Here is a 70,717-nt window from a genome sequence, read left to right on the forward strand (position 1 = left end):
ATTCGAATCTTTCTGGGGGGTTTTGTGGAAAGTTTGACTTTTGGTGTCCGGCCAAGGAATCTCCTTTAGAGCCAAAAGGTCGGTTTTCCGCCAGCAACAGGTCATGTGACCACATGCGTCCGAATACATCTGTTAAAATGAGAAGAAAAAGCAGGTTTTCCTTATGGATGTACTGAAGACCACCGAAACTTCCAGATTTTCTCCAGAGGATCCGAGGTTTTCTGCAGCGTTGGCGCTGCGCTGGAGGGAGGAGCCACAGAGGCGGGATTTGTGTGAGCGTTGACTGGATTTTTACAGCTCAAGTAATGAACTTAGACTATTGATCTCTGGTTTTATAAAACAGAAATGTGAAACCCTGAAGAATTCAGCTCAAAACCGGATTTATTTTTTTAATGAAATCTGAATTATAACGTTGAAAGTGTTTGACAATTTCCTGGGAAATTTCTAAAAGATATTAAAAAAAAGAACTTCTCCGCATTAGATTTATTTTTTAAAATGAGGATTAAAAATGTTTGTTTTCCAAAAAAAAAGCGGGATTTCCTGGACAACGTTGCATAAATAATCGTTTTCCATGTTTGGTTTGTGTTTCAGGAGAATTCCACAGAAATAAATGAAACGGTTTAAAGGTGTAAACGCTCTACACGTGTTTTAGAAAAACTCCTTTTGATCAGGAGCTACAAATGATGCGACGATGCAGCGGGACGTCCTGTTCCTCTGTGGTCCACAGGAGCTGCTGAGGAAGAGGAGGAGCTTCACCGTCCGTTCACCTCCGCCTGCATCCAGAGGTAACCCAGGATGTGATGGAGGGAAGACGGACGCTTTGAAAAGTTTTGACACTGAATTGATTTGATTCTGATCGGAAAACCTTTTTCAGCCGGAGGGAAAATGAAAACGTCGAACAAAAGGTAAGAAAAGAAAATATCGGAGGATGTTTTTGTCGTCTTACGTGGAGAAAAAAAATCACAGAAATGCTGCTCACACTCAAAAAAACAAACAAAAAAAAACATGACTGACATATGGAAAAGAAAAAACCAGCCTTGAACCGTCCAACCAATCCAAACAAAGATGCTAAAGCTCCAGTCTGAGGGACGAGGGTCACAGGAGAGGAAACCACAGTGACACGGACGTCCCAATCTGCTGATTACCTGGATCAGGTGTGTTCAAAAAACCAAAACAGAACACGAGGCCCCCCAGGCCTGGAGCCTGACTAAGAAAAGTCCTGAAAGGTTAAAGGTGAATCAGCACAAAAAAAACAAACAACAGAAAACCGTAGAGTTAGTTAACTGAAAAAGTTAAGAAAATGTTCTTTATCATGAAACTAACTTTATGGATTGTTGTGGTGACCTTTGACCTGTCAGGACTATTCACTGCTTGATAAAGAACACATTTGGTCTCCAAACACCGGGATCGAGGAGCAGCAAAGCTATTTCTGTTCTCTGTACGTCACATGAAAGGAGGACAAATATGAGACCTTCTAGAAAAATCCAAATTCCATCGAATGTCTGAAGAAAAAGAAAAGACAATTTAATGTCCAACAGAACAAAAGCTGAAACGTGTCTTTAATCCATTAAATGTGTGTGTGTGTGTGTGTGTGGGGGGGGGGGGGGGGGTCAAGAGCCCCCATCCATGTAGACTGATGAGGAGGAGGAGGAGGAGTTGCTCTAGTTGCTCTACTTGTTTTTTCCTCTTTCCTCCTTTACTTTATAAACCTGTTATCTTTTTGACTTTAAGCCTTTACATTTCTGGGGGGAATCGAACCTTTGCCGGTGAGACGCGCCGTCTCCGTGTCGGCATTTAAAGGACCGAAAGGAGGTTTCCTTCGCAACAAAAGAAGCTCAGATCTAAGAAACTCCAGCCGGATTTTGCACGTGCTCGTCAACCCACCGAGGCTCCTCCCCCTTCCTCAGCTGCAGCTGTCAATCAAAGGGACAGCTGACGCGCTGCCGGCAGGTCTGCGCATGTGCAGTTGTGTGGGGAGCAGACCCCCCCCCTCCTTCAGAGTTTTTCCAAACTTTGATCCATAAAACTTTCAGACATTAAAACTGAGTTTATGATCCTTTTCTCTGAAACGGATTCATCCAGATTAATCCAGATTACAGACGTGATCCCGGTTGTTCAGACGTCTGCAGGTTCTCTCCCACAGTTCTCCAAACAGGGTCGTGCGCCCCCCCCCCAGATATTTTTAGAGGGTCTGTGCTGCTTATCTGCATGAGGGTCTATTTCTGCCTGCAGGCCCATGAGAGTCGACCGTCGTCCTGCCGGACTCTGTCGGGTAAAAAAACTCTCCTTCATTGATCTGATCCTTTAGTTTCAGTGTCTTCTGTGGTCAGTCAGGTTCTGGGGGGGTCAGAGCGGTCCGAGGTCAGGTTCTGGTTGGGTCTGTTTCACCCAGGATCCCATTTGGAACTGAAAGAGCCGAGCCGAAGCTCCAGTGTGTGGCTTCGGTCCTGAAGTGGGCCCTGAGAGTCCAGGAGATCCAGAGGAACCAGAACCCCGCGGATCCAGAACCGACCTGGAAGCGCCTGAAGGTGAAGTTCTGCTTTGATCCGAGCGGTTCTGAACTTCAGAGGCAGAAAAACAACCCAAATGTTCCGAACGTTTTATCTGCGGCGTTTCGATGAAGACGGAGGAAAGAAAAGTTCTTTAGAAAGGAAACGTTTCCAGTCTGGAGGTCATTTCTGACCGTCTGATCTTTAATGTGGGAGAAAGTCAAACAAGGAAGGAAGAAACTGAGTTTAAACACAGAAGCTGCCAGGAAAAGCCAAAGCTGGGGAGGAAACTAACTGAGGGTAGAAAAGAGAAAAATACATTTTAACATTATACTGGAAATGGAATTAAAAAACACAAAAACAAGATTTGCAAAACTCTAAATATATTTCAATAATATGGATAGAAATGAGGCCTAAAGTGGTTACAGTTACATACATTTGCTTCCAAGGTTGTTGGTGGGTTTTTCCAGGCTGGAATCGTCTCTGGAGCTAAAGGTTTGCTAACGTTTTTAAAGGATTTGGAGTTTTTCCATTTTCCTTCAAACAGCAGAAAACTGATGGATGGAAATAATGGAACAGGTGAGATTTGGATGAGACTCAGGTGAGTCATCTGTCTGTGCTGTTGTGGTGGAGCGTCCGACCCCGGACATGAACCACGGCCTGACAGAGTTTCTCCAGAACTGTTGAAGCTGTGAGATCATCTCCAAGCAGCTTGACGACCGCAGACGGTGACGGTCCACAGGACGGAAGACGAACCACAGAACCCAGAAGAACCTCTGAAGGCCAAAGAGGCTGAGAAAAGAAGACTGTGAAACACGGAGGAGGCTCGCTTATGGTCTGGGCTGCTTCAATCATTCTGGGGCCAGATGTTCCGCCTGGTGTCAGCTTTAACGCTGAAATGGATCATCAGAGTGAATGGAGAGGACGACTGCAGTGACCTTTGACCTGCACCTCCTGAGGAAGCTGTCAAAAGTCAGAACGAGCTGCTCTCAAACCGCCTCCTCACCTTTACCTGCCCCTTTCTTTGTTAGGTTTCCTCCCTGCAACCCCCGCCCCCACCAGCTGACAGACCCCCCCTCCCCTCACGACCACCACAACCTCAACCCCCACCTTGACTGCAACCATGGCGCTGTCTTCACGCTTGAAGCTGTGGGAGCAGAAGGGAGGTGGCGAGCGGCCGTGTGTGATGTCATCGAGCGTCCATCTGGACGGATGAGTCATCTCCCCGTTAGGACGTATGGGGTCAAACCGGGATCGGCTTCACGCTAACTGTAAATTCAAAAAAACATGACTAAAACAGTTTTTATCTCAAAGGTAAACTTGAATTGAAACATAGAAAATTAAGAAAACAATTACAATTAGAACTTTTTTAAAGTGTAAAATCTGATCAGCTGATCCTGATTTGACCCCATAAGGATCAAACCTCAAAACAAATCACATTTCGTTTGAACTTTTTCAATGGTAAAACATTTTCACAAGTGCCTAATTTATAAAAAAAATATACTTTAGTGCCAACGTTTTCTATTACACAAACACTTAGTTTCTCGTAGATCAAAAAAAAAAGTTTCATTTGCCCAAACACCGTTTTTTTCTGAGTATAAGAAATGTCCGGTGCGACTCGTATGTGATTTTCGAAAAAGAAAGGAAAAAGCCACAGCCACTAGAGGGCACTGTAGGCGTGTCGATGAGTGTATCAGTATATGTTACTGACAGCAACGCAGAAGAAGCGCCGCTCAGTCTGACACCGACTCAGTCTGACGCCGACTCAGCAGAATTGTTAAAGAAAAAAACAAGCAAGAATTGAACGGATTTAGTGATTTAAAGGGAAATGAACGTTTGACTTGTTAGCATTTTCTTTATGTTCTTTATTGTTAATATTTAGCACTAATATAGTAGATCCTTCTATGTTTTATAAGGCTAAACACAGTTACGTTAGTGAAATATTGATTAGTATTGAATGGAATAGATAACAATAGACTGTTCTTGTTACCGTATATAATTTTTTCTTCTTTGTTGCATATTTTGTGGTTGCTGCGACTTATACACTGAATTCATTTAGAATCCGAAAAATACAGTGCTTAATAAACAAAACTAGACGACTTATAACCTCCATAACGGACAGTTTATCCAAAATTCTGATGGTTAACATTTTTGTATGCTAATACGGTCATCCCTATTTTCTCGCAGAAGTTACAGGCTGTGTCCAATTTCCCACCCCAACCCCTTTAGTGCACTATATAGTGCACTATATTGCGCGTTCACCATTAAGTAGTGCTGTCTGAATCCACAATTCCAAAATCCAGGGCCCTAGAAATTTCCCAGAAGTCTCTGTGAAAAACCAGTCTGCATCAACGCTCACTAGGTTGGCGACTATAGACCATTGTGCAGGAACAATTTTTACCAAAAAATGTATTTAAGTGCTATTTTTTTAATAAACCAACGTTTTTATCTTCAGAAGACGGTGGACTCATAAATAATTGTTGCAAAACGCTCATATTAATTGCATTCTAACTTTTTGGAATAGATGACTTAATATGTGCTTTTTTTAAAAAAAAGAAAGAAGTAGTGAGCGTGGCGGCCGCATTGCTTCTAAAACTCAGTGCACTACATAGTGCATATACTATATCGTTTTTTTTAGTACTTAGAGGTTAGGGCGGGGATTCAGACACAACCGCAGTCTAAACTTAAAAATAGCCTTTGGACTAATTCTGGCGCATCAATGCTGTTAATCTGCGCTGTTCCCATTAGATAATAAATAAATAATACAAAGAAATAAAGAAACATTTCTAATCTGATCCAAAATTTTATTGAATTTACAAACAGCAGGTCGAATTGTTTTTTAAACAGAATTTGGCATAAACTCTAAAAAGTGCTTTCATAACAATATTGCTCAATGAAAATAGTTCAAAGTCATTTTCTGTATTTGTTGTTGTTTTTTTGATAAACAAATCAAACAAAAACAAAATCCTGACCCAAAAATCGAGGTTTGAGCTGAATCCGGGGGAAACTGAATGAATGGTTGCATCCTTGAAGCTAGCATGTGGAGCTAAGCCGTAGCATGTGGAGCTAAGCCTTAGCATGTGGAGCTAAGCGTTGGTATGTGAGCCTAAGCGTTAGCATGTGGAGTTAAGCATTAGCATGTGGGGCTAAGCGTTAGCGTGTGGAGCAAAGTGTTAGCGTGTTTAGCTAAGCATTAGCGTTTGGGGCTAAGCGTTAGCATGTGGAGCTAATCGTTGGCATTTGGAGCGAAGTGTTAGCTTGTGGAGTAAAGGTAAAGGTAAGGTAAATCCTTCAAATATCACCTGTAGCTGTTTTTTAACTTGACTTCTGCTCGTTTTTTCCTTCATGAAGTTTGACTTTTGGGATTCTCTAACCAACAGAAGGAGTTCTATGCTTGCGCCTGTGAAATTCTGCCTGCTTTTTTTCATGTTTTATTTATTAAAAAACAGATTCAGCAGGAGAAGAAGCCGGTGACCACGTCCGTCCCGCCCCCGCCCCTGTCGGTCCTGCCGGGCGGCCTCCTCAAACAGCTCGTCCGGGATTCAGAGAAGGAGACCAAACACAAAGAGCCCGAGGTCAAAGAGGAGAAACCTGTGAGTGCTGCCCCCCCCCCAAGATGAACACATTTGACTTCTGCTTTATTTGAATGTAAATAAAGAGACATGAGCTGAAGTTTACCCAACAGCTCTTCTAACGTGGAAGTTACATTTCATTCCACCATATCACTATACTTCCACCTAAAAATGAACTTTTCTTAGGTGGAAAGTTCCAATCAATTTCTGAAGTATTATCGTAACTAGGTCTGATGTATAAATAAGGGGGTTGATGCTGATGCCTGGCTAACCTTTGTGTCAAAGCTGATGGTGTCTTAGATAAGAAAAATGGCTCAATTCTGGAAACGTTTGGTAATACCCCCCCCCCCCCCCCATCTAAAGACTCTCTGCCAAACCTCCACGTGAGTAAGAGCTGATTTGCTGTGGCGACCCCCTTCCTTTCTGTTTCAGCCGCAGAAACTGAGCGACAACCTGGTGCAACAGTTCCTCGCCCCAGATCAGACCCCCCCCATCCTGGAGGCAGAGATGGCCCTGCGCGCCGAGAAACTCGTCAACGACGGCAAGCAGAGGAGGTGCGGCTCGGCCCAGCCGGATGGCCGGTCGTCCTCCGAGCGCCGCATCCTGACCCCCGACTCCGACTGGAAACCGGGAAGCAGGCAGGCGGGAACCCCAGAGCAGGAGGTGAAGAAAGACAGGAAGACGCCGCAGGCGGAGCAGAAGAAAGAGAGGATGGAGGAGGTGAAGAAGAAGAAGGAGGTGGTGGAGCAGAGGCAGGAGCCAGAGGGAAGGCAGGCAGATGAGACCGTCACAGAAACCAGCAGGAAGGAGGTGAGTGTGACCCGCTGACTGGATCTGACACCTGGACTGAGTCGGTGTTACGCCTCACTTCCGGCTCCAACTGAACGAAGTCAGCTCAGTGGCCATTATTTTCACGCTAAGGACACCGCCATGTTGGAGCCAGACGTCGTCAGTAGGCGTTTCTATGGCGACCACTCAGGAGTGAGCTTGTCGGAAGGCCACACCCCTACCCTACACGAAATCTGTCCAACGTTCTGGACGTGGGGGCCAACTGGCTCCACCTACTTTTATTGAGGTTTCTCATTGGTCAGTTTATAACTTGAACTAGAGAAAAAATATCTTGAAAACAAAAATAGGATCATCAAGAAGGCGGTCACAGAGCCAGAACGGTTCTTCTGACGAAGTATCAGCAGGACTGTTTGGCTTCTTGGAGCCATTTCCTGTTTGGAACACACCTCAGTCCAGTTCCCACATACAGTCATGGTCTAACCTGTTTTTTTCAGCGAGGGTCTCCTCACAAACCCGCCTCAGCAGAACCTGCAGGATGTTTCTGGCGTTCTTTATCTCCAACAGGTGAAGGACGTTTGGTACGAAGCTGGAACCGTTTGGTTCGTCCACAAGGACGGTTTCACCCGAGGTGAGCTCCAAACGGACACCAGAGTCTTCCTCAGAGGAAACCAGTGTCAAACCAAATCCTGAAGAACTGAAAACAGGATTGTCCTCGTGTGTGTTATGCTTTAGGATGGAAATGTGTGGTTCATTGGTTTAATATAACATTTATTCTCACTTTTCTACTTTATTTAAACAAGTTTTTGAGCTTTTTTCACTTGAAAGAAAAAAAAAATGATGAAAAAAGGCAGATTTCTTTCTAGTGAGGCCTAAAAATTTAACAGAAAACATCTGAATGAATCAAAATAGTCAAAATTATTTGTTAGTTATCTTACAGACACATTCAAATTATAAATGAGGTTCATAATATTAAGAAGCAAAACCTCAGAAGTGTTTTCTAATGAATAACTACAATAATTCAAATACGTCTCTGTGTCTCCGTCTTTTCAGCCACTCAGCTGAAGCCGGATGAAGGCACCCCCGACCTGCCGGAGGGCCGGGTGAGGGTCCGCCTGGAGACGGACGGCTCGCTGCACGACGTGGCCGAGCTGGAGGTGGAGAAGGTAAACCCGAAAACCAGCACCGCTGGAAAAATCAACTCATTAGACGGGAAAAATGTCAAAACGAGTTGAAAAAAGGATTTTTCTAGTGAGACGTTAAAAAACTGTTTTAGTGAGATTTCTGCAAATAAGTTCTTCTGTAAACAATCATATTCTATTGCTCTGATAATTGGAAACATTCTGTCTTAAAGTAGGCGAGTTTGGTAAAAAATGTGTTAAATCTGAGAGTTTTAAGGACGACGACCGTTTCTCTAACTCGTTTTGTTAGAGATTTTGCATAAAATAAGAGCAGTTTGTGATGAAGTGACTCAACAAGATGTTCCTGATTTAATGTCTTAAAAGACGTCTTTACATCTTAAAGATGAGTCACTAATAACCCTCCAAGCAGAGAGTTATGGAAAAATCATCACATTTAAATTTAATATGACATTTAAATGTAAACTTCTGTGCTTCAGAGCACGATTTCCTTGCTGACTCAGCAGTTTATCAGCAGTTCATCTTTAGCTTTCATGAATTTTTCTGTGTTTATCTAGTTTTTTTTTGTCCTTCCTCAAACAAAAAGCCAAATTTTGGAGGAAAATGAAGAAGTTCTCTGCTCTACCAACCAAACAGGCCAATCTTTGGTAACCTGGCAGTGGTGAACACTCTGGGTTGAGGTCCAGACCCCCCCCCCCACACACACACACATCTGGAGCCTCAGAGATCTGAGCTTCCCGTCGTGCGACGAAGGTCGTCTGCATCTTCTGCTCCTCTTCCTCCGCAGTGTAACCCCGCGGAGCTCGACCTGTGCGAGGATCTGAGTGACCTCCAGTGCGTGAACGAGAGCGGCGTCCTGCACACCCTGACCAGCCGGGCCAAGGCCAACATGCCGCTCACGCGCGCCGGACCCAACCTGGTCAACCTCTGGCCCCCGATCCAGAGCCACAGCAAGGTGACGTCAGACCCCCGCCGGGCCTGAAGACCCAAACGTCTGCTTGATGACGGTTTCCTGTTTCAGACTCCAAAGCTACGGCGCGGGGAGTCGGCGTGGGACGCGCCCCCCGCCCTGGCGGCTTTGGTCCGGCGGCTGTACATCTCCATGGTTGGCACCAGGAGGGATCACTGCGTGTGCGCGCTGGGACGCAGCGGGACAGGAAAGACCGCGGCGTGCCAAGCCTTCACGCTCGCGCTCCTCAAACAGGCCGGGACGGCGGCCGGGAGCTTCAGCGGTGAGTCCCTCCCCCAAACCCAGCGGTCGCACGGCGGCCTCTGCTGACGGCCCGGTGTTCTCCGCCCCCAGCCGAGCGCGTCCAGGCCATGTTCACCGTCCTGCGCTCCTTCGGCTGCGTCAGCTCGCAGCAGAGCGACGCCTCCTCCCGCTTCGCCACGGTCTTCTCTCTGGACTTCAACCACGCGGGACAGGCCGCGGCGGGACACCTGCAGGCACGCGCCGCGCACCTTCCCGTCGGTCCGATGCCGAGGCGCGCACAGTCACTGTTTCTGCTTCTTCTACCACAGACCATGATGTTGGACAAATGGAAGGTGTGTCGGAAAACTCCAGGCGAGAGCAACTTCCTGGTTTTCAGCCAGATGCTGGCGGGTCTGAGCACAGAGATGAGGTAGAGTCCAGACCTTCCACCCTCCTCTTCCTCTACCTGCACAGTTTCATGTCTTTCTGTCTGTGGTTGTGATCTGTCCGTGAAGGAATCCCATGTTTCTTCAGTAAATCAAACCAAAATAGAAGTTCTTCAGATCTGTGAGGACGTCACCTGGATTCCTTCATTATGATGCTGTTTCTCGTCATAAAGTCATAAAACCTGTGTCGTTTTCTAGGACGCAGTTTCTGCAGAGCGGGAATGAATTGCACAGAGCATCCCCGCCCCCACTTGCCCTCACCGTAGCTGAGAGCTCTCTGTTTACATGCTCTAGTATTCATGCTCACAGCTCCTGCCTAACATGTCAGAGCTGTCCAGCCGTCCAGTTCTGATCCTGATTCCGGCTGATTCAGACGCTCATGGATTTAAAATGAAGAAGTCTGAAAATAATCATTCATGCTTTTATTTGTTCTCGTTTAGATTTCTGGAACTCTCTCTTTTGACTTTTTTTGACCAAACGTTCCCTAAATCGTCTTCGGCTCGTCCAAAACGCGTCAAAAGGCTTTGAAGCGGATCCGGTAACCGGACACGCATCGCTCCTCTGCTGCCTGCTTTACATTGGTTGCCTGTTAAATTTCCAATTGATTTTAAAAGTTTACCTTTGACTTTGCATGGGCAACCCCCGGCGTGCATCTCTGACCTTTGACCTTTGAACCCCGTCGGCCCGGTCCTTGAGGTCTTCCAACCAAAAACCCAGCTTTAGGACCAGAAGAGGGCTCCCCTTTCAAGCCGCCCCTCCTCGTCTTTGGATCTTCCTGCCGTTGTCGCTGCGTTTTGGTTTATTTGATGTCGTCTTTTGGTGAATTCTTTCTGTGGAAGCTGCTCTAGAAGTAGTTCCTCTATTCTATCTATTTGTCTGCAAGTGGATGTGTCAGAATGGAGCTTCCGCCGTATTTTCTGCGTCGCAAATAACATCTTTTTCAAACAGCATTTTTTCATCTGCTCCTGTTTCACAGTGATTTGAGTACAGAAATACTCATAAATGCACATTTTCAGCTACATTTTCTTTACATATGTCCTCCCTCATCATGAAAAAGGCTAGAAGAGCTGATTAAAAACACCAAAAACACTTTTTTTCATCTTTAAGTTAAAATATTATTGTCCAAAATTCCAACTATCGTCCATTTGACTAATTTATTGACCCAATCGCTGAGCTGAAGCCAAGCTTTCTTCATCTTTTAGATCCTCATCTTTTAGGTTGATGCTCTGGTCCACCTGAGGACCTTCTGCATCTTTCTATCCAGAGAAACTCCTCCATTTGTTCCAGTTATGCCAATTCAGACTTTCATCCCAACCCAAACACTGTCCTTTTTTGGTTCTTAACTCCTGCATGAAGTGACTGAGACCGTATGGATGTTGGGGTTAGCTGCTTTCGGTTCCTGATCATCTATCTACAGAGGTACATGACCATCGTGCTCTGGCCTTTTGGAGCTCCAGTCTGAAGTGAAAATGTTCCTCTGCAGGACAGAGCTGCAGCTGCACCAACTGCCCGGATCCAACTCCTTTGGGATTGTTCATCCCACCAAGGTACGGTGACGGCGTGTGCTTTTTGTGTGCTCACAGGTGAGTCGTGCACCTGCACCTCCACATGGAACCGAAGGCTTATGTGTGTTTTGTTAAAAACTCATTTTTCAAACACAAGCCATAAACGTTCACCACTTTCCCTTAAGCTCCAATAATGTTGGTGTTTTTTTAGTGTCACAGGATTTTTTTGCGACAAAGTCTCGACTTTTCTTTGTGTGAAGCAGCAGGACGGTCGGGTAGAGTTGGGTTGACCCCTGAATGATGGTGCAGCTTCACTTGGTTTCTTCTACATAGGACCAAACCAAACAGCTGTGAAACCTAATATTTCCTTATAAAAGAAAAAAGAACAACAGTGTGTCCCTCTAGGCATGTCCAAAGTCCGGCCTGTGTGTCAGATGTGACCCTCGTTCAAATTTCTACCCTTCCTGCGGGCTCCTGTCATATAATCAATATTATGTGGTCCTCAGCTCTGTCTAAGAACTATCATTTCTTGATTGTGATCGGCTAAATTACGGGAAAAGCTGTTGTAAACATGCGGCAACAACCTGTGACTACCGGTACTTGACCTTTGAAGCCTGAAGGGTTAAACGGGAAGAAAAAAAATAAAGAATTTGTGGAAAGAAGGAGCATTAAAAAAAAAGGTGACAACATAGACGACTAAGCAACCAGAAACCAAAAAGCTCAGAGGACGGCCGAGGAAACAGGCTTGGCAGAATCAGCGGGGAACCAAAACCCTTTCAAACCTGGTGGGACTGTGACAGAGGAACATCACAAGAACCAAGGAAACGTCTCAGCATGAAAAATCAGTGTCATCAGCATAGAAGTGGACTTTCATGTTGTTTCCTGATAACGTCACAAGCAAACGTGGAGTCGTTTGGAGCCGGGAGTGGAGCCCTGGTGTTCACCGCAGCCCTGTCTGTCTGCTCCCAGGTTGAGGAGAAACAACGAGCGTCCGTCGGTTTCACAAAGCTGCTGGTTGCCATGGAAACGCTGGGCTTCTCCCCCAGTGAACAGAAAGCCATCTGGCATGTTCTGGCTGGGATCTACCATCTGGGAGCTGCCGGGGCTTGTAAAGGTGAGCCACCGATCAACAGATCTGCTGAAAATGGAAATGGGAAATGGAATTCTGGGGAAAGCAGGCTGGTCCATTTTAACTTAGTTACATGCTAAGGGGGGGTGTGGCCTCCAGGGGGCGCCACAAAACCAATAAAAATAATCAGCACTGTCAGATCAGAGCTAAAAGTTATCATTGATTTAACTTAAAAGAAGGAATAATACTAGAAATGATCAATAAGTATATTAGGATGTCTAGAGGGTCAAAAAGTCCAGATCACTGGGAAGAAAAAGAATAAAAGACAGGAAGACATGAAAAAGACAAACATAAAGACGCAGTTTTAATTTACGGCCTCCATTGTACTTTTAGTACTTTTAAGTCCATAACTTCCATCAGAGCAATGATCCTCATCCTGGTAAGCTAAACAGGAACAACTGTAGATTCCCACTGCAGTGAACCGCACCAGGGTTCATTTGCAAGCAAACTGCGGCCCTCGCTTTCCCACAGTTCGGAGTTCAGGTGAGCTTTTACAGAGCAGACCGCCGGAGGAAACCATCCCTGAGGGGAATCTGATAGTTCAGTGTGAAAAACCCTCTGAAGCAGAGACGGGTATTGGATCCCGAAGACCAGAACCACATCAAGGAGGCTCCAGGAGGTTCTTCCGGCAGGAAGCACGTTTTTTCATCTTGGCGATCGTTGCTATTCACCCCTATTTGGATCAAACCCCAACTTTAAAAAAAGACTTTTTTAGAACTGTGGATGCGACCTGTATTGAAGTATGACGTCTTCAAATGCCTGTTTGGCCCGATCAGCACTAAATCTTTAGATTCTAGCAGAGAAACGGTTCTTCCCGCTCTCTCCGCTCCATCAGCTCCAGGTTCGTCTCTGCAGCTGCTTCACGGGTCTTTGGAGACCCGGAGCGGTTCCGCTGCGGACCGTCTCATGGTTTGTTTTGTCTCAGTGGGCAGAAGGCAGTTTTTAGACTTCGACAGCGCCCACACGGCCGGCAGCGTGCTCGGCTGCGGGGGGGAGGAGCTTCACACCGCCGTCTTCAAACATCACCTGCGGCAGCTGCTGCAGAGGGCCACCGGGGGCAGCAGAGAGAGGCCGGAGTCAGAGGAGGGTGAGTCTGTCCGTCCTAGAGGTTAACCTCGGAGGTCAAAGCGTGTCCAGCAGAACCGCTCCTCACCTGTCCACCAAGACTCAGGTGTGCTGGTGGTGCGTTCAGGTCCCCGTCTGACTGCCGCTCAGTGTGTGGAGGGAATGGCTGCAGGACTCTATGAGGAGCTGTTCACCGCCGTGGTGTCGCTCATCAACAGGTGGGAGGTTATCTCAGGTTTTTATTCCTGAAATAATACAAAACAGACAAAAAAAGCAGAAAAACGATGTTTTGTCCCTTAACTGTTATAACAAGGAGATAAACTGAAATCGGAATACTTCTGGATAATAATATTTAAAATACATCCTGTTAAAAGTAACAGGGTTAAAATGTGTAACCTCTGACAGTAAGGGTGGCGTTAAAGGCGTCTCCGTTCCCCCAGAGCTCTGAGCAGCGAGCAGCTGCCATTGGCCTCCGTCATGGTGGTGGATCCGCCGGGTTTCAGGAACCCTCGGCACTCGGGGGACGAGCGTGCGGCCGGCTGGTCTGAACTCTGCCACAACTACCTGCAGGAGCGGCTGCTGGAGCGATACCACCGACACACCTTCACCCAGACGCTGGACAGATACGCCCAGGTGACCCCACCGTCAGCCTTTGCTCCACCCGCCTGATTTTCATTTAGACTTCGAGATCATCGCTTATTTATGCAGATGATACCTAGATGCTGCTTGGAGCCATCTTTAGGGTATCATCAGCGTATAGTTTTACTAGGAGAGCATTGATTCCTTCATTAAAGTGTCTTTTCGCCGTTTCAGGAGAAGGTTCTGGTAGATTTTGAGTCTCCAGAAAGCAGTCCGGCTGAGGTGGTTTCTGCCATCGACCAGCCGCCTCCACAGGTACGTCTGGAGAATATAAGGAGCTGAAAAAACGTTTGGTAGACCAAGAAGAATCTCCAGCAGCTGTTGCTGCTAACCCTAACCCTCTGCTCGTGTTTCAGGTCCGGACGGCCGACGGGGACTTCAGGGGTCTGCTGTGGGCTCTGGATGTGGAGATGGTAACGCCTGCATCCAGTGAGAGCGCCGCTCTGGAGAGAGTCTGCCAGCATTACGGCAACACTGGTAAAAAACAAAAATAACCTCATAAGACGCAGTGAAAAGCTGTGTGAAGGTGGAGCTACAGCAGGGTGCATGTGTATCCCTGCAGTGCGTCAGTGCGAGCAGCCGCTGCAGTGCGAGGTGCGCCACCTGATGGGCTGCGACCCTGTCCGCTACGACCTGACGGGGTGGTTCGGTCTGATCCAGAACAACCCGTCCGCGCTGAACGCCGTCAGTCTGCTGCAGAACTCCACCGTGTGAGTGCGTGCGAGCGAGCGAGCGTCTTCTCCGGGTTTTCTGCTGAAGCCGGAAGCTGTCAGTCAAACCGGCGGGAACTGCAGGTAGAGATCTACCAGCCGGTTCTTTTCAGGGCGACACGAATAGACAAGACGGCCGGCAACAGATATGTGGAGCGGATATTCAATTGCAGTAGAATTGTAAATATCAACAGTTAACTTTGTTCATTGAAAATACAAGTAAAACAAACAAAAAGCAGATAAATAGTTCCTAGAAGTGCAGGGAGGAACGGGCTCAGCATCATCTTTTGTTGGTCCTTTTCTAAAAACATTTAAATATTTCCCTGAAAGTTTTCATAGTGAATAAAGTAAAACTGACTTATCTTAGTGGGAAGTTGAATCCATCAGTGGACTGCAGCGTGTCGCATAATAATCACAAATTAAAATGTAAATAAACGATGAAATGTAGCTTCATCAAGAAAAGAAAAGAGTGAGGAGGCCGCCCTCACAATGTAACGTCAACAGACAGCGATTTGACTGCAGCTAGCGGTTAGCGTTAGCTTCCATTCAGAACTGGCTCTTTGATTGACAGATTGCCTACATCTGATTTGATTGTTGTGCAAACAGATGTGTATAGACGCACACACACACACACACCCACACACAGGCACGGTTTAAGTCGACGTTCTTTTTAGTCTTTGGATGTTGAACTCAGAAGAGTCAGAGGTTTATTTCCAAGATGAGTCGAGTTTTTCATGTTAAAGAACAAGTCGAGTCTAAAGTTGTCAAACTCGAGTCGAGTCCAAGTCATGTGACTCGAGTCCACACCTCTGCTATTTAAATCTTTATTTTCGTCTATCATCAGAAACTTTAAAACACCAAAAACCTCCTTTTCTTGGGCGCGGGTCTCTGAAGACCCTTCCTCACGTTTCGTCTGTTGGTCTTCCTCAGAGGAGAGGTGAAGGCCATGTTCACCCCCAGAATCTCCCTGCCGCCTCTCTGTCGAGGTCTGGGCGGGCTGGAGGGGGGGAACCAGCGCGCCCTGCAGAGGAACGGAACCATCAGGAAAACGTTCAGCGGCGGGATGGCGGCCGTCCGCCGACACTCCCACTGCATCGCCGTAAAGCTGCAGGCCGTGAGTAGACCACCGGGACGCCGCCGGCGTCCGTCCGGGTTTCAGAGCGTCGGCTTCTCCTCCGCAGGACGCCCTGGAGAACGTCATCCGCAGGGCCGCCCCCGTCTTCCTGCAGGGGGTCAGCGCCAAGATGGACGGGGGGGGGTTCGACGTCCCGGCCCTCAGAGTGCAGCTGAACTCCACCCAGATCCTGTCGGCGCTGCAGCTCTACCGCACAGGTCGGTTGTGACTGTGGTTTGAAGCTTCCTGAGCGGTTTCTGCAGCAGTGGGCGGAGCCTGTTCGGGATGTTCTGCTGTGTAAAGTTCTACACTGATGACGACTCTGACCCGGTCTGCAGGTTTTCCTGACCACATGAGTCTGAGCGACTTCAGGTGTCACTTCCAGGCTCTCTCCCCGCCGATCATGAAGCGCTACGCCTCCATGTTTGTCAGCCACGACGAGAGGAAGGTGAGGTCAGTGGCGCTCGTCCTCGGCGGCGCCCTCGGCTCCGCGTGAACGCTGTTCTCTGTGTGTCAGGCGGTGGAGGAGCTGCTGGTGGAGCTGGACGTGGATAAGAAGAGGATCGTGGTGGGCTCCAGCAGGGTGAGAGCACGCCATCCGCGGGAACGGGGAACACGGGTGACTCGGGCGCGGCTCACGGGGGCCTTCTGCTGCGTCTCAGGTCTTCATGAGGCGTGGCGTGCTGCGGGACCTGGAGCAGCAGAGGGACCAGCAGGTCACCGGCTGGCTGGTCCACCTGCAGGCCGCCGGCCTGGGACACCTGGCCCGTCAGAAATACCGCAGACTGAAGGTCGGTCCGAGGACGCCTGCTTCTCACTTCCATGTTTGTGTCGGCTTTTGTTTGTCTTTCAGGTTGTTGTGTTTTGCATCCACGTTGTCTAGTGTTGCTCCTCGCAGTTGTTCTGTGTTTGTCGTTTTGTTCTCCTTCTTATGATCTAAATCTCAGTTTTGTGTTCCTTATTTAGGTCACTTTTTATTTACTTTTTCTAACCCTTGTGCTATCTTGTGGGGTCCAGATCACCCAACTCCCAATGTTGTTAGTTGGGAGTTGGGTCATCTAGACCCACTAGACAGTGCTCTGAACCTTTTTTCTTCAATGATTTGTGATCTTCACTGGTGTCCATGGATTACATGAAATCTTTCCACCTTTGTCATGGTAGGGAGAACACGTCAATGGAAGGGTGGGGTCATTTTGACCCCACACGGTGGCACAAGGGTTAAGTAACAATAGTTTGTCCAGATTTAATGTCAAACCTTCTTATAATCATTTCCCTAAAAGATTTTCTTTGAAAAGTCAAACCTGTTCAGCTGGAAAAACCTTTGTTTCCTGAGTTTCCGTCCCGTGTTGCGTTCAGGTGCAGCAGATGGCGGTCCGCTGTCTGCAGAGGAACCTGCGGGTCCTGAGGTCGGTGTCGGACTGGAGCTGGTGGAGACTGTTCTGCAGAGTGCGCCCTCTGCTGGACGTCAACATGGACAACGAGAGGCTGCGGGCCAAAGAGGTTTGCCGACTGACGCAGACACTGGATGCTTGAACTCCTGAGGCTTTCAGGGTCACAAACCACATCAGGAATCTGTAGTTTAGGGATCCACTCCGATCACCTTCTGACCTATTGTCAAAGCGTTCCCAGTTAATTCTGATGACGCCGTTTTTAGCCAAAATCTAAAAAAACGATGTCGTTTTCTGGGACATAGTTTCTGCAGAGCGGCAGGATTGAATTCAAAATTCACCTCTGAGTTGCAGGCAGGACGGTTGTTGTGGAGCAACCCCGCCCCCTCTTCCCCTTCTACGTCACAAATAGGAACTGCATTTTTTCGTCTCCGGATTCACAACCAGAAATAAATCCTATGAATGAATAAAGTGACTCGTGTGGGTCAGGTCACTTTGTTTGGGTTTTTTTGTTAAATAAAGTGTTTCTGACCTGAACCCAGCTGAATCTTTGAGGTTGAGATACATCACATAATGATATAATATTTGAGGGTAGTTCACTTTAACGCCATTGAGGCCGTTAAACGGCGTTTCCGGATCAAATTTCGCTTCACTTCTTCCTCTCCCCAGGATGAAATTTCCGCTTTGAGACGCCGTCTGGAAAAATCCGAAAAGGAGAGGAACGAACTGAGGCAGACTGCTGACAGCCTGGAGAGCAGGGTTTGTGCACGCACACACGCACACACACAAACACACACACACACATATGATGGCCTATCCACCTGTGCAGGTCACTGCTGTGACCTCTGAGCTGAGTGATGAGCGTTTCCGCGGCGACGCGGTGGGCCAGGCTCTGGATGTGGAGAGGGCCGAGAGGCTCCGACTCAGCCGGGAAAACAGAGACCTGCAGGTCGGCCCGCTTGGAAACACCAGCCTTTCGGCTTCTCACCTGTCGAGTTTGAAACGTGGCGTCCTTCCCCCGCAGACGCGGCTGGATCAGTGCAGAGTTACCATGGAAACGCTGGAGAGGACGCTGGAGGAGGAGAGGCAGAAAGCGCGGGGGGCTGCGGGTCAGAGAGAGGCCGCCTCAGGTAGATGCCTTCCTGCACACCTGCCTGTACCCAGACTTTACTGGGGGGTAAAGGGAGGGATGCAAGACACCTTCACTGGCTGTCAGACTTCTGAACAGTGGTCCTTAACGCCCCGGTACCGGTCCGTGGGCCACTTGGTACCGGGCCGCAGACAGAAAACAAATGCACGCGTTAACTTTGATTATTTCTGTTTTTTTTTTTTTTCTCCGATAATGACGGAAGTTTTATTTTGTATGTGCGTCTTAACGCGTCGCGTGACTTTAAGCAGCTGCTCGGAAAGCAAAGTTAGGAACTCAAAGCTTCTCTTTGGGGAGAAAAGAAGAACCTGAAGAAGACTTTCAAGAAACATGAAGCTGCTGTTTACGGACAAAACCAGGAGTTTTCCTCCCATAACAGATTTATGGAGACAGTTGTTCTCACGGACCAGAAGCTGCGGTGATTGGGTCTCCAATGTTTCACACACAGAAGATAATATTTATTATTTTATTTAGAAAACACCAGTTTCACGACGGTTGTGTCATTTTATTTTGCTTTATTCATTCATCACACCTTGAAAGTCTGACGTGGTTGAAGTTAGCGTCGGGTTGTTAGCATCAGGTTTGACGTCTTCATCTTCATCACAAAGTCTAAGTTTAAACCAGCAGCAAACATTTGACAGAGAAGGAAGATTCAGTCCATCAATGTTGTCCACCTGAAGATGTTTCTGGTCTGAGGAAACCTGTTAAAATGGAGATTAATGGTAAATTAGGCATCTGTTAAGAAACCTTAGCACAGAAAATGTCCATCTGTTAATAATTCAGGATTTATGGAAAAACAAAATATAAAGAATCTTTTGGCTCTGAAAGTGAGACTGGGACTCTGAGTTCTCAGTGTTATAATAATATTCTATGAAAAAAGAAAAAAAGAACAAACTGGAATGTTGCTTTTATAGAATTTTTGCATATCAGAAACACGTTTCCTTCACCGAATCCTCGTCATCTGCAAAAAAACGGAGAAGGTCCAGCTTTCTGGGGTTTCTTACAAAATGTGAAAAATCTGAAACGGAAGAAGATTTTCTGGACAAACAGCGACGCGTTCGTCAGCGGAAACATGGATTTCAGCAGCGGCTGAATGACGGAGCTGTGCGGAAACGTCTCACCTCTCCGTCCGTCTGTCAGGAAGCGAGCTGTCCGTGCAGCTGGACTGCTGCCAGACGGAGGTGGAGTTCGTCCGCCGGCGGCTGAAGCAGACGGAGGAGAAACTGGAGGCGGAGCGACGGAGCCGGCAGGAGCTGGACGCCAAGGTGAGGCGTGCGTGGCCGGGGGTGGGGGTTGGGTGGGGCGGCAGCTCCCCCTCTGACTGCAAAACTGTCTGCCCTGCAGGTGGCGGCGCTGCAGGCGCAGCTGGAGCAGTCCAGGCGGGGGGCGGTGGAGCTGAAGCGCCACTGTCGGCGCGTGACCTCTGACCTGCAGGACGCCCGGGTCCAGATGGACAGTCTGCAGGGCCGCTCGCACGATCTGGAGCGCAAGCAGAGGAGGTGTGTTTCTGAGCGCCACCCGTGGTCATCAAGCACCTTCGTGGCTCTAAAACATAGAAAACTACGTGCACGGCTGTACGTGCACGGCTGCACGTGCACAGCCACACGTACAGCCGTGCACTGAGCGCATAACAGACGGATTTACGGACATCATCACGACGCTGAAGTTAGCTTCCGATTCACAGCTTCCGATTCGCTAAGGCACTAAAGAAACATTCCGCTGCATTTTTCGCACCCTAAAACCGGGTCCTGTTCAAAAACCGCTGGACCTGGACTGCTCAAACCTGGATTAAATTATGCATTAGATACTAAAGAACACATTTAACATAGCTTCTGATTTGTGAAACCTTCCTCTGATTTGTGAAAATGTGAAATAGGTTGATTTTTATCACATTTTACACACTTGGTCCACTTCAGACCAGGTCCTGTTCAAAAACCGCTGTGGGAAATAGTATCATTTTATCACATTTTATGCAATGTAAGGATAATGGGGACAAGGGAAGGACAACTTTAAAGAAAACACCATAACAGGAACTTTAAAGTAAATCAGAAAACAAACCAAGAAGAAACGCGGAAGTCAGGGGAACATGCTAACCATGACCATAACTATTTGTCCAATCTGACATCTGTTTCCCAGTTTCTTTTGTATGTTGAGATTTAGATGTCGCCTCGTCTAGCCTTCTTGGATTCCTGTAGTGCATCGTAAAAGTGCCAGCTTTTGTCTGGGCAGAAGTCTGTGGATTGTAACAAAGTGATTTTGGTCACCCAGGTGATATGTTAGGGCCACCGGCTCGTACCTGTGTGAACAAATACAATAGTACAATGCAGTATAAAAAATAAAAGTGTTAAGGAATAAAAAAATACATTTCCACCCAAATTTCATGAACAGGACCTGGTCTGAGAAAAAGCGATAAAAATCAACTTATTTCACAAATCAGAGGAAGGTTTCACAAATCAGAAACTATGTTTAATGTGTTCTTTGGTATCTAATGCATAATTTAATCCAGGTTTGAGCAGTCCAGGTCCAGCGGTTTTTGAACAGGACCCGGTTTTAGGTGATCTTAATGCGAAAAATGCAGCGGAATGTTTCTTTAGTGCCTTCGCGAATCGGAAGCTGTGAATCGGAAGCCAACTTCAGCGTCGTGACATCATCACGGCTGAGAGACTCCCAGTCAGTTAACGGGAGGTCATCTTCCTTTATTTAGAATAAATGAGTGATGGTGCGTCTGCAGAAAACGTCCCGCCGCCGCCGCAGCGACAGAACCTTCCTCTGTGAGTCCAGAGTGTTCAGTTGTCGTGTCAAACCCGCCGATTCTGTGAGCGCAGGTTCGACAGCGAGCTGGCTCAGGCGCTGGAGGAGGCGGAGAACCAGAGGGAGCAGAAGGAGAAAGCCTCTCAGGAGAACGCCGCCCTGGGAACGGAGATCTTCAACCTCCGCCGCAGTCTGCAGGTCTGTGGGGGGCGGAGCAATGAACGCCGGTGTTTGTGACGATGCTTGTGTCCATGTTCACGGAAATGTTTACTTTGATGTTTGTGTTGATGTTCATGTCAGTGTTTACAATGTTGTTTGTTGAAGTTTACAGTGATGTTTATGTTTAAACTTACATTTATCTGTTTTTTTTGCATTTTGTGTTGATAATTTTGTTGACGTTTGTGTTGTTGCATTCTTTTTGCGTAGATGTTTACATAAATGCTTATGTTGACATTTGTATAGTTGTTTATGTTGATGTTAACTCAAATTATGTTTATTTTCATGCTTACTTTGATCTTTGTGTTGATGTTTACATCATTGTTGATGTCGGAGCTCCTCCCTGCTTTAGGAAAGTTCTTCGTTCAGTTTCTAGCTGTGATGATGTCACGGCGGTCCGGCGGCGGCGTCTTCTTCGGCGGTCCTCTCCTAAAGAAGCTCTGATGTTTGTTGCAGGAGAGCCAAGCCGAGGCGACCCGTCTGCAGAAGCAGAAGGAGGAGTTGTGCGCTCAGATCCGGGACCTCAGCCTGCCGCTCCACCTCGCCACGGATTCGCTGCCGGACCTGAAGAGGCAGCTCCGCCTCCTGGAGAGCCAGGCCGGCGAGCAGACGGAGGAAATGGCCAAACTGGCCGCTCAGATCCAGCAGCAGCAGCAGGTCTGCGTGGCTGTGGCGCTCCAGTGCTGCAAGTCGTCAGCCCGCCGCTCATAACCCCGCCTCCTCCCACAGGTCCACATGCGCTTTGAGATGGAGATGGAGAGGATGAAGCAGATGCATCAGAAGGAGCTGGAGGACAAAGAGGAGGAGCTGGAGGACGTCCACAAGTCCTCTCAGAGACGGGTGAGGCCATGTTTGATGGGAGCTGCTGCCCACAAAGAGGGAAGAATCCGCTACACTCCCTCTGGGATCTATGCCGGATTACCCAGAATTGTCTCCGGTCTGAGCTCCGGCCGTTTTGGCCCAACCCTCCTCACTGCTGAGCGTCTAGACTTTCTTCCAGAGTTTGGCGCTCACCGCTGTTCTCGCCGCACAGCTCCGGCAGCTGGAGATGCAGCTGGAGCAGGAGTACGAGGAGAAGCAGATGGTGGTCCACGAGAAACACGACCTGGAGGGCCTCATAGCCACTCTGTGTGAGCAGGTAAGCCCCGCCCCTTTGAGCAGGCGTTCAGAAACCTTTGCTTCTGTTTTTCATTTATTTCATCTAAAAGTTTTGGTTTAAAATCGTTTTATTTTGGAAAGAATGCCTCATTTTTCCTGTGAGTTCTCTCTGCTTTTACTTTGAAAGTTTCTTCACTGATTCGAACTGAGACAAATATTCAAATAAAGATGAGACTTTATTTAGTAAAGCTGCAGTAAACAATTTCTAACATGAATTATTTTGTGTAAAAACTGTAACATTTCACCAACTGCAAGGATTTTACCTCAAATGTACATTTTTTTATGATTTTTGATGCTTTTTTTGTTTTATTTGAAGTTGCAGATGTCTTTTATCCAGAGGCTTTCTTAGGTCTTAAAGAACAGGAAAGTAGTTCACACGCAGTCGTACGTCCAGTCACTGATTTCAAACCTGTAAAAAAAAAACATTTTCTAAATGATTCCTACGCTCCTCTAAAGTGGTTTTCTCAGGCCATTTTTGATTTATTGGTGGAGATGCGCTCCTTAAAATAACTTGATACTGTCTCATGCATCAGCCCCTCCCCCTATTTACCTTTTCAGCCAAAAACTGAACCCCATGAGCCCAAACCCCCCAACAACAGAAGCTGGTCTCTGCGTGGTGCGTTCACTGACCTCTAGACAGTCACCCAGCCCATCTCGGTCCGCTTCAATGCTCTGTTGGTTTTCCTACAATCCACAGCCAAACAAAGCAGTTTGTCAGAGAAAACGTCAAACGCCAGAAGAACGGATCGATTAAAATGGCGGTCTACCGTTGTCCGTCATTAACAACATTCAAATCAGTGCGGCTGCAGCTGCGCAGGCGACTGCAGCTCAGTAGTGATCAGCTGGGGGGATCAGGCCGTTTACACGGGTAAAGAAGTATGCATGAGAGCTGCAGGATGGAGGGACTGTGGCCTCTTGGGTCTTTTATCAGAAGACTCGTTTTCTCCTGATAACCACATGACCTCGTCACGAGAAAACGGTAAAAAAAAACCAACATGCTGTGGTCCTGCAGGTGGGACACCGAGACTTTGATGTGGAGAAGAAGCTGAGGACAGACCTGAGGAGAACTCGGGCTCTGCTGGCCGACTCCCAGCTGCTGCTCGCCGCCATCGACGCCTCGGGTTCCAACCAGCCCAACGGGAGCAAAGAGCAGATCGAGCGGCTGCACTGCCAGGTAAGCCGGCGCCTTCGCTCCCCGCCGGGTCGCCCGCCAGGTCGCCCGCCGGTCCGTGTGCGGGACGGTCACCAGGTCTGTGTGTCCAGCTGGAGGAGGGCGAGGCCAGGCGGCTGGAGGCCGAGAAAGTCCAGAAGATGCTGTCGCAGGAGCTGGAGAACGCCCAGCTGGAGCTGGAGAACCTCTGCAAGCAGAAGAGCCTGGTGAGTCGGAGCTCCGCCCTCCCCTGCTTTCATCAGCGCATCAGGAAGCATCAAAGGCGGCGTTCGTTCATCCGCCGACGCTGCCAGAGCACGGCTGGAGTCTGCTATCGTTAGGAGTCCTTTCAGACTAATAAGCCCCTCCCCCTTAGCCAGGTATCTATAAAAAACAGAACCACCTGGAAGTTTTAAACGCTTTGATGAAAATCAGAAAGGTGGTGGGCGTGGCCTCCTGACGGGCAGATGTGACAGCACGCGTTAGCTCCGCCCATGTCAGGCTGCTCGTCCAGGAGTTCCTTCACAGACTCGAGGATGACGCTCTGATGCGTCGGAAACCTCAAAGCATTTTTTAAATGGAATGAGTGGCTTCACTGTGGAACCACGAGGGGGGGCTCCTGGTTCTCCTGTCTGCAAAAGTGAGGGTGGAGCCTCTGTGTGAGTCCAGGTGGATGAACAGGTGACGCTGCTGCAGCACGAGAAGGCGGACCTGCTGAAGCGGGTGGAGGAGGACCAGGAGGACCTGAACGAGCTCATGAAGAAACACAAAGCTCTCATCGCTCAGGTGCGTCCCCGCGCGCTCCTATCACGCCGCCGCAGGTGAAGATCCTCACCGGGCTTCTCCTCCTCAGTCCTCCAGTGACATCAGTCAGATCAGGGAGCTGCAGGCGGAGCTGGAGGAGGTGAAGAGGCACAGACACGCCCTGCAGGAGCAGGTGAGTCCCTGAGGAGCGCCAGCTTCCCCGAGTCCCGTCGTCACCCGCCGTCCTCCTTCCCTGCAGCTGCAGCAGCGAGCGTCCAGGCTGCAGTTCCTGGAGGCGTCCACCGTGGGGCGCAGCATCGTCAGCAAACAGGAGGCTCGCATCTGTGACCTGGAGAACAAGCTGGAGTTCCAAAGAGGACAAGTCAAGAGGTTTGAGGTGAGAGGAAGGTGCTGGAGCTCCGGCACCGGGTCTCCGTCCACGCTCACCTCCGTCTGGGTTCAGGTGCTGGTGCTGCGTTTGAGGGACAGCGTGGTCCGTTTGGGGGAGGAGCTGGAGCGGAGCGCCCAGGCCGAAGCCCGCGAGAAGGAGAACGCCCGGTACTGCCAGCAGAGGCTGCAGGAGATGAGGGTGGAGATGGAGGAGCTGAGCCAGAGGGAGCAGGAGAGCAGCCGCAGGAGGATGGAGCTGGTACACACAGACGCACACGCACGCACACATGCACGCACGCACACAGACGCACACGCACGCACACACACACACTCGCACAGACGCACGCACACACACACGCACACACACAGACGCACACGCACGCACACACACACACACACACAGACACACACGCACGTACGCACACAGACGCACACGCACGCACACACAGACGCACGCACAGACGCACACGCACGCACACACAACCACACACACACACACAGACGCACACACACAGACGCACACACACACACAGACGCACACGCACGTACGCACACAGACGCACACGCACGCACACACAGACGCACGCACACACACAGACGCACACGCACGCACACACAACCACACACACACACACAGACGCACACACACAGACGCACACACACACACAGACGCACACGCACGCACACACAACCACACACGCATGCACACACACACACACACATCCACAGGACAGGAAACACATTTTCTGGATCAGGGTTCAGGATCCGTCAGTGGGGGAGGTTCTTCTCCAAAGACGGAGGTTCTACTGGATCAGAACCAGGAACCCAAACAACCTTAGAGCAGAAAACACAGCAAACGTTTCCAATGAACAGTGAGACTCAAAAGCGCTGCGTTCAGGACTGCAGGATCCTTTTCTGGACCTTCAGGAAGTCAGTTTGTGACGTTCTTTGACGATAAATCTATGGATGAGGGTTTTCAGAAGATGCTCCTAAACTGAACGGATCCTGTTTCAGGAAACATTCACACACTAAAGGAACCAAAAAAAGGTGTTTTTAATGTTTTTTTTTAACGTGTTCTTGGGGTAATTTTTCTTACATGAAGTAAACTGAGCTGAAAATCCCACGTCTGAGTATTTCTTTATTCAAATCCTTGTGAATCAGATGCAGACATTTGAAAAAGATCGTATTTAAAAACAGAGAACACACACTGTGTGGGCCACAAGGTCAATCAGTAACGGGAAGAGGGGGCGGGGTCCTGCTGCTCTGCAGAAACTATGTCCTAGAAAATGATTTTGGCAGACAGAACCGTGTGCAGAAGGCGCTTTATGTCAACCCACCGTGAAACGGTCCCATCCGTGCTAAGAGGCGGAGCATCTTTTTTATTTATTTATTTTGTATTACTTTTTTTATTTTCTTATTTGTTATTATTAGTTTAATTATTAATTACTTATTATTTTTACATCTTTGAGTTTAAGGTGATTTAAAAAGGCTGAATAGTGAAAATTTCATCCCAAAAATAATCTGCATTTCTGCTCCTGAGGACATCTAAGACCAGAACTACGGAGTCCCAAACTGTTCAGAATGAAGTCAGTAAATATGACCTCATGCAATCAATCACATTATCAACCAATAAATCTCTCCTAAATATAGTAAGATATCATGAAATTGTGAAAAACCTGCACACAGATTTTAAATTAGCCATTATATTATTAAATATATTTCATTTTGCTTTAAAAACCTCTTTATTATTTTAAAATAATGAAATATTTGAAATATTCATTTAAATCATTATTATAATTCTATGGCTTTTTTTCAGAAACTCTGCTTTCAAAATCCATATTTTCCAAAGTAGCTTTGTTTTTTTTCACGTTGATGTTTTTCTGAATGAGAAACTTTGTCCTAAAAAACGACACAAATTTTTGAGTTTTTCTAAAAAAAAAACACAGCATCATCGAAATGAAAGGACTTCTGGGAACGCTGTGACTTTAGGCAGGAAGCGGCCTTTTATCGCCCCCCATGGGGCAAATGGATGAAACCTTTGCGATGTTGTAGACATCCGCCGCGTTTCCTCCGACTATGAAAATGTGCAAACTGGATTTGTGATCATAAATGTGCCTAAAGACATTTTAAAAACATGTGAAAAAAGGTTTTTGTGCTTAGAGGAGGTGGTTTTTGAGGAGGATCAAATGGACACGTTTCACAAAGCGCCAATGGAAACACTTTTTAAGTTAAATGAGTCACGTGACCAACAACCGGGTGGCGATGGACGCCTTGGTAGGAACTGGCGCTGCACAGCGGCGCCACCAGACGTCCCACAGCATCACAGCTCATCAAAAGCTGTGATGCTGTTAGGAATTCGCCGCTCCACGGCCTGAAGAAGACGCTGACCGACGTCATTTATCGATGATGATGATGAGCGCTAGCGCCGTGGTGGAGATGTGAATGTATGTGCTGTCAATCAAATCTCTGATCACAACCGTGTTTCTGATGGAATGATGGCGTCGGCTGGTTTGTGTTTATTCGCATAATCATCATTTAATGGAAACGGCGTCATTGTCAAATCATGTGTTTTTGGACCCTTCTAGAATTTTGCTAAAGTTCTGAACAGATGTGAGACAGAACCGCAGCCACAGGTGAGGGATCGTCCATCCGGTCCTCCGTCAGCGGTGGGGGTCGGCGGCAGACGTCTCCACGGCTGATCTCCTGCCGTTCTCCGGGTTTCTCCGCGCTCAGACTCGTCCGTCTCTGCGTCCAGGACGGCGTGTTCTCATAAACCGATAATGACGATGAGCTGAAGGCCGCGTTTTAGGAACACGCTCATGACGCCTCCTCATCCTCCTTCCTCCCTCTGTGTCAGATAAATGCATCTAAACATTAAAGAAAAACACAATTAGAAATAATAGACCACAGCAAGAATCAAGTTTCTCATGCACGAGGGAGAAGAAGCCAGTGTGACAGAAGACAACCAACACGCTGCTCTTCTCAAAGGTTCTGCCTCTCCCTGTGCACCTTTTATTAAGAACACAAGAAGGAGGTAACAGTTTCAAAACAAAGAGGAAAAGTTCATTAGGGGGTGTTGTATAATGACCCATTTGGTGGATTCTAACTTCAAACAGTATCCCTTATCAGCTCAGGACAGTGTGTCGTAAACCCCCCTCTCTTCCTTGCTGGGATGAGAAGCAGATGAACAAACACACAACTGTTTTGAGAAGAGGTAAAAAGGTCAATCTAAGTTAACATTTAAAGAAATACATTTAAACAATGATAATAATAAAACAAATTCCTTCACATACTCCCACCTGTTTATCATTGATAAATGTCAAAATCTCACATCCAATATCACATCTCTTTTCAGTTTTCTGTGACATCTTCATTTTCATAACACTTTCAATTTACACTCAGATGAGAAGTTCTTTTTTTTTTTCAAGTCATTTCAATTTCAAAATCATTACAGTCATCTTGTTCTCCCTTTAATAACAAGTTGTATTCTTGAATCAGAAGAACACTCTGTACTCCACCATTCACTGCTCTGGAAATCATAGATTGAATACAAGGAAAAATGCACATAGTGAACACACAACATATGATCAGTACCATAAGAATAGGTATCACTATTTTTAACAAAAGTTGCCACCAGGAACCAAAAGCAAACCAGGAGAAGAAATCCCAAGATTGGGGTTTCCTGTCATCCTGCATTGCCTGCTGAACCTTTTCAAGTTGATGTAATGCTTCAGTGACGCTGTGACCTTCATCGGTGTTGTCAGGAATAAATGTACAACAGGTATCATTTAACATTTTACAAACACCTCCCTCCTGAGCAACCAATAAGTCCAAAACCAATCTGTTCTGTAGAACCATAAGTCTCATGCTTGACATTTCTTCACTATAGCCTTTAAATGCTTTAATTGTAGCGTTCAAAAATAAACCTAATCTATAATCAATCGTCTCAATTCTGAGAGCGTTTTTAGCAGTTCCTACCCAGGGAAACAATGCCATAGTTACCTTTTGCCCCGTATTCCAGAGTTTATGGTCTTCAGGTACATCTGATCCCCAAATGGAATCATGTGGCTTGACATCAATAAGGTTACGTCTGTGGCGGAGGTGAGGCTCATGGACTGCAGAAACTATGAAAGTGTGACCTGTGACCTTTACAGAAACACAAATCCCACTCCAGTCTCTAGGCAGACTGAGGTAGAGGGCCTGCCCACATAACCAAAACATTTGATCAACCACATAAGTACCATTGTTACCTGGCATCAAATCTGGATTAGATCCAACACAACGTCCTCCAGGGCAGGGAACTGCATAACCATGGGAAACTCTGTCATTGATTATCTGGACTGTGAAGGGAACAAGAAGTTCATGACACATCTTTGTCGGTAAAGTTCCTAAAAATTCTGTGCCGTTGTTAGTTACACAATGTGGAAACACAGTTCCTGGTTCTACACAAGCATATGGAGCTAATGATTTTGTCAATTTCAGTTTTTTAAACTGATACAAACTCTTGCAACTCGGTCTTACAAGCGTACCATTTGAAGTGGTGACGGCTCCAGTACTAATATACCCTCTGGTACTATATTCAATAACACAGTCGCTTTTCCACTCAGAAAATTGCTTTGCCTGCAAATTAGGATGTAGGGATGAAGCTGGAATTACAGAACAAACATAGCAATCAGATCTATTCCTTTCTTTAGCCAGTAACATAACATACCTATACCAAGAATTTGTCATATACAGGTGAGTTATGTTCATTTTTGGACTATTCAAAACATCATGTTCATCAATACTCAGCCATCGTCGAGAAACATTTAGTCTTTCCTCGTTGGTGGTTCTTCTTGCAGGTGGATAATGATTCCAAAAGAACCAAATCCATGTGGTGGCTCCTGTCAGGAATGGCAGGAACAGTAAACAAAATAAACTGTCTCTTAGCCCAGTTGGACACGCCATGATGGATATGTACCTATCTTCGGGAGGGAGAGGTTACTAGCACATCACCTCCTCAAGTCCTCTAACAGTGTAGGATCCGTGTAGTGCAAAAGAGATCTGGTGTGCTTTCTTCCCTAAGACTAGGTGGATGTCTCGGCTTCGCTGACGTTGAGACAAGCAGCTTCTATACAGCTGCCTCCCTTTGTAGTCAGACTTCCCCACCTAGCAGTTGGAATTAGCCTCACCCAGATGCTTTTTTTTGCAGTGTGATAGATGGATCCAAGACGTCCTTTCAGCAATCTTTACAGCTGTTGGTGTAGTCAGCAGGACTTGGAATGGCCCTTCCCGCCGTGGGCTGGACCAACACTTCCTTTTTATGGCCTTCACAAACACCCAGTCACCAACCTGCACTGGTGAAGTGTCCTGTGGAGATAAAAAGGAATCTGGCACTTGATTTGTCCTTTGCACATCTTTAGTGGTAAACATTTTTCTCAAATAATCCACTAAATTTGCATCATCATCTGGAGAATGTTGCTGTGTAGGATCAAGGTCTGGTAACCTATAAGAACGTCCATACAACATTTCAAAAGGCGTTAAAGGTTGACCTGCTGTGCGTGTGATACGCATGCTTAGTTAAACTATGTCTATGCAGTCAGGCCGCTGTCTGTTTGTCTCTTACATGCATTTCTTTAACTTTGATTTGATAGTGCCATTAGTTCTCTCAACTAATCCTGCACTCTGTGGGTGATAACTACAATGTCTCTTTAAATCAATACAAAGATGTTGAGCCATTTTGTCTATCACTTGATTTACAAAATGTGTACCATTATCACTTCTTATCACTTGTGGTATGCCAAAAGTTGGGATTATTCTTTTACAAATAGCTTTAGCTACTGTAATAGCATCTTGTGTTGCACATGGAAAAATTTCAACCCATTTGGAAAATGCATCAATAATCACTAAACAATATTTCAATCCCTTGCTTTTATTCAATTCAATAAAATCCATATGGATTGTATGGAAAGGAAAAGGTGGTTCAGGAAATTTTCCTCTCTTAGGTCTAACATTGCCTTGGGGATTATGACGCATACATGTTACACATTGTTTACAAAAATTTTTTGAATAGAGAATAAATCCATAAGTTGTATAATATTTCTCTAATAAGTTCATCATCCCCCCTGTTGAGACATGGCAAGGACCATGACTCAAAATTGCTGCCCATTTGTACATGGATTTTGGTAAAATAGGTTTACCTTCTGTGCTGATATAAAGACCTTGTTCCAACTTTGCTCCCTTTTTCAACCAAAAATCTTTTTCTTGTTTCGGTGCGCTGTGTTGCATTTCCTTTAAAACATCAGCAGTCACATCCTCATTTGTGCATATTTCTACATCTTTTGTTGCAGCTTGCTTTGCTGTTGCATCTGCATGCGGCACATACAGAGTAAGCTTGTGGAAAAGCACTACTTCAGCTGAGCTTTCCACTGCCATTGCTGCTGCTATCACTGCTTGAACACAAGGAGGTGTTGCTCTTGCTACAGGATCTAATTTTGAAGAATAAAATGCCACAGGTCTCTGTTTATCTCCATATTTTTGTAACAAAACAGACGTCATAAATCCATCTCTACAGTCTACAGTTTGACTGAAAGGTTTACTGTAATCTGGAAGAGCTAACACTGTTGTTCTGGCTAATGCTTGTTTTAATTCACAAAATGCTTTTACACCTTGTTCTGTCCATTTAATTTTATCATAAGCTGCCATAGGTGCTTCATAAATCAACTCTTGTAGTGGGGCTGCTATTTCAGCATAGTTTGGAATCCACATGCGACAGTAATTACATAACCCTAAAAATGACATCATTTGTTTCTTTGTTAAGGGTTGTGGTGCTGATAAAATCGCCACTTTTCTGTCTTCATTTAATTTTCTACCCTGAGATGTTAAAGTATGGCCTAAATATTTAACTTGTGGGGTCCATAGCTGTAATTTATCTTTGTTTACTTTGTTTCCAGTCTCTGCCAAATAAGTCAATAAAGCTATGGTGTCTTTTTTACAAAACTCCTGTGAGGTTGATGCTATGAGAATGTCATCTACATAAGTTATGATTTGACTTTTCATAGGTGGCTCAAATCCCGCTAAACAGTTTGAAATAGCATCAGAAAAAATGGTAGGACTTTCTGCATAGCCCTGAGGTAGTCTTGTATAAGTGTACTTCTTTCCTTCAAAAGTAAATGCAAACCAATATTGACTATCTGGGTGTAAGGGGACTGAAAAAAATGCATTGCTTAGATCGATTACTGAGAACCATTCTGCTCTTGGATCTAAGGTATTTAACAAAGTGTGTGGATCTGGTACATTAGGTGCTCTTTGTACAACTGCATCATTTACTGGTCTCAGATCTTGAACCATCCTCCAAGATGTAGAAGGAGGAGCCTTTTTAACTGGGAAAATTGGTGTGTTACAAGGTGACTCTGGGCACTGTACTAACACTCCTGCTTTGTACAGTTCATCTATCACAGGCCTTATTCCCTCTTTTGCATCATCCTTTAAAGGATATTGTTTTTTCCGTGGAGTATATTCTGTCTTCCCTCTAATGACCACTGGTGGGCATCCTTTAATTAACCCTACATCTGCTGGCCCTTTAGTCCAAAGTGACTGTGGAAGATCTTTAAGAGAATCTTCCTCTTCCTCTGTCAACATAATTTTCACTCAGCTTCTTCTGTCAGTCAGATGCGCATTAGCCTGTGTAATCACTACCCAGTTTAATGCAATCCTTTTAAACTTAGTTTCAGGATTGGTAGAAATTCCAGTTTCCGGATCAGTCTGCCAGTCCAAAGTATAGGTCACTTCCTGCACATGTTCTTTCATTTCTTCCCATTTTTCTCGTGAACCTTTAGTACAAGAAATAAATGGAACTGCATCTGCCATTTGTTTCCAACTTGTCACTCTTTCTGTATACATTAAATTTTTTGCTTCTGGTGTAACCGTCACAGTACAGAAACTAGTTTCATCTTTCCAATAAAAATCATTTATTGTACATTTTTGATAACCTAGTTTACTCACTGCTTCGTCATATCTCCTGTCAGGGCCAGGAGACTTTTTGCATCTTAACATGACATACAGATTTTCTGGAGACATAAAATCTGCATGGGGTGACACTCTGGCTTTTGCTTTTTCCATTAAGTTTTTTGCAGTCTGTCCAAGATCAGTTTTCGGTAGATCTAAAGTCCAATAATAGTATGGTTCACCTCTGCCTTCTAGCACACAGATGTCTGTATCTGGGCAACGTCGTGCTTGCATCCCCCCTTCTCTTGTGGGGTAAATTCCTAACTTTAATCTTATCATGACATCTCTCCCTAAAAGATTAAAAGGACAGTTTGGTGCTAAAACCACAGGAATGCTTGTTGTTTCATTAGTGTCAGGATTTTCAAAACAAACTGGTTTACTCAAATGTTTAGTTTCAATTTGACCATCTGCAGATCTCATTTGTATTGTTTTATTTGACTTAGGAAAATCATTGTAATAACTTCTTATCACAGTTCTACAAGCCCCTGAATCACAAAGAAAAACAAACGGTTGTCCCTGAACATAAAGAGTTATTTCTGGCTTTTCCATAAGACAAACTTCAGTGAGATCTAAAAATTCATCACAAATTGGTTGAATTTCTGGTTCAGATTCATTGTTAATCTTGACATTACTTCTACCATCTAGTCAATCTGATTTCTTTCTTTCAGGACAATCTCTCAGCCAATGATCTCTCTGTCCACAAATCCAACATCTATCATCAACCTGCTCTGACCCTCTGTTGCTACTTTCTCTAAACCTTCCTCTAAAACTTCCTTTAAAATTTCCTTTTCCACGACCACGCCCTTGGCCACGTCCACGATTTCTTCCTCTGTTCATGTTCCTTCCAAAAAACACATCACTACTTTCCTCCTGCCAAAATGTATCTACACTTTGATTTCTAAATTTCTTCTTATTCACCATCACTTTTTCTGCATGAACAGCAAAATTCATAAACTGTTGTAGTGCTCCTGTAGGTAGATCAATGTAATGCTTCCTTATCCAGTCTGCAATCTCTGGTCTCATAGCTTGCAGTAAGGCTTGTTTCAGCTGCTGTCTATAGGCACCATCATCATTATCATCATCTCTGAGTCCACTGTTAGCTTTAAAAACTTCTTCAAATCTGACTGTAAAATCAGACACTAACTCTCCATCTTTTTGTTTAGTGTGACCAATCTTTCCATAGTCAGGTCTCATTGGAAAGGCTTCTCTAATTCTTTGTCCTAAAAGTGTAAGACTTTGATTTAACTCTTGACTGTTATGTGGAAGAGGTCTGGGTGGATCGTCATCATTCATAGGATTCCAATTTCCCTTTACTTTTGCCCAGTCTGCTTTCATAGCAGTCATCCATGCTTGTTGACATTCAATGCCATTCAGATGATAAGCTCTCTGAACTTCCATCATTTGCTCATGAAAATCATGTGGATTTTCCCTGTGAGAGATAACTCCCTCTACTGCCTTCTTAACATCCTCCACTGTCCAGGTCCTAAACACAAGAAGTGTAGGTCTCTGGCCATCTTCTCCAGCTCTGGGATTGGGCACTTCAATCATTGGAAATGTCTCAGCAATTTCAGATGACCCTCCAGCTTCTTCCAAACCAACCCCCATAGTTTTACTCCATTCAAGTTTTTTCCCTTTTCCTCTTAACGTCATTTTTTCTTTTTCTGGTTTATTTAAATCAGTCAGTGGTGGGTAAAGACCCGTCAAGGAAGGAGCAGTTGGCCCCTCATAGGGAGGGGGTGAGAAAACAGCTGGATTCTGTTCCCCCCCTTCTTCATCACGTCCCTGCTCACCCTGCAGCTCAGCTGCAGCCTGCTGCAGGGGTCTTGGTCTTATCACAACTGATTCATCATCCTCTTTTTTAGCAATCAGACATGCTTCCCTAGTTTTACTTTTCTGAATGCCATTCTTTCTTTTTGTTGCTTCATTTAACCACAGTTTAGCACAAATTAATTCTTCACTACTTTTTGTTTCTTTTTTATTTTTTATATTGTTTTTAATTTGTAACCTTTGAACTAATTCAGTACATGCCTGTACTCCAAGATTCCCCTTAAAATCGTAGTTTTTATCCCATTTTCTCAAGAACGTAGTTGAGCCTGGATGAGCTCTTTCCATGTATTTTGAATCCCCTGTTAATTCTACTTTTCTATTTGAATTCCCCATTTGTTTTTTGTTTTTTTTATTTTTCTATTATTTACGTTAGTCACAGAGTGCGATCAGAACCAACAGAGAATTTCTCTCAGGACCGAATTTCACTCCCCGTGCAACAAGCTTCTAGGTCAGACCTATTGTCTGATCCGGTCACACGTTTAGGGTCCTCCCAGGAGCAAAACACGTTTTAGACTCTGGGTTCCTTTCACCTAAAGCCAAATGAGATGAAATCTTGTTCTACTTCAACAAGCAGCCTTGTGTTAACACCGCAAGGTTTCCAGCTGCCCACTGTTTCGAACAAGTTCACTCCTTTCACACAGGCACACACATTCACACCAAAAAAAAGTTTTTATTTTTATTTATTTTTAAATTTTAATAGGCCTTTTAGGGACTTGAACCCTCTAACGCGTTTTAGGCTGCAGGACTCGAACCTACACCTTTATACAGAATTCTGGACCTTTTCGGGACTTCAAATCCACACGTGTTTCAGGCAACAGGACTTGAACCTGTCCCTCAGAATTCTGGGCCACTTCGGGGACTCGAACCCCTGTAAAAGCGCTTTACTTGCCTTGTTGTTGTGGTCTGACTGGTTAACGAATAACGTCAATCCGGACCCAGGGATCAGACCAGTCGATTGGCCGGCGTAGAAGTCACTACGACGGACTTTCCTCCGCAGACCTAGTCTCACGGGCTGTCGACAGACTTCAATCGGCGTGGTCCTCCCCCCAAGGACGCAGATATGTTGTCATCCGGCTCGAATGGACCAAAGAATGTCAGATAAATGCATCTAAACATTAAAGAAAAACACAATTAGAAATAATAGACCACAGCAAGAATCAAGTTTCTCATGCACGAGGGAGAAGAAGCCAGTGTGACAGAAGACAACCAACACGCTGCTCTTCTCAAAGGTTCTGCCTCTCCCTGTGCACCTTTTATTAAGAACACAAGAAGGAGGTAACAGTTTCAAAACAAAGAGGAAAAGTTCATTAGGGGGTGTTGTATAATGACCCATTTGGTGGATTCTAACTTCAAACAGTATCCCTTATCAGCTCAGGACAGTGTGTCGTAAACCCCCCTCTCTTCCTTGCTGGGATGAGAAGCAGATGAACAAACACACAACTGTTTTGAGAAGAGGTAAAAAGGTCAATCTAAGTTAACATTTAAAGAAATACATTTAAACAATGATAATAATAAAACAAATTCCTTCACACTCTGACAGTTATTAATCCTCATCGTCTCCTCAAGGTCACGCTCACACACACACCCGGGCATGATCACGCGTCTCCATGACAACTGCCCGCCTCCTCCAACCCCACAGAGCCAATAACTTTGAGCGCTGGAAGCAAAGATGGAATGAATCCATCACGCCGCCTGCCGCGGCGGCGGCGTGCGCATGTCACAACTGAGCCGTGAATGACCCGGCCAGAGCGCCACACGTCCTGAGAGGACACGCCGTCAGGCGCTCGCCTTTGACTGATGAGCTAATTGAGCTCCGCTGAAGGCGAACTGAGCCCCCGGGTCTCTACAGGTCTCAGGGTGGGGGTGTGGGGGGAGAACAGCTGTCTGGTTAAAGGTGAGCAGCAGCTCCGCCCTCCTCTGTTAACAGGAGATGCAGGTGGAGGAGCTCACCGCCGTCAGGCAGACGCTGCAGGCCGACCTGGAGACGTCCATCCGCCGCATCGTAGACCTGCAGGCCGCTCTGGAGGAGGTGGAGTCCAGCGACGACAGCGACTCTGAAAGGTAGTTTCACTCCCGCCCCCTTCGTGAAGCATCGACCCCCGTCTGCCGTTCTGACGCTCTGCCCTTAAACGCAGCGCTCAAACCGCCGTGGAGTCCTTCACCCGGCGGAAAGACCTGTAAGGACCTCCCGACTCTGAGTGAGGTGTTGGGCTGCTGTGATGTGCAGGTCCAGGTGTCCAGCGGCTGGACATTTGGAACGCTTGTCACGTAAAACGCAGAGGCCTCTTAAAGGATGATGCATGTTTGTACTCACCAAAACCTTCGGAGCAGAGGACACTCCTCCTGCTGATTTGTTTAGGAGAAAACCCGTTCTGTACTCCTGGCTGAACGTTAGCAGGTTTTTGAGGAAACACCCAATTGTCTTTGGAGGGGGAGATACGGCATGAGGCCTCCGTCTCAGAAGGTCAGGATGGATGGTTTAGCTGCTAAACCATCCATCCTGACCTTCTGAGAACTCTGGATTCCTCTAGAAAGTTTGGGTTCTGAGTTAAAGTAAATTATCTGGCAGCTGTGTGAAAATTAGTTCTCCGCATTTGACCCCTCCCCTGGGAGGGGGGGGGGGGGGGCTGCAGACTCAGCCAAGGTCGGGAACCATTTGGTCGTTTAACCCCCCCTCAATGCTGAGTGTCCAGCACGGTCCCATTTTTAGAGGGACTCGGCCTGGATTTGAACTCGCGACCTTCCGGTCACAGGGCGGACACTCTACCACAATGCCGCTGAGTTGAGGTCTTCCCAGAACCACCTGAAATTCATTCAGTGGAGGTTCTCCAGAACTCCAGAGCTCCGCTCTTCTCCTCAGTCTAACCGTCACAGACGCTTCCATGAAGTTAGAGTAGATAGTTCATTACTTTGGTGAGTACAAAACTGTTCTCTGAACAAAAGAAGGAGCAAAAACCCGAAAAGAAATTGTCCTTTAAGTGGAGTCATGCATGGCGACTAACCGTCTGTGATCTTTGGCCGGAAATGCAGGACATAAATGCAGATGACAGATGATTACGTTCTGAAAAAACAATCATCGAACGGCGGCTCTGAAAACCCGGTTCTGGCTCCTCTACCGGAACCAGAGCCGGCCATCCGGTCGGCGCTCTCTGCTCGCATGCTGAGAACAGCTGAGGAGTTCCCGCCTCGCTGAGGTGTCCTTCTGACCCTGCAGCGACTCCGTGTCCAGCGCCGGCTCCGTGGGGACCGAGGACGTGGGGGAGGGGGTCCGGAAGTGGAGAGGAGGATCCCGCGGCGGGGGGTCTCCGTACAGCAGTCAAGATGGCCGTCAGTCCGTCACCGACACCATGAGCACCTACAGCTTCAGGTGAGTCCCGGAGGCCACATTTAAAAGGAATTCTGGAACCAGGTCAGTTCACCCGGCAGCCACCAGGGGGCGTTTGACACCACAGGCTGTATTTATGTCCAAAAACAAGACAGCACTTTTTATCAGGGAGGTCAAATTATCGGGTTAATCGACGTTCATTGATTGCAGAAAAATTAAATCAATTTTTTTATCTGCAGCTGTTGTTTTGTTCTCAAATATAAAATATTTGCTCCCAAGAACATCTGTTTGAAATGCGTCTCACTTTGCCGTCGGTAAGCGTGGTTGAGACCACCCAGGCGGACGCGGCGCTGCACAGATCACCAGTGCATGCTGGGTAGTTTTTTTGCTGCGAAGTCGACGATCGCTGGCGAGGCGCCGGTTCATGTCGAACACGCCTAATGTCTCTGTACCAAAGGCCCGCCGGTCGCTGCTGTGACATCATCAGTGTGCGACTTTGTGGTTCTCGACAGAACTAGCACCATCATCTAAGGGATGAAGCCTGAAAAAGTGTTGGTCATCATGGGGGGCTGATCGTATGGGACGGTAAACTGGTCCGGGTCTGATCCAGAACTGGTTTCCTCTGATGGTTCTGCACCTGAACTCTGGTTAAGACCAAGCAGGAGAACTCTGGAACGTCCCTGTTCTCCTGCAGAGGAACCCTGGTACAGTTCCCCTCAGTGCGGCGCTGCAGCGATGAGCCCAGGAGGAGAATGTGATCTCCATGTCACAGAGGTGTCCCCCATGGCTCAGTCCGGGGGCCTTTGGGGTCTTTGGAATGTTTTGTTTTCATTAGAAGATAATGAGAATCGTTTCTGCTGATGGTGAACAGATTCCTGATTTAAACGTTTTCGGTTTTATCCTGAATGTGACACGAGATCACCGCATTTTCCTTTTTTGTTTCTATAGTTTGCCAGAAAAACTTTCATAAATGCCCTCAAATCTAATTCAGAAAAAATTTAAAAAAGGGAGGTGGGGCAAAGGGAGGCGGGGCAAAGGGGCAGATTCATCAGAGGTAACCGGACAGCTGGAGGTTCCTAACCGTCGTGATGTTTCTGGTTTTTCCCTCTTCAGATCTTGTGTGGAACCTGACGATGAGGGTTCTGAGCCTGGGGGGGTCGGTACCAAACACCTGAGCCGGGCCCCGTCCTCCTCAGCCCTGTCCGAGCTGCTGGATGGACTTCGTAGACGGCGAGCGGCGGACGCCTCAGACGGCGGTGGGAGCACCGTGTCTCTGCCCATTTACCAGACCACCGGGGCCTCCACCCTCAGGCGGAGGTCCTCGGCGCTGTCCCTGGGGGGCGAGGACGTCCAGGAGCCGTGTCCCAGACCCAGCATCCTCAAACCACCCTCGCCACTCCTGCCTCGCGCCGCCACCTCACGCTCCAATGGCGAGGCTGAAGGCCCTGCAGCGGGGGCCAAACCCCCCCTCTTTAGCTCCGGCGAGTCCCCGTCCTCGCTCCCGGCGCTGCCCCGCCTCTCCTCGCTGTCTTCCTCTCTTGTGTCCCGGCGTCCTCCCTCGCTATCTATCCCAGAGGAGGACTCGGAGGACTCCACCCGCTCCACGCTCACGCCCCCCCAGCGCTCCCCCCAGGCCCTCCGTTACAGGAAGCCGCTTCCCGCAGATGAGGGGGAGGGCCCTCTGGGCTCCGAACCGCTGGTCTTCCGAAACCGCCGCCTGACCGGAGATCGTGACGACGCGGCGTCAGACATCCTGCCCGCCATCCGCAGGTCTCAGTCCACCAGCAGCCTGGCCAGCTCAGTCAGGGGGGGCCGGAGGGCGCTGAGCGTCCACTTTGGGGAGCTGCCCCCCTCCACACGCAGCAGGAGGAGCTCCGACACGGAGTCGTCCAGCTCGGGAAGCTCGCATGGTGGCGGGCCCAGAGGCAGGGGGGAGACCCCCCAGGGAGAAAGGCTGGAGGCAGAGGGCAGTGAGGGGGGGGACGTGGCATCAGTCATGAGGAAGTACCTGAAGAAGGAGAGCGACTGAAGCCCCCCAGGTGAGCTTTGAGCCTCAGGCTGTTCCCTAAAGAGGAGAAGAAGAGAAATCTGTCAATCAAACTTTGAAAAACACAATTTCTTCCTGAAATGAGCTCTGAACTCATATTTAGGTCTGTTACTAATATCATGTAATAAAATAAACATTTATGCTTAAAGTTTTAGATCTTTAACATTCATATATAAATACATACAAGTTTATTCTATTTGAAATGCTACAACAGTCCGAATGTCACAGAATTGTGACAGAATTACACATGAAAGATAAAATTGTCATAATTTCATGTTAATTCTGAGTCATAAAACTCATTTTATTTGAGTTTTTGATTTAAAAAAAGGAGGTTTTCAAACTTCAAATGATTCAAAATACTTTGTGATATTTTGTTATTTTCTGTCTTGTGTTGAATGTTTCTCAATTTGAAAATAATCTTATTTTGGGGAAAATGACCAGAATTGAACTGAAAACCTGAATTAAGGCCATTTTCTGATTTCTTTTCCTCTTAAGGAGCGTTTTTCAATGGGGGCCTGTTTTTGCATTAATAAATAGTATTTTCTACGGCCGTTCGTCACAGCAGGCAGAAGTTAGTGTTTCTTTAGACAAAGTTCTCGTCTTTGATCATTTTCCATGAAGGCAGAACAGCTTTTTTTAGCTGCTTGGTTTGGATGTTCAATGAAAAAAACAGTTAATGTAACTGTAACTGTAAAGAAATTCTGAAATCTTACGTAGTTTTCTAAGATCAATTTGTCTAAATGTTCTTTGGATTAAAAAAGTCCACAAACAGATGAACTTCTGATCATTAAAAATATGATATAAAGTAAAGAAAAACTCAATCAACAGAAATGTGACGTTTTCCAGATCAATGGATCTAAAGTCTTTACAGCTCAGTGGAAATGTTAGATATTTAAAGTAGAAAACGTTTCTTTGTTGTTTTTTCTGGAGTGAAGCTGTGAAAAAGTGCTGCTTGTGTCAGAAGTTTTTGTCCTGAACTCCTGGTTTTGATGGAGTCAGCAGAGAAATGGGAGATTGGATGAGGAGCAGAGGAGGAGGTGACGGACCGTCTGCGGAAGGCGAGCAGCCTCTGACTCGAGCGCCGCTCTCCCGGTCCTCCTCCTCGCCGCTCTGACCGTCGTCTTCTTCGCCTTTTCTCTCCCGCCAGGCTCCTCGGTGTTTCCGCCTCCCGCTGCGAGTCCCGACGAGGCGATCCTCCAACCGCCGGGATGTTCAAGCCGCCGCCGCCCCCGCGGCGTTTTCTAATGTTTGTATAGGAACACAGTAAAGCAGTTCTCTGTACGTTCTCTGTTTGTCTGCAGAACTCCTCTGTGGTTTCACTTCCACTGTAACGTCAAAAAAACAACAATATTTTCACAAACGAGGTCAACGACAGAACGAAGCAGAAATAAATAAAGAAATATTTTCACACAAAAAAACGGAGATAGGATATAATTTTACACAAACTGAACATCTTCTGGGGGTCTTTTAATGATGACGAGGCTGTTTTTGGCCAAAACGTAAAAACCTGTGTCGATCTCCAGGACATAGTTTCTGCAGAGCGGCACGGCTTCATTCGAAATTCACCCCCGGGTTGTGGGTGGGACTGTTGAGTCTGAGAAACCCCGCCCCTCTTCCCCTCCCCATTCCTGAGAGCTCTCTGTTTATGTGCTCGCCCGCTAACTTACAGCCCCTCACACCCCAGACCTAACATTACAGGTGCGGCGATAATGGCGAGCGATATTGGAGCCATCCGGACGAAAAAAGGAGGCTTGTGGCCCCGCCCAGCGTATTTTCTATGTCAACAAACAGCGTTTTTTCATCTGCTCCTGATTCACAACGATTTGAGTAAAAGGAATACTCAGAAGAGCAATTTTGAGGTGAATTTTCTTTAACAAGAACTTGTTAAAACACAGTTGGACTCAAAAGACCAGAAGCTCTTTTATAAGCTGTAGTCTGTTTAGGAACAGCAGCTGCTTCTTCCTCCTGGTTTGCATCAAACTTCAGAACTGAAGATGAAGGTGAAGGTGAAGGCTTTGGACCACCTCCGTCCCTGTGGGTGAAGGATGAAGTTTTGCTTCTTTTTACTTCCTGCTGTGTCCTCTAGAGGGCGCTGCACATCTGCATCCCTGCTGCCAAACGTCCTGCAGCCTCTCTGGGTTTTGAAGCCCGGTTAAACGCTGTGCGGTGTGCAGACGGCGGCCTCTGGGTTCCCCACGGTCTCCTCATGAGCTGAAGTCAAGTGAACTGAAGGCAGGTTCTTGGATGCTGCCTGAGCCCATGAGCAAATCCTCCCGTCTGCGATCCGTCACGGTCTTCTCCGTCCTCACGCAGACCCCGCTCCCCTCGTCCTTCAGGCAGATCTTCGTCTCCTGAGGGCGTCAGCAGGTTCCACACGAGGAACCTCTGCGGTTCAGAAGTTCTGCTGACCGACCAGAACCGATGTCCGGAGCAGCAGAACATGAGCGTGTGGGTGGAGGAGGAGGTGGAGCGTTTCACCGTCTGCACTTCGCCCCCCCTCAGCTGCTGCTTCTGCAGTCCGCCGCCGCCGGACGGCGACAGTTTCCGGATCGGGGGGAGAACGAGGGAACAAAAAGACTTTCATGGACGCGATGGTCAAAGCGTTTGGATCCAGCTCCTCCATGGGGGGGCAAAGACGCCAAGAACGGCGGCTCCACCGCTGATGATGTCACAGACCAGTGCCTCACTGCACTGCGGCGGTGGAGCTATCATGATATGGAGATCAACCCTTGAGGAGAGAAGTGAGGGAGGAGGAGCGAGCGACCACCAAAATGATGGCTTTGCCGCTCTGCCGGATGGTTCTCATCCCAGCAGGAGGAGGAAGGCAGATCCTCTTCCTCAGCTTAGACCTTCATGACGAACCTAAAGATCAACCGATGCAAGGAAAAAAGGTCTCTTTTATGACTCCAAAATCACAATTTACTGATGAATAATGTTGGTTTTTGTGGGCCTGAGGCGTAAACTCAGACACCTTTAAAGGTTCATTTAGACGGAGATGCTGCTTTTTGTGTTTTGAACATGTTCTTTCTGATGATGGAGGACAAAGAACATTAAGAAAAAACTGCATTTCTGAGAATTTATGGATTCAAATCGCAGACGAAAAAATGCTGTCTAAAAAACACCGCAGAAAATACTGTGGGCGGGGCCACCAGCTCCCAGCTCCGCCCCTTTCTGATCCTCCACCTGCAGACCAACAGATCCCTGAACGTCTTTTCTCCTGGTCTGAGCTGGGATCTGGATCAGAACTGGATGGTTACGATGTTGCTCCGCGGATGTCCGGTTGGGGGTGTGAGCGGCTGTAAGCTGCAGAAACTATGTCCCAGGGTAAAAACGGCATCATCATAAGTGAAAGACCAATGGGAACCATTCAAAAATAGATCCAAAGATGACTGCAGTGGGACCTAAAACAGCTCATTTGAAACCAAATGAAGGGGAGGGGGGGCATATATAAACAGCAAAAAGTGTAAAGACCAAACTGACTAAATCAGAAACATGTTAAGGAAAAACCTGAGTATTGTCCTGACGGGTCAACGTCTTAACGTAGCAGTCAGTGGGAACATTCTCCAGCCTGAAACCAGCCCCCAGTGGTCATTAGAGGAACTGCAACCTTCCAGTTCTAATATGGCAGCAGAAGGTTCGGTTCGCTCCGTAGTCTTTGGTGAGGGCACAAACCCACGAATCCAACAGACTTATTCACGAGTGTTTGGGTGTGTTTTTCCAAAATGTTCTTCCTCTTGAAAGTAGAGAAAAAGTGGGATTCGTCCCCTCAGACGTCTGACGGAGGCTCTTGACTGGCTCCACGCCGTCTGAGCGCGCTCAGGCTTCAGCGCCGACCGGCCTGAGACAGGCGTCATGTCACCGTTTGAGGCTCCTGCACATGCCTGCCATCCTCCTCTTCCTCCCTGTCAGCATGTCAGGATGTTTCCGTTGGAGGTGAAAATCCTGCAGCAGGAGAGACGGCTGCTGCAGCGGCTAATGAGGGGGGGGGGGTCAGACATCTGATGCATTGGATTTCAGACTCGGAGACGAATCTGCAGCAAAGTGAAGCTGGAGCAGCCCCCCCCTCCCCCCCCCCCCACACGTCTGTGACAGATGAAGATCCTTCACATTACAGACGGATGGAACCCGAAGGCCCGGATGAGCCCAAACCTGCTGCCTCCATGTGTTTTGTTGTTTGGTTTCACAGCCTGCAGATTCTCAGTTTGTGTCCAGCAGCATCATCCCCGCCCCCCACCCACCCTCCACCCACCCCAGGAGTCTGCAGACATAAAAACAAAGCAGAGATGAAGGACGGCGCGCCGGTCTGAGGAAGACTCCTTTCATCAGGAGGCCTTCGTTAGGAAATACCAAACATGACGGCAGTTAGATTCCGGTAAACCTGAAAGTCTTGCTGTCTGCGTAGACGAGCCGCCATGTTTGCAGCTGTGATGCTGAAAAAGAAAAAGCTGCTTCTGGACTTCAGAGACGGTTCCACCGAGGAGTCAGAGACTGGACAACGTTCCTTTACGGAGGATCCTTTTCACATCTCACATATTATACACAGGCTGCATTATTCACGGAACACAAAGGAGCGGCGTCTTAAATACGTGCGATAAACGGCACCCCCTAGTGCTCAGCATGAGGAACTGCACTTCAACACGTCGAGAAGTTTATTTTTTCAAACTTCAAATCTGACCATAAGTAGAAACTCCCTAAAAACCTTAAAACGGTGCAACAGTTATGAATCATCCTGAATAAAACCCACTTCTGAATCCTCCACTCATGGTGACTGATGAGCGGCATAAAAGGCTTTGACTGAACCGCTGCCTCTCAGAAGGAGGGAGAACCATCCAACCCAATCCTGAAGAGGTGCGGGTGTCAGAAACCCTTTTTGGCCCTTTAACCGGGGGGGGGGGGGGGGGGGGGGTTCACCTGAGCACAGATACCTGGAACTCCCGCATTAGCTCTGGTGATGACGATATAATGCAACTCTTCGTCTGTTTACGGCATCAGACAGATGGTGAATCTGTCTGTGGTAGTAACGGTTGCAGAGTCACAGCAATTCACAGACCGTGGCTGTGTCCGAATTCCCAAACGAACCCCTAACTACTAAAAAAACGATGTAATGCCCTGGATTTTAAATGCAATTCTGATGCCACGCTCACTACTGTTTTCTATTTTTTAACGGCGGATATGACGTCATAGATTTCACAAAGTTAAAATCTCATTGATATGAGCGTTTTGGGACGATTATTTATGAGTCCCCTGTCATCTGAAGATAAAAAAAACATTGATGGTTTATTAAAAATTACATTTAAATACTTTTTTTTTAAATTATTGTTGCGACACAAGCATTGTGGCCAATTTGCCAATCTAGCGCAAAGATTTAAGATATTTCAATGAACGTCAGCAATGGGGCTAGAGTTTTGGTTTAACAGGTCAAAACACGGTGGTGGAGGTATAATGATGCCGCTTGGTCGTCGTTGGCGCACAGCAGCGACTCTAAAACTGTCGGAAACGATTACGCATCGCAGCGTAAACACAGTCTCTTAAATGTCTGCTAGCATCTTTTGTCTTGTTGTTTTTTTTCTTTTCAAAAATTGTTCCACTTTGACTTAAACGGACAAGAACTTCTTCAGGTAACCGCCTGCAGTTCCGCCTTCTGAACACTAGGGGGTAGGACTAGGACTCATTTTTTCTTTTCCAACTTTGATCTTTTCTATTTTCTATAGATGCTCTATGCTGATGACACGCTGTTTGTGGAATGAGAGGCACTTCCTCCTTACCCCCCCCCCCCCAGCAAAAAATAAACAGCTATTTACACAGATTAGAGCTTGTAAGCCCCCCCCCCCACACACACACAGATCTTTGTCTTACGTAAGGGAGTCCTGATCTATGAGCCAACAAAACTTTCATTATCATTGAGGTCAGAATGTGCGTGTGCGTGTGCACGAGAGGGGGTGGGCGGGAGAGAGAGGGAGGGACAGCAGAGCGCGCGGAGGAGGAAAGGAGGACAGATCGGAGGATGCTGCTGTGACACGCGGAGCTCCTTACACCTTGCAGAAGGAGCGCGCGCGCAGACCGGGGGCTCCTCTTCTGTGACTTTGGTCGTGCCTCCACCCCTCCCCGTGGACGCGGCTCTCCGTCGCCATGCCGCCCCGGCCCCGAAGCGCCCTCCTCCCCGCGCTGCTGTGGCTCGCGCTGCTCTGGAGCGTCTCCGCAGGAGGTAAGAGCTCGTTTCCATCACCTCCTCCTCCGTCTCCTCTTTCGGAGGAGCGAGCGGCATCTTCTGCCTCTCAGAGGCGCGCGCCGCAGCGGCGGGCGGGCATCCGGGGGAGGTCCCGCCGGTGTGAGCTCCTCTGAGAGGAGCCTAAAGTCACGAGAGCGAAGTTGGAGACGGAGGAGCAGCGCAGGAGCAGCGGAGACTCCCGCGGAAACGACCTTGATGATGCGTTCAGGTTCCTGTCAGGAAAACATGCTGGAATGTTACAGGGAAACTGGGAAAACAGGATTCCACTTCACAGACAACCATTTTCTGTGAACGCATTTTAATTTGACACAATTTTGTGATGAGACAATGTCTGTGACGTCACAAACCGGTGGTTTTCCTAATTAATGAACTGATGATTAATTGCTTAATTAGCCAGACTGATGGAGTCACCATTGATGTGTTGATTTCTAAACCCATGTTTGTTTATTTACTAATATTAGCTACAACAATTCAGTTTCCTTTGAATATTCTTTATTATAACAGCTGTAGGTTGAAAAACAAATAACAAATGCTTCAATGAATTCTGGGAATTGAAGGCAAACATGGATGCAAAAATCCTTTAGCCCTTTGTTCTTTTTGAAGTTCTGTCGTTTGGTTTGAATATAAACTGCTTAAAATGAAGACAATGCGTTGAAAAATGAAACCTGAAGAGCTGAAGATTGAAAAAGTGTTTAAACAAAGAAATAATTCAGTGCTACAAATAGTTGCTGGGACTACAAGGAAAAAGACAACGTTTTTATAAAATGAAATTAAGACCTTAAAAATAAGTAGAATAGTTTTAAAATACAAATTTGAAAAATAAAATCGGAGGAGTTGGAATGGATTTTTATTTCAAAGAACCAATAGCTTTATTTTTACAATTGAAAACATAAAAAAGTTTAATTTGGAATAAAAAAAACTCCACAACTTGAAGTTCAGAAAAGAATCAACAGCTGAAAAATGCAATAACTTAGTTATTAATAAACAATTCCACGTAAAATTTTTACACGTAAAAAACACGCTACACATTACACGTCAGTGTACACCCAAACTGACTTGTAACCCGTAGAATTTTTTTTACAATGATAGTAGTAGGACATTAAAAAAGCAAAAACAAGACATTTTTATGATTATCGTGTTGGTATGAATAAAAAACGCTGTTTCTTGGATTCTATCTGAGTAAAATGAAAGATTTAAAGCTGCAGCTCCTTTTTAAAAAATGTACCAAAACTCCCACAAGCATGGAGGCTGATGAAACTAAAGGTCACAAAGAAAGCAAAAAACAAAGACAGCAAACAAACATCCAATGTCTTCATAACTACTCCTCTGGAGTTCTCAGGGAGGAGTTTACTTAACTGTGAAGACTTCTAAAAATGTACTTGAGGGAAAGATTTCAGTTTATTTGTTTTATAAAATCTCTTCCCGTCTTTGAGAAGACAAATGAACCCGAGCTTCCGCATTTCAACCGGCAGTCTTGTTGTTTTTGAGTATTTTGAGCCTTTTTGCTTGCCATAGAATCGCTGGTTTTCTGGTAGAAAGCAGCTCCAGCTTCACTCTGCACTTCTGCCAGAGAATTTCCTTGTTTTTGAAGCTGGAGTCTGGATTTCCGGGCGGACTCTTTGTCTTTTAGCGTTGGCCGTCATCGCTGCTGTCGATGACATAATCGGGGTTTTGTGTGTTGAATTCACACATTCGCTGGTAGATTCATTACATTTGGACACAGTTCTAAGATTCTCACACTTTTTAAGCGGTGGGGAGATGAAGAGGAGGTTGTTTTTTTTATGGTCAGAATTGGAAACTGTGCGTGTATCGGATGGGGGTGGGGGTGCTCCTCCCGTTTACAGTCCTGTTCAGATTGTTTTTAGTCTTTTTAGTTTCCCCCCTCCCACAGGGAAAACAGCAGACAACACGACAGACAACGACCAGAAGGAATGTTTATATTTAGGTTCAAAGCCGGATCATTTTCTCCTCCTGGTGTTTTTACAAAAATACCAGAACTTAAGAACATTTATTAGTTCAGAGAATGTTAAAAAAATCAGATTAATAAATATACATAGAAAAATGATTATATTTACACTGTCTTGTGGGGTCATCTGGACCCAACAAGTGTTTATACACTTTATCGGGTCCACCTTGCTTGTACTGGGTCGGACCCCCTTTGGCCTTTAGAACTGCTTTAATCCTTGGTGGCATCGATTCAACAAAGACCAAGACTTTGGTCCATGCTGACATGACAGCATCAGTCAGCTGCTGCACATCCATGATGCTGGTCTCCCGTTCCACCACATCCCAAAGGTTCTCTATTGGGTTCTGGTGACTGTGGAGGCCGTTTGAGTCCAGAGAACTCATCGTCGTGTTCCACAAACCAGTCTGAGATGATTCCAGCTTGATGGCATGGAGCCTTATCCTGCTGCAAGTAGCCATCAGAAGATGGTCCACTGTGGTCAGAAAGGGATGGACATGGACAGCAACACGTATCCCCCACACCATGACACCACCACCACCAGCCTGAACTGTTGATAGAAGGCAGGATGGATCCATGCTTCCATGTTGTTACTGACCCTTCCATCTGAACGTGGCAGCAGAAATGGAGACGTTTTTTCACCTTCTGTGGTCCAGTTTTGGTGAGTCTGTGTGAGTTGTAGCCTCAGTTTCCTTTTCTTAGCTGACAGCAGTGGTACCCGGTGTGGTCTTCTGCTGCTGTAGTCCGTCTGCCTCCAGGTTGGACGTGTTGTTCTTTCAGAGATGCTCTTCTGCAGACCTCATGGGAACCAATGAGTTCCTGTTGTCTTTCTATCAGCTGGAACCAGGCTGGCTGTTCTCCTCTGACGTCTGCCATCAACAAGGCATTTCCACTATCAGATCTGCCACTGACTGAATATTTTCTGTTTTTAGGACTATTCTCTGTAAACCCTAGAGATGGTTGTGGGTGAAAATCCCAGCAGATCAGCCGTTTCTGAATTCCTCAGACCAGCCCGTCTGGAACCAACAACCACCTTCAGAGTCACTTCAATCACCTTCCTTGCTATTCTGATGCTGGTTTGAGCTGCAGCAGGTGGTCTGGACCGTGTCTACATACGTGTACTGAGGTGCTGCCGTGGGATTGGCTGATTAGATATGTGCGTTAACGAGCAGCTGGACAGGTGTGAATGTTTTAGGTTTAGTTCAGTTTTCTTCTCCACTGTCGCCATTTGTTTGCTCAGGACAGGAATCGCACCGGAAACCCTTCTGTGTGTCCGTCAGTGAGAAACAGATTTAACGATGACGATCCGTAGAAAAACTGTTGGACGTTTCCTTCAGGAATCCTGACGCAGACGGAGCGGCTCAGGTGATCCATCAACCCCCCCTCTGTGTTCCCGGCCGTGCACACACGTGCGCACACATGTCCCGCTCTGCATTGCTGGCATCATCCCAGGACCTCTGCCTGCGTCTAATGAGCTCCTGCACCGAGGGGGGGGGGGGGGGGGGGGGGGTCACGTCAGCTGCCCCCGTGTCGCGGTTTCATGAAGCTGCAGCTCCTTTCGGCCTGGGAATCGAACTGCAGGAGACATCTTAACAGACGAAACAGGAGATCCAGCGGGGGGGGGGGGGGGGGGGGGGGGGGGGGGGGGGGGGGCAGATCCCATTGACCCCCCCCCCCCCGACCCCTTATTGATGTTTTGTGCAAACATCAATAAGGCGTGTCCACCACTTAATCTAACAGAGATAGATCCGGTGTTCTCCTCTCAGAAGCTCATCTGTCTTTGAGCTCCTCCTCCATCACCTCGTCTTCTCCTCTCCTCCCTTCTCCCCCCCCCCCTCCCCTGTTTCTTCTGAGGGGGACAAGATGGAAGTGAAGGGGGGGGGGGCTAGAGGAGATTGTTTTTTCTGCTCGAATAATCCGACTCTTGTTACACAACGAGATCCCTCGCCTCCAAACTTTGTAAAGTATTGTTCCAAGGAAAGAGGAGTAAGGAGAAAAGAGGAGCAGAAACCATCATCTGTTTAGAAGGAGAAAGGAGAAAGGAACGCTCCTGTCCTCCATGGAGAGCCGCTCCACACAGCTGAAGAGGAAACCGATTTGTACAAACTGGATTCAGTTTTAGCCAATCAGACGCTCAGGAATCAGAATCCGTCGCTCTGATTTGGACTCAACGTCACTTCCTCTGCTTTTGTTGATAGTTTAAATAAAGTTTTATGTCAGTGACCCACAGAGAGCATCCAACAGTGGCGTTTTGATCAATGAATGAATTCAGACGCGAGGAGACTTTGGTTAAAAACTACAAAGATGGCGGCGGCGTTCGCAGTCACCTCCTTCAGGGAGCAGAAGCTCTTGGTTTCTGTTGGATCAGCCGACGTCCAGATGATGATGGCTCTAAACAAAGAACACAGAGGAAGGTTTTTAGAATAAATGATATAAAACCCGGATCCTCGTTCTGGTTCTGGTTCTGGTCGGGGGTCTCCTGTGCTGGCTGTCATTGCTGCCCCTCCCCGGATAATCTCGCATGAACGTGTGGTTATGTCAGCTTAAACACGAATATCCGTTTCTGGCTTGAATCCGTCGTATCTGTGGGGTCTGAGGCGAGTTTGGATCAGAACCAGCAGAGTTTTTGGTGTGTGTCTGTCCTAGGGAGGGGCGGGGCTTCACTGTGAGAATCTACCAGCGGCGCCTCTGCAAACATCTGCAGTGTTAATATCCGCCCGTGTGTTTGCTCGCCGGAAAAGCTCCTCTGATATTAATGCAGGTCATGATGGGGGGGGGGGCAGGTAGAAGATAAGAGCTTCTGGTGGGACGGAAGGTGACATTTAATGACACGCTCGCCGTGCAGAACGCAGGAGGGATGGGCTGAGGTGAGCAGCTGATCTGTGGCGGCTGAAGCTCAAAGGGCTGAGCAGCCGTCGGTTGCTTGGCGGGGTCATGGTGCCCTTGGGCAAAGCATGGTTGCCCTCGGCCCGTGCATGATAATGGCGCTGCAGGCGGTTCCTCTCCACCTCCCGAACCCAGGAGGATTCTCCTGGTTTTGAAGTCCTCCTGGTCTGATGCTTCTGAGCTCTTTGGGCCGTCACGGACTGGAACCAGCATCTCTCAGACGAACACGCTGTGAGCTGGGCCTCAGAACCTGGACCCATCCGTCACGTTAGGACCTGGACCTGCAGGTTGTCCTGACTTATGTTTGTTTGATGGAGGAGCTCCTGAATTTCTTGCATAACCAAAAAGCGGATCAGAGGAAGAGCCTCCTCCTCCTCCTCGTGGCTGCAGGTTCAGCAGATCTGCTGTCAGACGTGTTTGTTTGTTTGTTTGTTTGTTTGTGTTTGCTGCAGCTGAAGATGTTGCACCAGCTGCCTCTCCAATTAGTCCCTGCACTCATTAGGACGAGTGCGAGCTTCACCCTCGTCTTCCTCCGCCTCCCTTCTCACATCTGGTCTCTGGAACAGACGGAAACATCTGAGTGAATTATTCAGAGTCCGGGGGACGGATCTGCGTCTGGGTGTGGACCCGAGGAACCGTCGTCCTTCTGCAGGTTCCCGTGACGCCGCCGCTTCCTGTGCGATGCTGCCGTCGGCGTTCTCCGCCTTCTGGCGCGTTGGGGGTCGCAGCGATTCTGCTGACACTTTTCCACAATAGAAGCAATTAACTGCAGCTTAACTTTGTGTATGGCCGCCGTAATCCACGGATGTTTGTGGGCAGAAGCTCATTTATCAAAGCGTGTAAATGCACGGGGGAGAAATCCCCACATTAACCGCCCCCGCCCCCCTCGGATCAGTCGAGTGTTTGAAAGGACAGTTTTGTCATCTCTGGTTAATGAGGAAGATGTGCACGATGACATGAACTCTCGATGTTTGTGTTTTGGCGGATGGATGATGGGAGTTTTTCACGTTTAATTTCCTTTATCGCCTTTGTTCTCCATCAGGAAGAAGAGCAGCGGCTCCGGCTGGAAAGATTTGCATTTAACGGCAACAAAACGTACAATATTTCTGCCTGAAATGTAACGGACACAAATCAGATTTCTCGCAGACTTAAAACATGACCCCAATGCAAAATGTTGCCATGGCAACACATCAAATCAGCAAATGAGTGGAATATGTTGCTGAGGACCAGCCTCTTCAAATCTGACTTTCTGGAATTCCTGCACTGGGTTCAAACCAAACCTGTTCCCATGAGTCTTATTCATCACGTCTAAGGAGGGCGGGGCCAAAAGCAGGCCTCATTTTCAGAAGTTTTGAAATCATTATGGGACGGCCACACGACCTACGGCCTGGCGGCCATTTTGTGGCGAACTCTGAGAATTGTTTTTTTTTTCTGATTTTCCACAACATGGGAAAACTGCACTTTTGTTTGACTGATTCTCACGAAATTGCACACACTTGCTGCCAGCTCCAGTCTACAAACACCACAGAAGTGTCGTTGACCTTTGACATTGGGAAAAGACCGCCATCTTGCTTTTAAAAAAAAAAAGCCCCTTTAGCAGCAGATACAAAAGAAAACTCGTCCTAGGGATTTTTAGCGATCGTCCCGTTACTTCTCAGGCATCCAAGGTGCTGTGGACAAAATATTGGAATTAGAAGTTGTAGATTTTGAACGGCTAGCTCGCACATTTTTTATTGTAATTGGAATTTTTATCGTGTCTGTAGCAAGCTAGCAAAAGTGGTGCACTGTTATAACTCCCATGTCTTTCAATGGAATACTGTGAAAATCCAATGCATGCATCCCTGGCTGAGCGTGAACATAATGAACAACACTGGATACGGACATATAATGAATGTGGGCGTGGTTATAATCAAATCTCTGTTGCTAAGGACAACCAAAAGTTTACTTTATCCGATTCATCTGAAACTGACGTCAATCTGTTCGTCATCCCGAGGCAACGAAAATATAAAATGGTTGCTTAGGAGAAAAAAATCAACAGAACAGCAGCCATATTGAAAAAAGTGTTTTTTATATCAAGTTTTGACATGTAGCTCTTACCAATGGAGCAATGTGTTTTTCTGTGTGAGTTGATGATGCTCGTCGCTAAGCTAGCAGTTTTAGCCACATTAGCATAACTAGCATAGTTAGAATATTTAGCGTCTTAAGCAATGTGTTTTTCTGAGTCAGTTGATGATTCTGATCGCAATGCTAGCACTTTTAGCCACATTAGCATATCTACAATAGTTAAAATAATTAGCATCTTAAGTAATGTGTTTTTCTGAGTGAGTTGATGATGCTGATCGCAATGCTAGCACTTTTAGCAAAACTAGCAAAAATGTGATTAATTAGAATACGCAGCTTTGACTAGACTTTGTCAAAGGAGCTCGCTGAGGGCAGTGGTGCTGTGTAGAGGTGGGCAGCGATGGCGCTGAGGTGGTGCGCCATACAACGCCGCTTGCGGCTTTAATTTTTTTTGTTTTTTTCCTAAAAAAGTTTTGACTTTAATAAAGATATAAAGGAGACCTTTCTTTCTTGGCTTCATGTGGATGCTCAAAAAAGCTGTTAGTTTTTTTCTCTTCAGTGTAGGACTTCAGGGTCACAGTGGTGTAGTGGTTGGCACAAATCCCTGCTGGGTTCCGTATGGACCTGTGTGGTCCAAAAATGTCCATTGCAGCTCAGTTGGTGGTTCTAAATTGTCCCAAGTGTGGACGGATGTATGTTTTTTGTGTGGCCCTGCAATTACACAAGTGATCCATCCAGGGTGAACCTTGCTTTCACCCAACAGTTGCTGGGTTAGGCTCCAGCAACCCCCTGACTCCAAAGGGATTAGAAGATGGATGGATGGACTGCAGGATTGTTGCTTGTTTATAAATGATAGTAATACTAGGCAGCAGTGGATGCACTTTATTAATCAGAAATAGAAATCTGGTTGTTGAGGTTTTGTTTCTTTAAACTACTTCACAAAGCTAAATGTTTTGATCCGAGTTTTTCTGCTGAAAGAGTGCCAGGTCTATCTCAGTGTTAGCAAAGCTTTGATTTGTATTGTTTTAGAATTATTCGACTTTACAATTACCGGTACGAAGCCCATCAAGACGACGGCTGTTGTGAATTTGGGCTATACGAATAAAATTGAATTGAATTGAATTCCAGCCTGTATTTGTTCAAAAGTGCTACCCAGACCGGAGAAAGCCCGCTGGTGGGAAGTTTGACCTGCATCACAGTGTAATCAGCTGTTTCCATGGACGGAATGGAGCTGGAATGTTTGGAAACGTTGGTGCTGGTTTGGTGCTTTGACGACAGTAGCTCCTCCCCAACCGGTCCATTCCATTTTTCTGCAACCAATGAGGGCCCAAAAATGGTACGGTTCGGTCCGGCACAACGGGTCCATTTTATACTGGAAATGCTCAAACTACCGGACCGGACTGGACTGTTTTTTATTTTATTTTTTTAATGAAAGAAATACAAACATGAATGATGTCACTGGGATTTCCACGATGAAGTAGGATTTGCGATTTGCGTGCGGTGGAACCAAAGAACTTTGCAGCTGCACAGAAACGTCCTTTCTGGCCTTTGAGGACTGAAGTCACCGTGTGGGTCAGCAGTCGTTCCTGTAACGCTGATGACGTCTGTAGATTCAAACTCAAGCACAGAATGCTGCTTGACTTGGGATTCGTGCCCACAGAAACTCCATGTTTCTCCAAACAGAGCGATGACAGAATCTGCAGTGACGGAGTGAAAACTAATAATCCCACAACGGCTTCATATTTAATCGACACACAGGATCCTCATCTCCTCCTGAAAGAAAGCCGAAGAAAATAAGCCCAAATGTCAGAGTATTCCTGTAAGCTCTCGGCTCCGCACGCAGCAGTCCTCCACCCAGACGTCAGGATTGAGTTTGTTCTCATCCTCTGAGGTTTATGAGGAGCAAAGCGGCGGTGAGGAAGAGCGGGATGAAGGCGAGGAAGAGCGGATCTATATTTAAGGCCCGGTTCTGCAGGATGTTCTTCATTTAGCTTCATTTCAAATGAGGCGCTGTGATCCAAACCAGCTTTGAGACGCTTGTCGGGGATTAAAGTGCTGCTTGTATTTTGGGTCACAAACTCGGGCTGACACTCGTCACAGTCAGGCGGCGCCGAGTGTCACGTTAGCCTCCAAAGGTTAATGTCTCAGCTCCTGTTTGGCTCAAAGCCGCGCCTCTGAAGCTCCCAGGGCATCGTGGGACAGGGATGCGTTTCTCTCAGTTTGATCCCCCCCTCCCCCGGGTCCTGCCGTTCAAAGCATCAGCCCTGGGCAGGGTTGATTGATCGACTGATTCCTGCTGGGCGGGGGCCGGAGAGCACTCGCTCCAGAGCGGAGCTTCGGGAAATTTACGGTCCAACAGTTTTGATGCAGGGAGGAATTTAAACACTGGGGGTGGTGGGCGGGGGAGGGGGGTGCAGCTTCCTGCAGGATGACGGCTGACAGTCTCTGAAGTGGAAGATGGGGGGGGGGGGGGGGGGTGCTGCTGAAACACAGAAAGTCACTGAGGAGCTGCCTGATGTTTACCATGGAGCTCCACACAAGTTCCTGAGGAAGATGAAAAACCAGGGAAGACTGCAGATTGCTGCTCCACCTGCTGCTGCTGCTCCACCCGCAGCTGCTGCTCCGCCCGTTTCTGCTGCTCCACCCGCAGCTGCTGCTCCGCCTGCTGCTGCTGCTCCACCTGCTGCTGCTCCGCCCGTTTCTGTTGCTCCACCCGCAGCTGCTGCTCCGCCTGCTGCTGCTGCTCCACCCGCAGCTGCTGCTCCGCCTGCTGCTGCTGCTCCACCTGCTGCTGCTGCTCCGCCTGCTGCTGCTGCTCCACCTGCTGCTGCTGCTCCGCCCGTTTCTGCTGCTCCACCCGCAGCTGCTGCTCCGCCTGCTGCTGCTGCTCCACCCGCAGCTGCTGCTCCGCCTGCTGCTGCTGCTCCACCCGCAGCTGCTGCTCCGCCTGCTGCTGCTGCTCCGCCTGCTGCTGCTGCTCCGCCCGTTTCTGCTGCTCCACCCGCAGCTGCTGCTCCGCCTGCTGCTGCTGCTCCACCCGCAGCTGCTGCTCCGCCTGTTGCTGCTCCGCCTGCTGCTGCTGCTCCACCCGCAGCTGCTGCTCCACCCGCAGCTGATGCTCCACCCGCAGCTGCTGCTCCGCCTGCTGCTGCTGCTCCACCCGCAGCTGATGCTCCACCCGCAGCTGCTGCTCCGCCTGCTGCTGCTGCTCCACCCGCAGCTGCTGCTCCACCCGCAGCTGATGCTCCGCCCGCTGATCCACACGCTGCTCCACCCGATCCAACAGCATCAGCCGATCACAGAGACGTTAAGGTGAATCCAGAAAAGGAGCAATGAAGCTGAGCTGCTGATGAACTGCCGTTTTAATAACACGACATGAAGACATGAAAACAGCTGTTATTCAGTCGTTCTATTGATCTGATACCTTTTTTTAACATCTTCTTGATAATCCTCATTTTTTTCTGTAGTTGAAGTTATTCAAGTTATAAACTGACCAATCAGATGCCTCAATTAAAAGTAGGTGAAGCCTGCTGGCCCCCACGACCAACATTCACAACATTTGATTGCCAGATTTTGGGAGCTCAGATCGCGTCTTTGACTTAACGTTGAATCTGGACGCCGCTGACGCGCGAGTCACGCTCTGTGTGGACGCAGCCGGAGACTAAAAGCGTCCGCAGATGCAGCAGCTGGTGAGGTGGGGGCGCTGTTACCTGAGATAAAAAATAGAAGAACACAAAGAAGAAAACACCTCGTTCTGGTCACCCTGGGTTTTGGGGGGGTCCAGAGTCCGTTTTTTTCTGTAGAACCGACTGGTTGTTCCCAACATTTCTGAACAACCTTTTAGCTTTTAGTTTAGTCATTTTCTACCTTTTTATCAAAAGCAGTGAAACGGCGTTTTCCCGCATCAGAGCTTCACCTCTCTGCTTCACTGCGACACTGCAGGGATTTTAAGACTTTAACCCGTCTTTAGAAAATACGTTTACGGAGAATCGAGGTCATCTAGCCTCTCCATGTTTCTGCAGCAGAAATGAGACAAACAGAAAAGCCGACGCAGATAAAAGGCTGAAAACGACACGAAGCCAAATGTCAGAGGAAATGAATCTGAGCGGGAGGAGCTGACGGATGGAGCTGGAGTCCAAAGAACAAGGAGCACTCATGCGAAGCTCCTCATTCTTCACTGTCACCGTGGAACGTCCTGGAAAAACGTCCTGACACGGATGTTTCTGAACACGAACGTCCAACATCATCAAAGGAACATCACTCCTGAACTCAGGAAAAGTGAAAGCGTCCAACAGAAAATACATTCTAGCCGAATAGTTCAATATGTTTAAACAGAGACATTTTTTATCTCTTAAAGTCTTTAAAAAGTAAATATCAGGTGTTTTTACTTCATTTAATTCATTTCCAACCAAATGAAATAGTTCATTAAACAAAACAACATGAAGTGAAGCAGTTTTGAGTAAAATGAAGCCAAATGGAGAAAACATTTGTTTTAATTGTTAATTTATTACATAATAAAGTCATAATTACTCAACACTGAAAGACATGAAACCAGTAAATAGTGTCCTGACTCTGATGTCGTCGTTTAAGGCCGTGTCACACAGCCGCTACGTACATTTTCCACGGATGAAAATTGGTCATACGTGAATAGACGTGGAAAAAAGTGAGAAAGGTTGTGGTCTTTGTGTGAAATTTTCACAGATGTGTCATAAATGAACAAAAACCCCGGAAGAAGAACTAATAAACCAGGCAAAATACATGTAAATCAACGTATAAACCAAACCTGGCCTAAAATTGACTGAAAATCCCACGGATGACACAGAAAAGGACGAATGAGTGGCGCAAGATACCTACTAAAACTAGCGAAACACGTATGAATCCGGCAGTCCGAACGTGTAGCACTATTCGTGCAACATCACGTGATCTGTGCGCCGTAGACGCCATATAAAAGTCAAACATGAGTGGTTCATGCGTGAAAAGTCCGTTAGATAAACGTGGAACGGCCGTGGAGAACCACAAATTTATGCAGTATATGCATTTCCCAAAAATCAGGCACAACTACGGAAGATTTACGTAACTATCGCATATAAACTACGTAGAATATGCATAAACTCCGTAATTCTGAACCAACCAAAACATTTTGAACAACTCAAAAATGAATTCACGGAAAGAACTCGTCGGCTGAAACCTGCGACGGACATCTGAGCACATCGACGAATGACGGGCGCAAGAAACGCTTACGACTGACGTAAATCACGAATGTATCATGAAAGACTGAAATGTACGGCCAGCGGCCCTCGTGGGGGGGTAAATGGTCAAACCTGTACTAGATATATAAAGGTGGTCGACCGCTCAGAACCCGTGCAGAGAAAACGTTCATGCAGGTTTCTTCTACGGACTTGCTGCAGGCGACAGGTCGTAGTGAACACGTGTTGCACAGATTTGAACAAGCTCCCCTCTTTCCTGCGTAAGGAGGCCGTCAGTGCTGTTCGTGTGATATGTGACTGTTACATCCCACATGCACACCCTGTGTGTGTGTGGGATTCATGCGTGCTCAGTACTCACACCGTACTAACGAATAGATCATGGCGTAAGGACATCGTACGTCATAAGTGCGGGGAACTTCCATTACCCTTACCAATAGACTTACGTAAATGGTACGTTCCATTTTCATGACGCACCCTGAGGTGGCCGTACGAGCCTCTGGGTAACTACCAAACACGCCTGCACCCCCCTTAGGATGCTGCTCCTCTCTACGACCCCCCCCCACGGACCCAGACTGCCCAGAAACCCGCAGAACGCGTTCGGGTTCAGGGGCGTGTGACTGATGGTTAAGTCTTCTGACTTAAGTAAAACATTTTCTTTGTTCAGAGATTAAAAATGCCCCCCCCCCCCCCCCCCCCCATTATTATAACAGTTTCTGAAATGATCGACTGGGAAAGTTTGAAACGTTAAACTAGAATTAAGACAATCGTAAACGTTTAGGATGACCTGAAATCCAAAAATGTCTCTAAAGATTTTATGATTTGAACTCGACTTTTACAGGAAGTGACATCACACCACCGTGGAGCCGCTGACTGAGCAGAAAGAACACACCGTGTTTCTTCAGAAAGTTAAGATGTTTTCCGTCAGATCAGGTTTTTCTGGCTGAACGTCCTGAATGTTCTGCTGTCCATCCATTCAGGGGACTGGGAGGACGTCTTGGTTTGCTCTTTTGTCAGGCTGCTGCTGTTTTTACCGGCTCATTTCTTCGCTCACTTTCCCTAAACTTTAATCCGATTTCTGACGGCCAACGCCGGCCTTTGATCATTTACTCATAATTGCAGCTCCTGGCGGCTCCTGGAGCCCGGCGCCGGTCATCGATCAGCCCAAAGGTCAGATCCCATCAATCAGAGTTGGGTTTTACTTCTCCTCTTTGAAATAATGACTCTGACACGAAGTCTGGTATTTTTTTTATGCGGCCGGTCTGCTGGGAAGCCAGAAAAATATTTAAAAAGAGGAAAAATATAATTACCAGGAGAAAGAAATCTCAGCCGTGCTGTTGGAAATGTCACTCACAGCTTTTGCAACAACCCGTTTGTGTCCTTCAGAGTTCAGAAATGTTTCTGCGCTGCATTATTTATCAGTGAGTGTTCCCCATGTTGACATTTGGGTCACGGCCACCGCGAGGTTCACGCTAAAAGCATTCCGGCTCGCCTCCCTGACCCCCCTCGGCTCTGCCTTCATCCAGCATTGATGCCGCCGGCGCAGAGAAACAATCCGGCTCTTCTTTTATTCATGGGCTCAAAGCCGCGTACCTGAGACAGAACCCGGGGCGCCACAAAATCACAGCGACCCTCTGCCGGGCCGCGCCTTCCTTTATCCCAGCTGCGGCGTCCGCCTGCAGTGACATAAGGCGTGCGCATAAATCCATATACGTTGAAAACAATAATAGAAACAAACCCAAACCCGGTTGTGTTCATCTGAAGTTCAAGCTTGAGACTTTGGTCCATTCCATCCATGGTTGGGTGGGGGTGGGGTTGGTTGGGCGGGGGGGGTTCAAGTCATTAAGGTTTGCATACAAACATCGTTAAGGTTAATTGAAGAACCTCCGACGGTGACTGGAGGTAGAACTTTTTGACGGACTTGTTGCTGAATTCCTCACCAACGCAGTGCAGTGGTGACTCGGCCCCTCCCACAGGCAGCATCATTCGGTTCTGCAGTCGCAGCTGCAGGTAGAGGTAGAGCTTCCCATCAGAGAGCTGGATCTAAATGCTGTTGGATGGATCATGTTTCGTTGGCATGGTGACGCCGCATCCGTGTCAGAGTTTCAACTTTTAAAAACAGAGTGAGAGCAAATGTCCTTAGATGAGAAAAATACTGAAAATGAATTTTCAGGTGGCTGTTCAGGTAAAAAGTGAAAAATATTTTGGTTGTTTCTGCAGTGTGTTGCAGAAGTAAAGATGGTTTTATTTTTTATTTAACCTTTATTTACCCAGGACTTGTCCCATTGAGATTAAGAATCTCTTTTTCAAGGGAGTCCTGGCTATGGAATCGATGAGGAAAAGATGACCAAACTGAAGACATTCTTGTGTATTTTTCCTCTTGAACACCAGTGGTTGCTGCTGGTCAATGATTGGCTTATGGTGCTTAAATGGTTAAATTTTGATGGCAGCTGAAAGAGACTGGATGAAATCAGCGGAGGTGTGAAATAATTATTTTACGTTTTGAAGTCCCATGCACCCGTGTAGGAGGTTCCGGTGGGTTTTTGGGTTGCTGGGTCCGTGGAGGGCTGTAGAGAGGAGCGGCTGCATCTCAGGTGTGTCTTTCAGTTCCCTTGTGGACCATCGTAACAGAACATACCATCGTCATACATGTGATAAGTGTTGTTAAGGTAAAAGAAGGTCTAAAAAGCAACAAAAATAGGAAAAAAAGACTGACACGCAGAGGAACAGGTTATTCAAACAATAAGTTGCTCATTTTTATTACCATGTGTTGTATGTGGCACATTGGCACCGCAGCAAATTCCAAGTCTGTGAAACTGTTTTGTTCACTGACAACGGCAATAAAAACCCTTTGAATCCTTGAAATAGACAAAAATAAAAAGATGGATGATTCCTCAAGAAGGCACAAACTAGTGTCCTGCATGTGCCTGTCCCAAGCCTGGTAGGTGCAGAAGGAGATGAATGTATGGATAGATGAACTGCCAAAGTGATCACGTGGTTTTCTAAGCATTTTAGGGGCTCGGAAGGATTTGACGCCCCGAACTCTGAGCCCCACTCAGACTCCCATCTCCCCTGATATTCCACCCGGACCCCACGGGGTGGCTGAATCTGGGCCTGCGTTCACCCGTAAGGCCGGGCATCTGTAGTTTTGCTCCGACATGCGGGCAAGGAGCTCCTCCTCCTTCAGACGGTTCCTCATTGATCCTTCAACCGGGACGCGCGACGGTGAAGCAGGAGGTCATTCCAGCTGTGGATGCAGGAGAAAACGCAGCACGGCTTTGGCTGGGGGTGGGGGGTGGGGGTGCTGTCTGCCTTCACTCTTCGTCTTCTGCCCCCCCAGGGCCCCCTTAGCCCCCCCTGCTGCTGGCTGGAGGAGGCAGGAGTGTGAGGAGGGTTTCAATGACTTGTGTTTGTGGATTCCTGCTGCGTCCCCGTCAGGAGCTTCATTGACTGTTTTCGCTCCCAAACACTTCCTTCTTTGACATTCCCCCTCTAATCCCGCTCTAATCTTAGCCCTAAACCCACATCCGGCTCAGCGGCGCCCCGCAAAGCTGGAAAACTGTTCTGACTCTGGAATACTTTCCTCTCTCTTTTAAAGGACGTTTAATCCTCGCGGGGATTAACTGTGTTTCTCGTAAGACGCCGCGCAGCGAGGCAAAGGTGCAGCACTTCCAGAAGTCAGCGGCTCATTTGTGTGGATTCCTGGAGCTTCAGGCTCGTCAGTCACGCGACGAGCGCGCCGCCTCTCCGTGTCACGGCACAGGTGCTCCTCGTGCTCCGCATCAGCTCGTTGCCATGACAGACCAAGAAAGCGCTAACGTGAAATGTGAGGCATCGCAGAAGGCGCCGACAGTCACCGCTCCGTCACTGGTGACCATCTGTGCGCTTTGGCTGCCGTCACCGTCCGCGAACACGCTCCCCGTTAATCCCGTCAACCCCGTCCTGTAGCCTGATACCAAAACACCAAGCGTCGTCTCCAGTGATGCAGCACAGAATGGCGGTTAGGCGACCCTCGCTGAGCGTGGCGTTTTCACTCTGCTGAGCTGAACAAAACGAGGGCCATCGATCCAAAAATCAACACTTCTCTCATTTTAGAGTTTTTCCTGGAGATGCTCACATTTCAAAAGTCTACATTTGGATTTATCAAAGTGTGAAAAGCCTCTTTTGCTTTTGGAGGGACGGAACTAAAAGTAGTTTCTTCTGGATTTTATTATCCAGATGAGGATTTTCTCTCTGAAGGCCGTAACATTGTCACTGTGAAGAGTCTCTTCCTTCCTTTGCCGTTCTACACCCCCCCCCCCCCCATCTCTGTGTTTCTGACTCCGCCCCCAGACGAACACCATCACACAGCTGACCAATAACCAAATATTATACTCTGTAGGAAAACAAATGGATTCTGTGAAGTATCGTGATATTTAATTTGACAATTCTGGTATTGATTTCAGCTACATCTAATTAATGATTTATTGGCAAACATTTAGTTCAGCAACTTTTGTTTTGCTCCACGTAAACTCCCAAACACTAGATGGCGGCACACCACAATGAGCATCTTTCAGCAGCTCTGCACCAAAACAACAACATCTCGTGTGAAGGTACCTACGCACACCGGCCGCGCCGGCTCGCGTTCAAGCAGCCACTTTCAATGAAAGGTCGACGTAAACGCACATGAACTTGAATGTTCCGAACGCTCACAGGTCGCCATGCCTGTTTCTACGTCCAGTAGACAAATCGGGCAGTCAATGATCGCGCGCTGGAAGTTCAACCACTTGAACTTCTTTACACGTAATCATGCCAACGCTGAACTTTGACCAATGAGAGACTCTGATTTGGTGGGGATGTGTGTTGGCGTCCTGTTCAAAACATAGAAGTACAAACTGTTGTAAACATGATCGCAGAGGAGAAAATAATAATTGCACTTTTTCTGCCTGGCTGGAATTATGTGACTAGAAAGTCTTTCATATATCAGAACAGAGCTGTGAAAGAGAAAACCTGGAGAAAGATTTGCAGCGCTTCAACATTTCACATCAAGGTTCGTCCCACTGTAGGCAGCGGACAAGCACCAGTAAACAGTAGAAAAACAAGAGAAGAAGAATCCCCTTCCCCGCCGCTGCGTGAACGTCCCCGGCTTCACCCAGCCGGTGTGTCGGTTCCTTAAGAGGTTCCCTCATTAAGCTGCATTTACACCAAATGCGATTGGTGCAGCAGAGGCGTCCAGCTTCAATGTTAAGTCAACGTACAGACGCATCGCTCTGGCAGGAGTGCAGTTGTAGCGCCGCAGCACGATCTGGGCGTTGTGGCGTGTCCAGAGTTGACAAATCTGAACTTTAGCGAGGACAACACGTTGCATCAGTTTCACCATCTACTGCTGGAGCTGCGTCTGAATGACTTCCGCTGCATTAGTCCAAGGAGGGACGTCAGAAAAATGGAATGTACCATTGTCATGCATGTGCTAAGTGTTTTGTAAAGTATCTGTAAGAAGTTACATTCCCCTATGGTGTATCGTGATGCTGTCGTACGGGGTCCTTACGCCACTCTCTAGTCGTTAGAAATGTGCGAGTACTGGCGCTATTGACTGTGTCCAAAAGCTGCATGCATGGGGTGTGCACGTGATCGTGAGTGCCCGTAGGATGTCCATGTAAACCAAACTTTTCTCATTTCCTCATTTGTAACAGTCAGGCTGCAGCAAGGAGCGTGCACGTATCATGTGAACAGCACTAAAAGGCTCCTGCTACAGTTTGCAGGATCTGAGAAAGATCAGATCAGTAATCAGTCCGAAACGCCTGCTTCTCCCCTACTTCACCCTTACTTCCCCTTACATAAGTGTTTACTACGACCTGTATCCTTTGGCACTAGTTCTTTCGCTGAATTTGAGTAGTCTAGTCTTTTTTCCACCTGCCACCACCAGAGGGAGCTGTGACGCATCAGAGTATAAATGAGTTGTTGCAGCTTCCCTATTGTTTTTCTGTTAAAAGTCGTTCTTTCCTGTTGTGCGTTTCTTCAACAGAGCTCTTGGAAGTCTCCATCTAAATGGGATTGTCTCCTGTGTGGGCGTGAAACTGGTCTCATGGTCCGAATTCAAGTTTGAGGAAAATCTGCTTTAGAAACCAGAATCATGGGGGTTTCATCACTGTAACACAATCTGTTAATGGGCTCTGGCACAAAAAAAGAGCAAAACACACTTAGTGAGTACTAAGCTCTGCCAGTGTTGAGCTAATATCCAACTGGGAGAGCGTTTATGTGGTTGAGCAACTGGATTTCTTTTCCATTAATCTAGCGTGCCGCTCAAGGGACACAACTAAGTTTGTCAGAGCAGAAAGGAAAGAGGAAAATGTCGTGGAGCTTTTTATGCAGAGTATTTTATGAGAGTGTGACTTGGAGGCAGGGGCACCTGCGGCACGGGGTGGGAGGGTGATGGAGGAGGGCTGGTGCAAAGGAGATGAACCCCACAGAAAATGCCATCTGCTCATCTGAGCTGGCCACTGCTGCAACACCTGATCCCAGTGACAAACGCCGTCCACGCCAAGTCTGCATCATTTTGGTCCGATTCCTGACCGACGGTCAGACTCGTTTGTCGTCTCACCTTCCAGAACCGATCCAGTTCCTCCTATTTTTTTTTACACCTGATCTGAATCCTCAGAACAGCACTTAATGTTTTTACCTTTTAAATAATCGGATGTGGAGGCGGCCGTGTGGGAGGCGGTGATTTATGTACCATAAAAGACAACATTGTTTGGGAACTGAATGTCTTTTAACAACAGCTTCATAAATTCTGTTGGAGTAAATGATCCAGGAAACGACATATTCTGTTCTATTTTATGGTGTAAAGCAGGTGAGATAAATGAAGGTTTCCAGAAGGAAACAGTCCAGCTCCACGTTTGACAAAAAAATTATAACTTAGTAACGAAAACGTAGCATTTTGTGCAAACAACGTAGCATTTTGTGCAAACAACGTAGCATTTTGTGCAAACAACTTAGCATTTTGTGCAAACAACTTAGCAATTTGTGCAAACAACAGCATTTTGGCAAACAGCTTAGCATTTTGTGCAATCAACCTAGCATTTTGTGCAATCAACCTAGCATTTTGTGCAATCAACCTAGCATTTTGTGCAAACAGCTTAGCATTTTGTGCGATCAATTTAGCATTTTGTGCAATCAACCTAGCATTTTGTGCAAACAGCTTAGCATTTTGTGCAATCAACCTAGCATGTTGTGCAATCAACCTAGCATTTTGTGCAAACAGCTTAGCATTTTGTGCAATCAACCTAGCATTTTGTGCAAACAACCTAGCATTTTGTGCAAACAACTTAGCATTTTGTGCAATCAACCTAGCATTTTGTGCAAACAACCTAGCATTTTGTGCAAACAGCTTAGCATTTTGTGCAATCAATTTAGGATTTTGTGCAATCAATTTAGCATTTTGTGCAATCAATTTAGGATTTTGTGCAATCAACCTAGCATTTTGTGCAAACAGCTTAGCATTTTGTGCAATCAACCTAGCATTTTGTGCAAACAACCTAGCATTTTGTGCAAACAACTTAGCATTTTGTGCAATCAACCTAGCATTTTGTGCAAACAACCTAGCATTTTGTGCAATCAACCTAGCATTTTGTGCAAACAGCTTAGCATTTTGTGCAATCAATTTAGGATTTTGTGCAATCAATTTAGCATTTTGTGCAATCAATTTAGGATTTTGTGCAATCAACCTAGCATTTTGTGCAATCAACCTAGCATTTTGTGCAATCAACCTAGCATTTTGTGCAATCAATTTAGCATTTTGTGCAATCAATTTAGGATTTTGTGCAATCAATTTAGCATTTTGTGCAATCAATTTAGGATTTTGTGCAATCAACCTAGCATTTTGTGCAAACAGCTTAGCATTTTGTGCAATCAACCTAGCATTTTGTGCAAACAACCTAGCATTTTGTGCAAACAACTTAGCATTTTGTGCAATCAACCTAGCATTTTGTGCAAACAACCTAGCATTTTGTGCAATCAACCTAGCATTTTGTGCAAACAGCTTAGCATTTTGTGCAATCAATTTAGGATTTTGTGCAATCAATTTAGCATTTTGTGCAATCAATTTAGGATTTTGTGCAATCAACCTAGCATTTTGTGCAATCAACCTAGCATTTTGTGCAATCAACCTAGCATTTTGTGCAATCAACCTAGCATTTTGTGCAAACAACTTAGCATTTTGTGCAAACTTCTTTGCCTTTTGTGTGCGAAACAAAGCATTTTTTGTGCACACATTATTTATTTAAGGGAACAACTAGTTTTTTTTATGTGTTGTCCAGGGTTCCATAGAAACTGACATGGAGCTGACATTTCTGGACTTATCGCGGTGACTCTTTGATGTTGAAATATTTGAATACTATTCACCATCCTTAAGAGGAAGATGTGTTCTGATGAGGTGACGTTCTGCCAACGGTTCTGCTCCTGTAAGCTTCACCCTTCGTCTGCATAATGAGCTTGTTTACGTTGTTTGTTTGTGAGTCTGTGCTTGCATCTCAGGTCATCCCACTGGCTGACCCGGGCTGGAATTTCGGGGATCTCATTGATTGGCACGTGCACGTGTGTGTGCACGTGTCAGCACTCATCAATTCTAACTCAGGGAATCATTAAGCCAACCCGGAGCTTCACACTTCAGAGGTTTCACCTGAGTCAGGCTGCAGACGCAGAAGTTTGTTAGAGAGAAACGTCCCACAGGAATTCAGCAGAATTCATGATGAGCAGAAGATCTGAGGACAAGAGTCCATCCAGAAAACCTTTGGTGCAGCTAAAGCCTACGTCACATGCACCCCCACACAGGTGCTGCGGGTTTTTGGGTTGTCCTGCAGGGTCATGTAGAGAAGTGGCTGCATCTTAAGGGGAGGATCTCGATGACCAGGATTGGGGAATCTCTGAGCTCCATTATTTGGTTTGATATTTTTAATACATTTTCTATGCTGATGATACACAGCTGTATTTTACATCAAAGGACGTGACATCCTCTTTTGCTTGGATGAGAAAAAAGCCTCTTCCCGATCTCTGAATGTGATTTGAGCCTGAATATAACCTCAGAGATCTAACCAAAGTCATGGAATTCAGTTACAGATCGTGAGGTAAACGACCTCCAGGAAGACGTGTGTCCTTCTCAGAGTGAAGAATATTTTTGTCTTATTCAGCTTAAGAGAAAGTGTGGATGTATTGTTCTTGCTCATAGTTTTGGATGTTTTTGCCTATCAGAATTTGTCATTGAAATGATGGGGGTAACATGGATCAAATCTCCTGGAATAACCTGGAATAGAATTTGATTTACTCTGTCAGAATCATATGTAGCAGCGTAATTTTCTGGAAGCAAAAGCTGTTCTACCTGCAGCCGGAACGATTACCTGAGCTGCCTTTGCACTGCAGCAAAAGCCTGTGATAGCCTGTGCAGAACGGAGGCAGCTGAATTGTGCTGTGCATGTGTTTGTGTGTGTGTTTATCTCGGTGTGTCTCCATGGGGAGCAGACATGGCAGACAGGGAATGCATTCCAGATACTGTGGCTGCCAGTCTTGGGTCTGATAAAGCATTTTTAACAACCAGCAGCTCCTAGCATACAAATTAAATGGAGCAACAAAGAGGACAAAGGATGAGATTTTTCTCTGTATTCTAGCGCCGCGGATCCGCCTTTGAGAGACACACAAAAATGTGCTTGGAAACCACAAAGGAGGCCATCTTCATTGTAGTTAAGCTTCTCCTTTCAGTGCTTCTCTGACACAGCTTTACTCTCTCAGACTTGATTGCGTTGGTCCGTCTTTGAAAGAAGTTGGCAGCCTGTGAGAACGGGGAAAAATCGTAGCGACAATCCTCTGTTTCTCTTATTGAGATCACCTCAAACAAACAAACAAACTCTTCATTCTTCAGTCATAAACTGTCTTTTTAGGTCTTTTATTTACCACAGATATCCAGCAGAGGGCACTGCACACAAGCCATTTCTGTCTTTGTTATGCTAATGTAGCTATAACGCCTCACGGGTTGCTTGGAATGGACCAACTCAACCTTCTTCTTTCTCTTTCGGTTTTTCCCATCAGGGGTCGCCACAGCGAAACAACCTCTCTTTCGAGGATGAGTCGCATGGTTTACTTGGCAATGTTTTACGCCGGATGCCCTTCCTGACGCAACCCTCTCAATTTAGCGGCTGAGTATCTCGGTTGGTAAGGTGAGAGGCTACCATGCAGGAATCCAGGGTTCGATTCCCGGAGAGGAAGAAACATTGGTACCATGGCCAGTTACCATATCAATGGCGAGCAGTTAACATCACCCAGTGAGGTCCTTAGGCAAGACCCTTAACGCTACCGCCTCCCGAGCGCAGTTCCGCTGCAGCTCACCGCTCCCCCAGGGGGTGGGTCAAATGCGGAGAAGAATTTCCCCATTGAGGGATAAATAAAGTATCCGAAAAAAACATTTTTTTATCCGGGCTTGGGACCGGCAGAGAAGGGAATAGGGAGCAGCACGGTTTTGAACCCCGGTTTCACGAACGGAAGGTGCCGCAAACCAGCACAAGCTAAACCGGCTCCCAGACCAACTCAACTTAACCCCTTAAAAACATATACAATGCTCCAGGTGAATACCTGATTCTGATTGGCTACTGGGTGTAGATTAAGGGTTAATGGCTGACGAAGTGTGCGTTATCAGAGATTAATGCACGCTGTAGAAGCCTGAACCATCCGACGCAAACGGACATGCGTTAATTTCTGTATAAAACACTTTGTTGGCCATTAACCCGCTCATGCCATGGTCACTTACAGAAATAAATATTTAATCAGTTTTTAGATCTGTATTCTAGTTACTTTTTTTGGTTTTAATTGTTTTTTTCACAAAAACTCGACTATTTGTTTTTTGGAGCGGCACTTAGCCGGTTGAGCCGTCACCGACCTCGACTGCAGCGGCAAAGGAAAGCGATCCATACACTGAAGGTCATGATGGGTTGAATAAAGCATCAGTTCAGAGAGAAAGTTCTCCTCTTACAGCTTGTTTTTGTCCAGATGATGAAGATAAAGTTTGATTTGACCGGAACTACTTTTTTAGGCGTGCGTTATCACTTTTTAACACACACTTCCTCGGTCATTATCCCTAACTAAACACATGCGACTCTGCGACTGTTTACGCAGATATACAGAGTGCTTTTTGCGCCATTATTTCAAGCACAACACTCATTTTGTGTCAAGCACTAAACATTATTTTGTGCTTGACACAGAAAGATTCTCTCGAAACCCAAAAATATGTGCAAACAAAACAATTTTCACTGGAGAGAAAATCTCTCGCTGCTGCGCTGGAGCAGGGCGCCACGATACAAATGTGCCAGTAGAGCCAGCCAATCACAGACATGGACATGAAGGTTGATGCTGATTGGTTCTTTCAATCAGCTCGTAGACTGAGTGCAGCTGTCCTAACAGCAAAAACACCAACACACATGGTCCAGAAGTCTATTATTGGTTTTGTTGGCTGAGAATGGTGACGTTTGTCCTTCTATGACATGAAATAAAGCTTTTAACATCCATTCACTCCTGTTTGTTTTGTCCTCTGCAAAAACAGCTCCTCTTAAAATGAGGGAGATATGAATGAAAACAGAGAAGAGTTTGTTTGCAGGAAAATCTGCCAAGAAAACTGTCTGGATTCTTTTATTTCCAAAAAGTAATAATTCTGGGTCTCAAAACCAGAACAATGACTACATTCCAGTCTGCGTATTGAGCCGTTCCTTCAGTTTGGGAGGTTTAATTCTCTCTTCAAAGACTTCACAAAGTATTTATTATAACTCAGTATCCAAAAAAACGTTTTTAAAAGATTTGCTCGTCGTGAAAGTTGCGTGATTAGATCATTTTCTGTTGGAAAGACGATTTGATTTGATTTTTCTTTGCAGCGGTCTGTTTATGTGACAGCTCTGCTCCATAGTTGGGAGCTGCTTCCATCATGCGGACGCCTCAGCATCCGTGCGCTGGCATCCCAGAGTGAAGCCGGTGGAGGAGCGGGCGATCCAAACGGTTCTGGGCCCTCACACGCAGAACCGAGTGGGTTTTCTTATCACCAAGGAGATTCGCTTGTTTCAAAGGGATTTGTGTTTCCTCCGTGACAAAGCCACCAGTTGACTCTCCTTTGGCATTGTTTCCATGGTGATTGCATGTAATTTTAAGCCGCTTTGCATCACCGCCAGCTTTATGTCGTTGCATTTTTGCCACATTTTCTTCTGGGAGGCGAAGTAGAAGTCTCTAGAAAGTCTTAAATGAGTGAAAAAGAGATGATTTTGACTGGACGTCATCAGCTGCTGGACCAGAAATGTTGGCCTGCGCCTCCTGATTTCCCACACGGCTGCTGTCAGGGGATAAACGGTGTAGTTTGAATATGACTGGAGTCTGATTTTACATCTTTTTGAGTATTTGTGACTCAGACGGAGCTGTGATCGAAATAAATCTGAGCGCTGCTGCACATCAGACACA

At 46.8% G+C, this 70,717-nt stretch overlaps 2 protein-coding genes and 1 long non-coding RNA gene across 6 annotated transcripts in view; 2 read left to right on the plus strand and 1 right to left on the minus strand.

Moving 5' to 3' along the window:
- The first annotated feature begins 2,145 nt into the window (after positions 1-2,145).
- Positions 2,146-41,333, plus strand: myo18b (myosin XVIIIB). Of its 2 annotated transcripts, XM_023960435.1 has the most exons (45): positions 2,146-2,272; positions 2,393-2,528; positions 3,521-3,651; positions 5,939-6,082; positions 6,494-6,871; positions 7,415-7,478; positions 7,901-8,013; positions 8,774-8,941; positions 9,008-9,218; positions 9,290-9,432; positions 9,508-9,608; positions 11,108-11,171; positions 12,099-12,243; positions 13,184-13,345; positions 13,451-13,541; positions 13,764-13,956; positions 14,137-14,217; positions 14,319-14,439; positions 14,525-14,672; positions 15,603-15,786; positions 15,854-16,004; positions 16,125-16,234; positions 16,304-16,369; positions 16,449-16,577; positions 17,143-17,286; positions 17,844-17,933; positions 18,004-18,123; positions 18,199-18,304; positions 19,462-19,586; positions 19,666-19,820; positions 21,147-21,270; positions 21,745-21,945; positions 22,018-22,128; positions 22,322-22,426; positions 23,459-23,620; positions 23,710-23,823; positions 24,266-24,382; positions 24,450-24,533; positions 24,600-24,737; positions 24,804-24,989; positions 36,471-36,604; positions 36,679-36,720; positions 37,758-37,910; positions 38,982-39,907; positions 41,063-41,333. In XM_023960435.1, the coding sequence occupies exons 3-44, from the start codon at positions 3,613-3,615 to the stop codon at positions 39,895-39,897; spliced, it is 6,333 nt and encodes a 2,110-aa protein (XP_023816203.1). In that variant the 5' UTR covers positions 2,146-2,272; positions 2,393-2,528; positions 3,521-3,612; the 3' UTR covers positions 39,898-39,907; positions 41,063-41,333. The 2 variants fall into 2 exon arrangements, with proteins under 2 accessions (XP_023816203.1, XP_023816204.1); XM_023960436.1 differs by lacking the exon at positions 36,679-36,720.
- Positions 22,607-23,461, minus strand: LOC111948286. The gene is made up of 2 exons (XR_002874248.1): positions 23,077-23,461; positions 22,607-22,855 (listed from the first exon to the last, which is right to left on the minus strand). It is a non-coding gene; the product is annotated as an uncharacterized LOC111948286 (long non-coding RNA).
- A 4,539-nt stretch (positions 41,334-45,872) lies between the features above and the next one.
- The window catches only part of sez6l (seizure related 6 homolog like), a 52,742-nt gene continuing 27,897 nt past the window's right edge, over positions 45,873-70,717 (plus strand). For 2 of the 3 annotated variants that reach the window (XM_023961137.1, XM_023961138.1), the window contains exon 1: positions 45,873-46,120. In XM_023961137.1, coding sequence (XP_023816905.1) covers positions 46,045-46,120 — 76 coding nt within the window. In that variant the 5' untranslated portion in view covers positions 45,873-46,044. The remainder of the gene's footprint in view (positions 46,121-70,717) is intronic. The other variant, XM_023961136.1, reaches the window with a different exon arrangement.

This window comes from Oryzias latipes, chromosome 12 (assembly GCF_002234675.1).
Source record: "Oryzias latipes chromosome 12, ASM223467v1".
Lineage (NCBI taxonomy): Eukaryota > Metazoa > Chordata > Actinopteri > Beloniformes > Adrianichthyidae > Oryzias > Oryzias latipes.

What these genes read in the sequence shown, in the direction of transcription:
- myo18b (XM_023960435.1), top strand. Translation starts at nt 3,613, where the DNA reads ATGGCGCTGTCTTCACGCTTGAAGCTGTGGGAGCAGAAG. An exon ending in AGAGGCTGCGGGCCAAAGAG is followed by an intron (nt 17,287 to 17,843) that starts GTTTGCCGACTG and finishes TCCTCTCCCCAG; the next exon opens with GATGAAATTTCCGCTTTGAG. An exon ending in ACAAAGCTCTCATCGCTCAG is followed by an intron (nt 24,383 to 24,449) that starts GTGCGTCCCCGC and finishes TCTCCTCCTCAG; the next exon opens with TCCTCCAGTGACATCAGTCA.